Source organism: Erythrolamprus reginae, chromosome Z (genome assembly GCF_031021105.1).
Source record: "Erythrolamprus reginae isolate rEryReg1 chromosome Z, rEryReg1.hap1, whole genome shotgun sequence".
In the NCBI taxonomy this organism is placed as follows: Eukaryota; Metazoa; Chordata; class Lepidosauria; order Squamata; family Dipsadidae; genus Erythrolamprus; species Erythrolamprus reginae.
The window spans coordinates 34185475-34257563 of record NC_091963.1 but is presented as its reverse complement, the minus strand read 5'-3'; positions in this window follow the sequence as shown (position 1 = coordinate 34257563).

The following is a 72089-nucleotide window of genomic DNA, read 5'->3' as shown; positions in this document are numbered from 1 at the left end:
GTAATATTATTCTTTGGAAACTGACCGTAGCTCTCAAGGATAGTTAGCAATATGGCCCTTATAAATTTTATTTCTGAGTCATCTCTTTTTCATTCTTGATAGCTTCCTCTAAAAATTTATATTTTTACTCTCTTTATACAGTATGTCGAAGACTGTGTTGTCTCTTCCAGACCAAAATGATGAAGAAATGTAAATGAATCTTTATGCTGCAACAATCCAGCATGTCATCCTGCATTCTTTCAAAATCTCCACATTGCAAAGATTCCAAGTTTTGCTGATGTGGCATTTGGAATTCAGAAGTCCTGGCTTCTTTTTCAGAGGCTTACTGAGCAGAAGGTACTCCTACCACCTCCGCCTTTCCTTTTTCTGAACTAATTCTCTACAGACGTGGCAACAGACTGGAGTGGCAGTATAAAGCATGACAGCTCAATATTTTCTTTGGTTTAGCGTTGCCTTATTTACAGAGTTAACAGAATTGCATGTTGTAGGATTGGAAACAAAGCACAATGCAAGGAGCCCCTGTTCACTGCATCAATTGGTCAACCATGCAACACTCCATTAATTGCCAACTATCTAGCTTTGGGTCTCCCTAGCAATAGACAAGCAGCTTTCTGTAGACAAGTAGCTTTCTGTAACTAATAAGATTGCTCAGGGTAGACTGGCTGAAGATGGAAATTTTCCCCTTTAACGTTTTCTGTAAAAATGTTTTTATGCTGTAAAAAAGTTAGTGTCTTTCTATACCTGTAGCTATTTTATTCCTATACAGTGATACCTTGTCTTACAAACTTAATTGGTTCCGGGACGAGGTTCTTAAGGTGAAAAGTTTGTAAGACGAAACAATGTTTCCCATAGGAATCAATGGAAAAGCGATTAATGCGTGTGAGCCCAAAATTCACCCCTTTTGCCAGCCAAAGCACCCGTTTTTGCGCTGCTGGGATTCCCCAGAAGGGAAATCCCAGCATCGCAAAAACAAGTGCTTCGCTGGCAATGGAAGTTCGGAGGTGGGGTTTCCCATGGAGAGGAGCCTCAGGGAATCCCAGCAGCGCAAAAACGGGTGCTTCGGTGGCAACAGAAGTCCAGTGGCAGCGGTGGGTTTGTAAGGTGAAAATAGTTTGTAAGAAGAGGCAAAAAAATCTTAAACCCCGGGTTTGTATCTCGAAAAGTTTGTATGACGAGGCGTTTGTAAGATGAGGTATCACTGTATTAGGATAGATCAAGGATCATCCTAACCTCTGAATTTTTAAAATACACTTTGATCTAATAGACATGAATGCATAATTTCGGATTCCCTAACAACAGAGAAGAACAACCTTCTTTTCCTTCTTCTCCTCCTCTTCCTCCTTCACCTCCTCCTCCCAGGCTATACCCCATGGCTTTAATTGTACCCCAAATCTGCTTTACCCCACCCCAAATAATTTTTATGTTTCCTTTTTGATGCAACTCACAGAAACTATAATCTTAGGAAGTTTTTAGTTAAAAAAAACCAACAGGATTTTTGTTTAGCGGGTTTTATCCTATCAAATTAGTCTATGCTCCAAAAGTTATTTTACACATAGGCAGAGGTTTTGCCAAGATTTCCCCCCAATTTCTTATAATTATAGAACCAGCCTCCTTGAGAAAAGGCTGGTCCTATAACTATTTTCTCCTCCTACTTCTGAATTTGACAGGAAGCTTGAGATTTTGCTTTGCAAATGCAACATGGAATCTGAGGGATCAAATGTTAGAGAAACAGGCTAAGTCTTATTTCTGGAGCTGAATTGTTATTTATCCTTTTATGGTTAATTCAATTCACACCCGAATGAATTAATATTAGAATTCTATAGTAAAGGAAATTAATGCAAGTGTCATTTAACACATGCAGAATTTTCACGTCTAAGGAGACCAATATTTGGAAGTAAGATTTGATGGCTGTCATTTTCCCATAAAGGCGTTTTAGGACAGGATCTAACTGCTTACTAACTAAACAAGTCTACCCAGTCATTCTCAAATAAGTATGAAAAAAAGATAGAAAATAGAAGTAGGAAAGGTCTTAGCTTTTTCTTTACTATAAGTGAAACACAGCATACACTGTAGCATTTAAAAGTTAAGCTGCTTCTCATTGCTCTGTTTCATCTGGAAAACATATGTAGCTCGAGATGGATGGGGGAGTCAAAAACTTGGAGGCGTTGCTCACGCTAACATAAAAGGAATCTCATGTTCACAGTTGCCAGATTTGACTGACTGCTTTTGCTTTGTGACGTGTCAGAGCAATGGAAATAAGGCTGTATATTAGGAACTTTAAGGCAAGAACCAATCTTTCGTGGAAGCCAGAAGCAATCTTTCCTAAAGTTTTTAACAATCTTATTTTAGAAAGAGAGAGAAAAGAAAGATACATTTTTATCATTCAGACTGAAAAAAAAGGATGAAACTTAAATGAAGGTTAAAGAAAGGAAATAGAAGGAAGCTGAATATAATAAACTTTAAACTATTTTTATTTTATTTTTATTTATTTTATTTTTATTTTATTATTTAGATTTGTATGACGCCCCTCTCCGCAGACTCGGGGCGGCTCACAGCAAGATACAACAATTCATGACAAATCTAAATATAATTTAAAATATTTTTAAAAAACCATTAACTAAACAAACATACAGACAAACATACCATGCATAAATTGTACATGCCCGGGGGAGGTGATTCAGTTCCCCCATGCCTGACGACAAAGGTGGGTTTTAAGGAGTTTACGAAAGGCAGGGAGAGTAGGGGCAGTTCTAATCTCTGGGGGGAGTTGGTTCCAGAGAGTTGGGGCCGCCACAGAGAAGGCTCTTCCCCTGGGGCCCGCCAACCGACATTGTTTAGTTCAGAGGTCCCCAACCACCGGCCCGCGGACCAGTACCGGGCCGCGGGGCATGTTGCACCGGTCCGTGGAGTCAGCAGCTGCCGGCCCTCATGCCGCCACCCCCTCCCTCCAGCGCTTCGCCTCCCGCCGGGCAAGAGGCTTCGGGAGGCAGGTTCTGCCGGCCACAGGACGATGGACAGAGGGGCAGGAAGGACCAAGAGACTCAAGCCTCTTTTGGCTTCTGCCGTGGGGCGCTTTTGCGTTTTTGGCTGGGGGGAGGCAGGAGGGCCAGCCTCACCCCCTGTCTCCAGCGCTTAGCCCCCGCTGGCCAAGAGGGCTTGGGAGGCAGGTACTGCCGGCCACAGGGCGATGGCGGGAAAGAGGGGCGGGGAGGACCAGCACCCCCATGCTTAATTCCGCCCCGAACCACACCCCTTTCCGCCCCCACCGGGCCATAGAAAAATTGTCTTGCTGAAACTGGTCCCTGGTGGAAAAAACGTTGGGGACCACTGGTTTAGTTGATGGGACCCGGAGAAGGCCCACTCTGTGGGACCTAACTGGTCGCTGGGATTCGTGCAGCAGAAGGCGGTCTCGGAGATATTCTGGTCCAGTGCCATGAAGGGCTTTAAAGGTGATAACCAACACTTTGAATTGTGACCGGAAATTGATTATTACCTAATAGATAGACAATTAAATATATATATAGGAATATGAATATAGGAATTTGCTATTAAGGAATTAGAATAAATATAATGTATAACTGTGAGGAGAAACTATGGAATCAGGATTAGGAATAGTATTTTGCAAAATATTTGTTGTTCAAAACTTTTATTGTCGATACTTATTCATTGTCAATATTTAGCACCGCAAGATTAACATAGAAATTAATGGAAAGAACGGATTACATTTTAGCTGTCACTACAGAAAGAATTTGTGGGTTTGGGGGCTTTTTTGTTTCTTTTTCTCTTGGTGTAGGTGTGATGTCAGTTGTATTATTTGTAAAGTTGGCGTTACACTTTCTTGTTCAATGTTGTTTTTAAATGCAAATAAATCTAATAAAATTTATTTTTTTTTTAAAAAAAAGAAACTTAAAACAAAGGTTTTATGATGCCATTTCAAAATAGAATAGGGGAAACTGTTAAAATAATAAAAGTTGGAAGCACAGAATGCTTTTTATCAAAGGATACAAACTTAATGAAGATTGGACTTAATTCCTGGATAGTTCAGTGGATTTGCAGCTGGCTGAAGCGTAGACATCAGAGAGTTATTGTTAATGGAGAGTATTCTGAGCAGAGACAGGTTACGAGCGGTGTGCCACAAGGGTCTGTTCTGGGTCCTATTCTTTTTAATATGTTTGTGAATGACATAGGGGAAGGTTTGGTAGGGAAGGTTTGCCTATTTGCTGATGACTCTAAAGTGTGCAATAGGATTCATATTCCTGGAGTCATCTGTAAAATGGTAAATGATTTAGCTTTATTAGATAAATGGTCAAAGCAATGGAAACTGCAGTTTAATGTTTCCAAATGTAAAATAATGCACTTGGGAAAAGGAATCCTCAATCTGAGTATTGTATTGGCAGTTCTGTGTTAGCAAAACCTTCAGAAGAGAAGGATTTAGGGGTAGTGATTTCTGACAGTCTGAAAATAGGTGAGCAGTGTGGTCGGGCAGTAGGAAAAGCAAGTTGGATGCTTGGATGCATAACTAGAGGTATAACAAGCAGGAAGAGGGAGATTGTGATCCCGCTATATAGAGCACTGATGAGACCACATTTGGAATACTGTGTTCAGTTCTGGAGACCTCACCTACAAAAAGATATTGACAAAATTGAACGGGTCCAAAGATGGGCTACAAGAATGGTGGAAGGTTTTAAGCATAAAAGCTAAGGAAAGACTTAATGAACTCAATCTGTATAGTCTGGAGGACAGAAGGAAAAGGGGGGACATGATTAAAACATTTAAATATGTCAAAGGGTTAAATAAGGTTCAGGAGGGAAGTGTTTTTAATAGGAAAGTGAACACAAGAACAAGGGGACACGTTAGTTGGGGGAAAGATCAAAATCAACATGAGAAAATATTATTTTACTGAAAGAGTAGTAGATCCTTGAAACAAACTTCCGGCAGACGTGGTTTGTAACTCCACAATAACTGAATTTAAACATGCCTGGGATAAACGTATATCCATCCTAAGATAAAATACAAAAAGTAGTATAAGGGCAGACTAGATGGACCATGAGGTCTTTTTCTGCCATCAGTCTTCTATGTTTCTATGTAACTTGGCCCCATTCATCTGGGGATTGGCTCCAATGAAGTTACACTCCTTGCACTGCTTTGATTTTAATTAGGGGTGAAAAACTTTATATATTTCTCAGAGTCCCACAAAAACAATTCTCAGCTGAAAGTAATCGATTTTTCTAAAAGGGATTTTATAATCATGTTCTCCTTTTTTCTTCTTAAAGTGACTTTTAATTAAATTATTATTATTTATTTGTAGTCCTAAACATTTCTTTTCTTAATGTGTGTTGGAGTGAGTGATCAGAAAACTGCAGTATTTGAAGAGTGTAGGAGTAACATTCCTATTTTATATTGTTACACATGGTGGAGTTTTTCCTAAATGGGATATATCAGATAGACAGACATATAAAGACTAGATTGCCGATGTTCTACCTGAATAAATTGCTTTGTGTTACAGAGATACTTCCTGTTGTCTTGAAGAATTGAAGCTTGACTAGTCTGCCTCAATCAGTCAATTTATCTTGCAAACAACAGAAGCCATGAGTGCCTGGGAAAAATGAACCTTTAGGGCAGAAAGGAAGTGGAGCATCATTTTTCTTAAAAGCTTCAAAGAGGTGCTTTGATTCAACTTCTATCAAACCCACATATATAAAATAGGGCTGCAGAAAACATATGAGATGGCTTTTTCTCAAAACCTGTTAGTGTCTTTTGAACTCTTGATGTGTTAAAACTTGGCATGGTTGCTTTAAAGAAACACATGAGATCTTGGAAGGTAAATTTTGTTATTTTATTACATTTTCTTCCTGAAAATCAAGGCAACATACCTAGTTTTTCTTCACATAACCTGTGAAGAAAGTTGGGCTGAGAAACAGCATCTGGCCAAAGCCATTCAACCATCTGCTCTGGCTGAGGATCAGTGAAGGGCTATCAAAATTTTTACTACCACACTGTGGGCATGGCTTATGCATTTTCTTTCAACATCTTTCAGTGCAAATTGGGTGCTCTGGGTTGGAGCTCCATTTTTGTTGCCCCCCCATCCGGGCTGTAGCCCACCCATGTTGAGATGGACTTGAGCCTGAATATCCTCAGTTCTGGTTTTCATCCAATACCTTAACCAGTATATCACACATCTCTAATCTTTACTTGTAATTTATGTGCATGTACATTTTATTAGCATATCCAGGAGAAACATACTTTGTACATATTCATGTGCATGGATTTAATTAGGAAAAGCTTTCAGCTAACATTTTTTTTAAAAAAATTACTTGGACATTAACACAATAGTGTAACAGTTTTGAATTCATTGCACAGCAATCATATACTACCTTCTGATATTAATACTCAGCAATATTTGAGGGTACATATGAAAGGCATCCTTAGCATTCCTTGTATACATTCTGTTGTGGTTAGCTCTGGCCCAACTCCTGCCGCAAGGACTGTGGATGTGGGGGAGACATCCACATGCTGCAGGCCTGTTTTGCCCCCGGTGGAATCTGCTGATGAAGGCTCCTCTGACCAAGAAGACATGAGTGACAGGGAGGAGGAGAGTGTGGCAGACAGATCAGAAGGAGATCAATTATCTACCTCCTCCTTGGATTCAGAACAAGAGTTAATGATACAGCCACGCATGCGGAGAGCGATGCATAGGCAACAACAACTGAGAGATTATTATCAAAGAAAATGAGGCCACCTGTGGTTGGGTGGGGCTGTGGTAATTAGTGAGGCTGCTATAAATAGCAGCCTGTGAGTTTGGCCATTGTGGAGGATTATCTGATCGTTGTGTTTCGTGCCTACTTTGCTGATTTGGACCTTTTGTGTGCTGATTTTTCCCCGCTTTGAAACTAAACCAGAGCAAAGTGTGTTTCACTTTGTGAAAGAAGAAGGACTGTGAATTGCCTCACAGCTGCAAGCTAAGTATCACAGAACTGATAAGGGACTTGTACAAATTACCAGTTTAATTGGAGACAAGTGCTCTTTGCTATACCAAAAGAGGGCTTAGTTTAAGTGAATTTTCATTATAAAGAACTTTATTTTGAATTTTAAAACATGTGTGTTTGAAATTTGTACCTGTGAATTTTTGGGAGGAGTCTACCAGAGAGACCAACAGAACACATTCTGAAACAAGAAACCATTTTTTTCCCCTCATAAAGCCGACAGAAAAATCCCCATCATGGAAGAGGTGGAGTCGATGGAATAAGAATCTGTTTCCTAGGCTACCACAAGGAAATGGAAGAATTGATTACATTAAATTAAAGCGGCAATTCTTGCATGAGTCTGTATCGAGAAAATATAGGTTCAAAGAACAGAAGGTGAATAATTTGCATTTAATAAAAAGGTTCTTAGCAATTTACATGAAGAGCTATAGGCTTATAGACTTTAGTAAGGCTTTTGACTTTAACAATATTGGGTGGACTTGATTCATTCTCCCTGTCAGGCCAAAGCCATTTTACTTGGGGTTTTTGGCCTGCCACACTTTGTGCTAGTTGGAAATGTATTCTTTGCTGTGGGAATTTTGGAAGGGGTAATTGCATTAAGGGATGTCTGCATGTGACCATAACAAATTCCTTCTCGGTTGCCAAGATTTTTGCAGTCCTGCACCTGCATGGAAGGAGATGAGAGTTTCTGTCAAGTTTTCAGATGAAGATTGGTCTACATCAGTGATGGCGAACCTGTGGCATGGGTGCTACACGGGGCATGCAGAGCCATATCTTCTGGCTCGCAAACCATTGCCCTAGCTCAGATCCAATGTGCATGTATGTGCCAGCCAGCTAATTTTTGGCTCGCACAGAAGCTCTGGCTTCCAGAGAGCCTCCAGGAGGATGGGAAGGCCTTTTTACCCTTCCCTGGCTCCAGGGAAGCCCTTAGAGCCTCGGGAGGGCAAAACACGACCCTACTGGGCCAACCAGAAATTGGGAAACAGGCCATTTCCGGCTTCCAGAGGGCCTCCAGGAGCATTTTTGGCTTCCAGAGAACCTCCAGGAGGATGGGGAAGCCTTTTTACTCTTCCCCAGTTCCAGGGAAGCCATTTGAGCCTCGGGAGGGCTAAACACGACCCTACTGGGACCACCAGAAGTTGGGAAACAGGCCATTTCTGGCCTCCAGAGGGCCTCCAGGAGCAGGGGGATCTGTTTTCTCCCTCCCCAAGCATTGAATTATGGGTGTGGGCACTCACGCACACTCTTTCGACACCAGAAGAAAAAAAGGTTCGCCATCGCTGGTCTACCTGATGGGGGTGTGGGGACAAGAGCTTGAACTTTCAACTGGATGGAGAAACCCCTAAGAATTCAGATTCAGGTTTAATTAATAAATTAAATTTACATGCCATCCAACTCTCAAAGGACTTGGGGTGGCTTAATAGCAGAATAAAATATTAAAAACAGCCAAAACATTAAAACAATTAAAAACCCATACATATTGTTCCATGGCCAGATCTCATCAATTACAGCAGGAGATCAATGGCCCCAGGCCTGTGAGAAAAGTCAGGTCAATGGAAGGCCAATAGGTTGGGGGCAGTTCTGACTTCTGGAGGTAACTGGTTCCAGAGATTCGGGGCAGCCACAGAGAAGGCCCTTCCCTCTGGGCCCGCCAGATGACACTTTAGGTGGATCTTACCGGTTGCTGGGAGTTGTGTGGCAGAAGGCAGTCTCCAAGATAACCTAGACCAATAGAGAGCCAATGCACAAAGAATTGATGTAATGTGGGTGTACCTAGGTGTACCCACAACAGCTCACACAACTGCATTCTGAACCAGTTGAGGTCTCTGAGCACTCTTCTAGGGTAGCCCCATGTAGAGCGTATTGCAATAATCTAATCGTGAGATGACAAGGGCATGATTGACTGTGAGGAGTACCTTTTGATCCAAGTAGGGTCATAGTTGATGCACAAGACGCACTTGTGCAAAGGTCCCTCTAGCTATAGCTGTCAAATGTTGGGTCTAGTTTTAGCTGTGAGTCTAGGAGGACACCCAAATTCTGAACCCATTCTGAAGGGGACAACTTCTTCCCTCCCAAGAGTCAAGGACAGACAGTTGACATAGTCTTTAGGGGGCAATATCCACTGGAACTTGGTCTTGTATGGGTTGGGTCTGAGCCTATTAAGTCCCATCCAGACCCTCACAGCCTCAAGGAACCAGCACATCACATCCATTGCTTCACTGAATTGATACAGAGTGGAGATATATAACTGGGTATCATCCTCATATTGCTGATACCTCATCCTGAATTGTCAGATGACATCATCCAGTGGTTTCATGTAGATATTAAATAGGAGGGGAGAGAGAACCAAGTCCCAAGGCATCCCACAGATGAGGGGTCTAAGGGTCAATCTTTGTCCTCCTACTAACACTGACTGAGATTGACCAGAGAGATAGGAGGAGAACCATTGTAACATGGTGCCTCCTAACCCCAACTCTCTTGGTCATCCTAGAAGGATACCATAGTCAATGGTATTGAAAGCAGCTTAGAGGTCAAATAGCACCAAGATTGAGGAATGACTCCACCTTGGGCTCACCAAAGATTATCCATCAGCACAACCAAAGCAGTTTTCATACTGTAGCCAGATTGAAAGGGGTCCAGAAAATCTGTTTTCAACAACCTTCCCTACAAAGGGTAGGTTGGAGACTGGACAAAAGTTCTTTAATTCAGCTGGGTCCATGGAAGGTTTCTTGAGAAGGGGTCACACAACTGCTTCCTTTAACAGCTGGGGAAAGGAACCCTCACTCAAGGACATGTTAACTAAAGCCTGGAGCCAGCCTCATGTCACCCACTGGTGGCCGAAACCAGCCAGAAGAGACATGGGTTCAACAGACAAGTGGAGCAACTCATCACTCCTATTGCCTTGTCCACTTCCTCGAAAGCCTTATCCCACACAACGGGACTAAAACCTACCCCTGTCATCTCAGTCAAAATTGCCAAACAGAGCAACAGGTTCATCCGAATCTGAGTGACTTTATCTGACAGAAACTGCACAAATTCCTCAGCTCTACCCTGCAGGGGCTCCTCTGTTCCCTCTACATTGAGCAGGGAATGAGTCACCCTAAAAAGGGTGGCTGGGTGCGAATCAGTGAATGCAATAAGTGCAGAAAAATGGGAACATTTTGCTGCCTGTATCACCATTAAATAAGTCCCAATAAAGGCTCTCAGATGTGTATGGTCAGATTTGGAGTTACTGTTTCTCCAACGTTCCTCTAGATATATCTTCTGGTGCTTCATCTCCCAGAGCTCCTTGGTAAACCAGAGAATTCTTCTGGATCCTCCACATGGAGGGGTCATAAAGGCACAATCCGGTCCAGTGCCCCTATTCCAGGCAGCCATTAGGGACTCAGCCACAATAATGTTGGTCCTGCAATTCTCTGCAATGTAGTAACAGACCTCAGGGGTGTTGGTAGTTTAGAAGACGATGGCAACCCCCCCCCCCCATGTGGTTGCCGGCCCTCAGGCAATGCTTTGCAGCTACTGGAGCCCTGCGTGGACCTCTTTGTGCTGGGCTGGTGAGCAGCACCGGGACATGTGGGGAGGTTGGGGGAGTGAGGAAACTCACCTGTTGATGCTCTCTACTCCCTGAGGCCAACATGTCTTCTCCCTGGACCTGATCCGCTCCGGCATCACTTCCTGGCTCTGGCCTTGCAGGCCGAGTGCAGCTTCTCAGAGCAGCACACACACACTGATCAATTGGACTTATGGAACAGACTTTGCCACAGTCTCTACCTTTTGAGGTGGTGGTACGGGGTGGCGAGGACAGAGATTGCCACCCTAAATCGTTCCCTCTGTTCTCTCCCAGCTGGAGCTGTGTGGAGTTGAATTGGTGGTGGGAAGCGATGTGGAGGCCAGGCCTGGCTTCCATGCTAAAGTCTTGGAGCTGAACGAGCAGGTGTCAACCACAGATCTGGAAGTGAGCCTGTCTGGGCTGCCGAACCTTCTGGCAGGTCATTTGGAGCCCCTGAGGCTGATACATAGGAACATAGAAGACTGACGGCAGAAAAAGACCTCATGATCCATCTAGTCTGCCCTGATGGCAGGGAGGCTCCTCTGAACTTTCCAGTGAGGGGGACAAAGACAGTGCTTATTAATTCCAGTCAAATAGTCTTCACAACCTATTTAGCAAATCTGTCTTGAGCAAACCCTATTCTGCCTTGCTTTTCTGGAAGACCCCTAAGCATGTACAAAATGCCTCCTTCTTCTTACTGAAGTTCCCCAACTTTAATTTCCAATAGCCAAGTGATTAATAGGTGACATGCCGAAGCTAAAAGTAGCCTTTCAAATCAAGGCTTCTCCTGAAAGAAAAAGCCATGACTGGCACAAGACCACTTGCCAGAGGCCGAGAAAATGGATACTAGGTTTTCCCACCCAAATGTCATTGCTCCACCTTCTTCTTTTCCTCCTTCTGTGCAAAGCGAAGTTTGTGAGGTTAGCAAAGTTTCTCCCAGATGTGTCAACATGGCTCTGTCAATAAATTGGAGCTTTGAGAACTCTGATTTAGTTTTCGATGCCGTTTGGAACCCTGACACTAGTCCGAATCTCTATTAAAATTCACTCAACTACCCTGAATCCTTGGGACACTGTTTGGGGTCCTGAGCCCCAGTGTTGACCCAAAAAGAGGTGATGTAAAAACTCAGGGAAGATTGAGAAAAGAACAAAAAACAACCCCCCCTAAAGCCACTGGAGTGGAAATGCCTGGCCCAACCAGCATAAGATGAGGCCAACGGGTCATATGGAGAGGAAACATCTCCACATTGGGAGGAGGAGGGCAGTGGCAAAGACAACCCAATGGTGAGTGAAAGAGTCTCCCCTTTTCTCCTTAAGGTGAAAATCACTGTGCCAGAGACAGGGGATGTATGAGAGGTGGAGGTAATGGTAGACACAAGCTGCTCATGATGATAAGCAAATCAGTGGTAGAGAAGTTAGGGATCTACACGTCCCTTGGCCAGCCCATCCACTTCCAATAAATGGACGGATAGCCCCCACTAACTCTTCACTGAATTGGTAGACTTGCAAGTCGGATGCCACCATGAGCATATCCGGTTCATAGTTCTCCCCATAGTTGTCAGAGATAAACATTTTGGAGCTTGCATGGCTTGACAAATAGACCCCCATCATCAAATGGGCATATGGCTACTGAAAGCTAACCATGTGCCTTTATTAAACAGAAGCAGAACAGCCTGAAGAAGCCAAATCTCCTAGGGCCAGACCATTTCCAGCCGACAACCCCAGCGCTCGAAGCCAAACCCGCAGGCTCCCAGCAGGTGATAGTAGAATACTGAGACCTGGAAGGGGTGTTTAGCGATGAAGACTGCAACTATCTCCCCCCCTCACCAGCCGATGGATTGCACGATAGAGTTCAAGCTGAGGGCTATTTTCCCAAAGTCAAAGAGGTACTCAATGACCCCAAAATAATTTAAAATAAGAAAAAAAGAATTGGAGGAACGAAGAAGATACATCGATGCTAATTTAGAAGGAGGGTTCATCCAGTTTGTAAAATTGATGGTTGAAGCCACTGCCACTGACTGAGTGGCTTTTCAAAGAGAAGAAGGATGGGTGTGTGTGTCAGACTGTGCATTGACTTCCATAGGATCAAACATGCAAAATACCCTCCTTCTAATGAAAGACTTGCTGAACCACTTATCCAAAGGCAAGATATTCACCAAGCTGGTTTTGAGGGAAGAATACTATGGCATACGCAACCAGAGGGAGATGAATGGAAGACCGCATTTAGCTGCCAATTGAGCCGGGGGTGGCGCTGCAGGTTAGGTTAGGTTTAGGTTTAGGTTTAGGTTTATTGGATTTATATGCCGCCCCTCTCCGCAAACTCGGGGCGGCTCACAACAATAATAAAAAACAGTACAGTACATAATACCAAATCCAATGCCCACCCATCTAGTTACAATTTAAAATTAATAATCTCATAAAAACAGTATATATAAAAAACAGGCACACAGTCAATCAATCAACAAAACAACATGGGCAAGGGGGAGGTGTTTTAGTTCCCCCATGCCTGACGGCAAAGGTGGGTCTTAAGGAGTTTACGAAAGGCAGGGAGGGTGGGGGCAATCCTAATCTCAGGGGGGAGCTGGTTCCAGAGGGTCGGGGCCCCCACAGAGAAGGCTCTTCCCCTGGGTCCCGCCAGACGACATTGTTTAGTCGACGGGACCTGGAGAAGGCCAACTCTGTGGGACCTAACCGGTCGCTGGGATTCGTGCGGCAGGAGGCGGTCCCGAAGATAGAGGTAGAGTGCAGTACTGCAGGCCACTAAAGCTGACTGTAGATCTGCAGGTCAGCGGTTTAAATCTCGTCACCGGCTCAAGGTTGACTCAGCCTTCCATCCTTCCGAGGTAGGTAAAATGAGGACATGGATTGTGGGGGCAATATGCTGGCTCTGTTAAAAAGTGCTATTGCTAAAATATTGTAACCCACCCTGAGTCTAAGGAGAAGGGCGGCATAAAAATCAAATAAATAAACAAACAAACAAATTGGGAATCTTCCAATTCAGAGTGATGCCCTTTGGACTGCAAGGGGCCCTCGCAATCTTTCATCAATGAGGTGCTCCACCCTCACCTGTACAAATTGATGCTCATTTAGTTGGATGACATTCTCATCTTTAGCAAGACACTAGAGGAGCACATGAGACCAGTGTGACAAGTCTTAGGAAAACGTCTGGCTGCCAAGCTGTACACAAAAGTTTCTAAATGTGAATTTCACAAAACCTTCCTAGACTACCTGGAATATCACCTACCTCCAGTGAGGAGATAGAGATGGATCCAGGAAAAGAGAAAGTGGTGCTGGACTGGCAGCCCCCACGCACTCACAGGCAACTTCAAAGCTTCTTGGGCTTTGTGAACTTCTATCCCCGCATTTGGTGAGGTGGCGCTGCCACTGATCAAGTTGCTACAGACAGACCCATCACCCACCAAGCCAAAGCCTAACCAGATGATTGGTTGGACAGTGGAATGCCAAAAAGTGTTCAAAAGGCTGAAGTGACTCTTTGTCCAAGAACCAATCCTGCAACACCCTGATCCAGATTGGCAGTTCATAATTCAGTCAGATGCCAGCAATGTCATGGTCTCTCTCTCGGCCTTTCCCTCTCTTTGTCTCTCTGTTTCTCTTTCCGTCTTTCTCTCTCTTTCTCTCTCTCTCTGTATGCATGTGTGCGTGTGCCTCTCTCTCTCTGCGTCTCTCTTTGAGCTGACTATGGAATCTTCCAGTTTGCCCTGCTGGAATGCCTTGTCGTCATATGTCCTTTCATCTGGATTTGATCAGCTTCTTTATACTGGGCTTAACTGCCCCAATTTGTTTAAAAATGGAAGGAGAGAGCCCTCTATAGAGTAAAGAAAATAATATATTAGTTTATTCTAACAAACTTTTGCTTTAAAGCCTTGAACCTAGGAATGCACACCAACTTTCCTTTAGTAGTGGTCTACTTAAGTAGCTTAAACAAAAATCTATTCCTGTTCCTGTGCGTGGGGTCATATACTCCCTTTTTCTGGTCTCATATGAGATGGTGATGTGTCTGCATACAGATAGGATGTTGAACAACAGGCCCTGTGGTGCAGCTGGGTAAATCTAGAGCTGAACACACTTAAATTATGACTGTATGACTGTAACTAGTTGCTTGTATCCTTACAATTTATACTAATATTGATTGTTTCCTAATTAATTATTTGAAGTCTATGACAATCATGTGTTGCACCTTATGATTCTTGAAAAATGTATATTTCTTTTATGTACACTGAGATCATATGCAAAGACAAACTCCTTGTGTGTCCAATCACACTTGACCAGTAAAAAAATCTATTCTATTCTATTCTAACACTGTGGAGATGTAAATTTAATTTTTTATAACGAGCCCTTCTATTCTACCATCTCTTTCAATATTAAATAACAGAGTATCAACAGTACAGATCTTCAAGTTTTCAGATTTCCCACGATTTGAAATGGACACCCATCATTAGAACCATCATTAAAAAGGCACACAAAAGTATGTTTTTCCTGCGTCAACTCAAAAAGTTCAGACTGCTCCAGGTGTTGTTGATACAGTTCTACAGAAGAATGATTGAATCTGTAAATTGTACTTTAACAACACCCAAGTATCTTGGGACATTTTCCCCTCTCTAATTAATTGTAACACAACATGTCCCAATAATTATTTATTATGCCCTGTCGTCTTGAATTGATGATGTCTTTATCTTATCTCTGTAATGCTTCCCCCTTTCAGAATTCTACAAACCATTTTAGTATGCATGATGGAATCCAATACACGTTACCAACATTTTGCAAGGCATTGCAGTTATCTTAGGGAGTAGGGTAAGCTTACATCCATAAATTACTCTGCACTTTAACTTTTGCATTGTCTTCCAGAGTCATTCTACTTCAGTGCAGAATATTGTGTTCCTCTGAAAGGAACCATATAAAATGTTTGTGCAAAAACATGGTACTATTTTTTCTTGATGGCTCAATCTAGCAGCCTAGTCATCTGTCAAAATGTACTTCCCTCCCAACCATTTTGTCCATATAAAGAAGAACATTTGACCCATATTTTCTCCCTGATTGGTCATATTATTGTATGGTATTGATACTGTGGCAGAATGGAGACTGGCAGTGATACAGCTAAGTATATTCGGATATATTTGTTTGTATATTGGTCTTTACCAAAAGAACAGGTTCAGCTGCAGTTCAGCTGTGAGGAAGAGGCTTTATCAGAGAAAATCTTTACACAATTAGTAACAAATAACATATATTTTCTATGTACTAACTAATTGTATGTTACATATCTGGGATATTTTTAAGTATTCTGTATAAGCAATATTCTATTATTATTATGGTCTGAGAATAAATAATAACATATTAATTTGATTTTGAAATACATTTTAATATTTTTGGATGCAACAATCTGCTTAGAAATTGACATTTGGAAAATGAAAATTTACGCTTTAGTTTATTTATTTATCAAATTTACAGATTTTCGTTTTACTTACAGAGTGACACTGGATGCTGTCTGTTTAAAATTCTAGAAACATAAAAAACATATTATATATTTTAGATTGGCCATAGTGTATCCCAATTGTTCAGCACAATGTTGGAGATATGGGTGTAAGTAAAACACCTATTATCATATGTGGTGGACCTATCCAAAATCAAAGAAGTATTGGTGCAAAATAAGGAGCTGAATTATTCCTTCTTGGTATCCTAGAGACAAAATGGATAAAGAAATTCAATATATAATACTGCACATACTGACAGCCATTAGAATTATCTTGGCACAACACTGGAAACAGGCTGACTACCCATCAGATATAAAGATTATTAGTAAAATACTGGAATGTCCCGAAATGGACAAATTGACAATGGAGTTAAATGAAAGAGATGAATCAGAATACTACAAAGTTTTGAGTAGATGGCTATATCTGGTTAGAAATTAGAAATAAAAATTAGATATTAACACCTGAGTGTCTACACATATGTATGTAAGAAAACGCAAAAAAAAAAAAAAAGGAGGAATATGTGTGTAAATAGTAACAATTTAAATAATAACATAATAAAAGGGTAAAATAGATTAAAAATGAGAACTTAGATAAATAACTGTTTTCAGTGATGCCGGTACTAACTTGCTGTAATGAGAAAAACTGTGTGTTTATGTTTTTTCCTTGTGTGTGCTTTGTACTGTTTTTAATTTTAAAAATGTTGAATAAAAATTTCTAAAAAAAAGAGAAAAAAATATCTCATAAGGATAGAATAATTAAACACTGGTGACATAGTGGTTGGAAATGCAATACTACAGGTTAACTCACCCTTCACTCCAGGAGTTTGATTCTGAGCAGGTTGACTCTTCCATCCTTCTGAGGTTGGTAAAATGAGGACCCAGATTGTTGGGAGCAATATGCTGACTCTGTAACTCACTTAGAGAGGGCTGTGAAGCATTCTCTGAGTGAATATATGGAATGTATGCCGAAGTGCTAAGTGCTATAGAATAATTAAAATTGAAAAAGCAGGGGAGGGTGAGTTTTGAAGGTTTTAATCAACTATAAGATCAACATGATCTAAGTATTGCCCACAAAGTCATATGCTGCAACGTCCTGCCTGTCAATGACTACTTCAGTTTCAACCGCAACAACACAAGAGCATGCAACAAATTCAAACTTAATATTAATCGCCCCAAGTTTGACTGTAAAAAATATGACTTTAGCAATCGAATTGTCAAAGCGTGGAACTCATTACCGAACTCAGTAGTGTCAACCCCTAACCCCCAACATTTCTCCCTTAGACTATCCACGATTGACCTTTCCAGGTTCCTAAGAGGTCAGTCAGGTGCGTACATAAGTGCACTAGTGTGCCTTTCGTCCCCTGTCCAATTGTCTCTCCTTTTCTCATATATCATATATCTGTTCTTCCTTCATATATCTTCTCCTCTATTTTTATATCTTCTCTTTATATATCATACTTCATGTCTATTCTCTTCAATATGTATTGTGTATTGGACCAAATAAATAAATAAAAATAAATAAATAAAATAAGATTATGTACTATTTTGCAAGCTGAGGCAAATTAGCACAAACAATTTTAATCATTGAGGTCTTCCAGGCCAGGAGAGTGGGAGTACAACTCACCTCTGATAGAAGAACAGTGATGGGTTCCACTTACCTTCCCTACTGGTTTGTATTGCATCAGAAGTGCGTGAAGTGCTATGTCATGTTGGGGAAATGGCCCTCTGCTCATGTGCAGGAGCCTTTGCATATGCACAGAGGGTTCTTTGCCAGCCATTTTCAAGGAGCAGTGACAGAATAACCAGTTCGGGGGCATTACCAGCTAGCCATCGCTGCCGATTCGGTGAATAGGGGCAAGTTACCACCACCACTTCGGGTGAACCAATCCAAACCCACAGCAATGGACCACTGCAGACGAATATTCCAAAGGTGGAGATGACAACAAAGAAGGATTTCTTCTTGTAACCTGCCAGCTGAAATTCTTAAATGGGGTCCTTACCAGAGATAGGTTTCAACAGGTTCTGACCAGTTCTGGAGAACTGGTAGCAGAAAGTTTGAGTAGTCCTGGGCCTAGAAAGCCTAGAACTACGGCGCCTAAAACACGATTTGAGTATTGCCCACAACATCATATGCTGCAACGTCCTACCTGTCAATGACTACTTCAGCTTCAACTGCAATAAAACAAGAGCACGCAACAGATTCAAACTTAATACGAACCACTCCAAACTTGACTGTAAAAAATATGATTTCAACAATCGAGTTATCGAAGCGTGGAACTCATTACCGGACTCAATTGTGTCAACCCCTAACCCCCAACACTTCTCCATTAGACTGTCCACGATTGACCTCTCCAGGTTCCTAAGAGGCCAGTAAGGGGGGTACATAAGTGCACTGGTGTGCCTTTCGTCCCCTGTCCAATTGTCTTTCCTTTCTTTCACCTATCATATATATTCTCTTCCTTTCATATATCCTCTCCTCTAAGTTCACTTTTACCCTTATATGTATTACCACATGTCTATTTTTCTTCCTATGTATTTGTGTATTGGACAAATGAATAAATAAAATAAATAAATAAAATAGTTTGGAGAACCGGTAAGTACCACCTCTGACAGGCCCCACCTCCATCTATTCTCTGCCTCCTGAGTCCCAGCTGATTGGGAGGAAATGGGAATTTTGTAGTAATGTTCCCCTGGAGTGGGGAGGGAATGAAGATTTTACAGTATCCTTTCCCTGCCACATGCACCAAGCCATGCCCAAAGAACAGGAAGTAAAAAACATTGAAACCTACCACTGGTCCTTATCATTCCTTCTCTGTCTAACTAGGTGGAACAGTCCTATGTAATAGATAGAGGACAGTTCTGCAGATAATCTGAGCTCATGCTTTAAATATCATAGCCAATATCTTGAATTGGATCAAGAAACAAACTGGCACCCAATACATCAGAAGTATTACATATACCATTTTTGGGGTCCCCAGAATTGCTCATCAAATTCTGTACAGTCCTGGATAATATTCTAGAAACATAGAAACATAGAAGACTGATGGCAGAAAAAGACCTCATGGTCCATCTAGTCTGCCCTTATACTATTTCCTGTATTTTATCTTAGGATGGATATATGTTTATCCCAGGCATGTTTAAATTCAGTTGCTGTGGATTTACCAACCACGTCTGCTGGAAGTTTGTTCCAACGATCTACCACTCTTTCAGTAAAATAATATTTTCTAATGTTGCTTTTGATCTTTTCCCCAACTAACCTCAGATTGTGTCCCCTTGTTCTTGTGTTCACTTTCCTATTAAAAACACTTCCCTCCTGAACCTTATTTAACTCTTTGACATATTTAAATGTTTCGATCATGTCCCTCCTTTTCCTTCTGTCCTCCAGACTATACAGATTGAGTTCATTAAGTCTTTCCTGATACGTTTTATGCTTAAGACCTTCCACCATTCTTGTAGCCCGTTTTGGACCCATTCAATTTTGTCAATATCTTTTTATAGGTGAGGTCTCCAGAACTGAATACAGTATTCCAAATGTGGTCTCACCAGCGCTCTATATAGCTGGATCACAATCTCCCTCTTCCTGCTTGTTATACCTACTTGCTTTTCCTACCGCCCGACCACACTGCTCACCCATTTTGAGACTGTCAGAAATCACTACCCCTAAATCCTTCTCTTCTGAGGTTTTGCTAACACAGAACTGCCAATACAATACTCAGATTGAGGATTCCTTTTCCCCAAGTGCATTCTAGCATAATCTCATGCAAATCACCTTGCAATAATCAAAGTGGGAGATGACCAGACCAAGAGAAGGATCTCCCTATCCAGGAAGGGGCATAACTAGCATAGCATAGCACAAAGTTGAGCAAAAGCCCTCATTAACCATGATTGCCACCTGTCAAATCCTTCCAAGCCACACTTGTCATCTGATTATCACCAGAAAATTGGTTCTGCAATAGTTGAAAGATAAAGGTATGGATGCAATTACCTAGTGAATGGAGACCTATAATTTACTTGCAACTTAAAATAGGTTGCTTATAGATATACATTTTTTATTGATACTGATATATATATTGATTATATGAAATTTCTTACATATGCACCTGTCTTTGAATATACATTTCATGTTTCTGTTATTGTACTCTTTTTCTCTTTTCTTCTTTTTGTTATTTTTTAATATATTTTTTCTCTGTTCTTTTTCATTAAATAAATACAATAAAGCAAAAATATAAACGCAAAGGGCAGCCATTATATTTCTCCAGCTCATCACATATTTATATAACTAAAGCTATGCCTGTTTTTTGTTAGGGGAAAGAAAGAAGAAGGCATAAAGTACCACTTTTTTTTTTAGAATTTTCAGTTCCAAAATTTGCCTACAACCCAAGCCAAAACAACATTTTAAAAGGAATGCAATTGGCAATCAGCAAGGAAAACTAGCTATGGACAATGATTAAAACAAGATGGAATTTCTCCTTCTAAAAAAGAAATGTATCAGCCAATCAAATGTTGCTAAAAAGAGAGAGAGCAAAGGAGTATATGCCTCAAGAATATGCAAATAAGAAAATAATTGTTTAATTTATAGTTGCTTTTTCCATCTTGCTGTTTTTCCTGAGGGATGGCAGTCTAGGCATTATGGGAATTGTAGTCTAACACATTATGAAAGATTCTAGTTTAAATTCTATTAAAACAATTTAATAAAAATTACTTTAAAAAAGAAAGAAAGATTCTAGGTTGTTAAATGTACATTTGTAGTTGTAGCTTTTTGATGCAGTTCTAATTACCTGCTTTTCTCTTTTGCTTCCCTATATCAAAACAAAATCTTACATGTATTTATGCCATACAATTATTTTTCGATAAATTTATCTTAGAAAAGTGCATCTTATAACATATTCCCAAACAACTCTTTAACTTAACTAATATTAATGTCTCAAAATATCTGACGTCTACTAAGACATCATTTTACTCTCATCCTGGCCAATACTGAATTATATAGACTTTTACATTCTTCTTGGTAGATTAGGTTTATGTATTAACAATACATTTAAAAGAGAGAGAAAGACAAAAGAGAGAAATAAGACAAGTTAAAATACAAGGAAACCAATGTTAGATAGCTAGGGCAAATCCTATTGCAGGCATTACAAAGCTTGTATGTGACGCTCAGCATGCTTATCTAAAATATAATGAACAGTTCTGAAAAATAATGTATAGATTATTTAGATGACAGCCAAACTATTTTGCCCATTGCTAAAGAAAAATAGCAGTGTTTCAGTTGAACATACTATTTACTGTATACAGTGATCCCTCGAGTATCGCGAGGGTTACGTCCTCGCGATACTCGATTTTTCGCAATATAGTGGTGCGGAAGTAAAAACACCATCTGCGCATGCGCGCCCTTTTTTCCATGGCCGCGCATGCGCGGATGGTGTTTTTACTTCCGCACCTGGGAAGACCCAGGGAAGGTTCCTTCCGCCGCCCAGCAGCTGATCTGCTCGGCAGCGCCGCAGCAGCGAGGAGCCGAAGATCGGGGTTTCCCCGCCGCCCACGCAAAGGGGAAACCCCGATCTTCGGCTCCTCGCTGCTGCCACGCCCGCCGCTTGTCCGCCCGCCGCTTGTCTGCCGCCTGCCTGCCCGCCTGCCCGCCGCTTGCCCGCCGCTTGCCTGCCCGCCGCTTGTCCGCCCGCCGCTTGTCCGCCGCTTGTCCGCCCGCCGCTTGTCCGCCGCCTCGCTTGTCCGCCCGCCGCTTGTCCGCCGCCTGCCTGCCTGCAGCAGCAGCGAGCAGACGAAGATCGGGGTTTCCCCGCTGCCCATGCAAAGGGGAAAGCCCGATTCGGCTCCTCGCTGCTGCCGCCGAGCAGATCAGCTGCTGGGCGGCCGCAGCAGCAGCGAGCAGATGAAGATCCGGGTTTCCCCACCGCCCACGCAAAGGGGAAACCCTGGCTCCTCGCTGATGCACCCGCCCGCCCGCCCGCCAGCAAGAGGGGGAGAGATAGAGAAAGAGAGAGAAGGAAAGAAAGAGATGAGAGAGGGAGGAAGAGAGTGTGAGAGAGGAAGAAGCAAGATAGAGAAAGAGAGAGAGAAAGAAAGATGAGAAAGGAAGGAAGAGAGTGACGTCATCGGGTGGAAAAATTGCGATATAGCGTTTCACGAAGAACGAGATCGTGAAAATCGAGGGATCACTGTAATATCCTTAAACTCCTTAAAACCCACCTCTGTCATCAGGCATGGGGAAATTGATTCCCCTGGACCATTTTCTGTTTTATGTATGGTTTATATGAGATGTATGATTGCTTTTTATATTAAGGGTTTTAAATTGTTTTAATCATTGGATTTGTACTGTTTTGTGTTGTGAGCCACTCCGAGTCTCCGGAGAGGGGTGGCATACAAATCGAATCGAATCGAATCGAATCGAATCGAATCGAATCGAATGAACGAACGAACAAACAAACAAACAAACAAACAAACAAACAAACAAACAAACAAATATAATATAATATAATATAATATGATAGCATGTAACATTAATTAAATAATCTAAAAGCTGTGAATATTCTTCTTTTCTTTTTCCAAAAAAATATTTTAAAATAAAGAAATAAGGTAAAAACCCATATGGGGACTTTGTTATAAACTGCTAACTGCAATCCCAGCTAACTTTGTTTAATCTCATTAATCTCAAATCCAATCTAGCCCAGCTATCAAAGCACATATGCAAAACATATATGCAAAAACAAAACAAAACCATGGGCTCTCCTGTTCACATTTCCTTACAATTGATTTAGAGAAATATAATACATTTTATTTATATAATATCTTTAGAATCATCATGATTCACTGAATATCTATCCAATCATGCCTTATCCCTGTTTAAAAATACCCAACATATGTAGTCTCTGTTTAGCAACTGTAACTGGGCGTGTCATCTCAGTCATTAAATGGAGTGGTTGCTAAGTAAAAAAAATCACATTTATTTCAGTTTTTGTTTACTTTACAGAATCAAAAGTACACAACCCTAAACAGCTGGATGATCCCAAACAGTGGGAAAATTTCTCTTCCTTTCATATATCCTCTCCTCTAAGTTCACTTTTACTCTTATATATATTACCACATGTCTATTTTCTTCCTATATATTTGTGTATTGGACAAATGAATAAAATAAATAAATAAAAATTAAAGACAAATTCCTTGTGTGTCCAATCACACTTGGCCAATAAAGAATTCTATTCTACTCTATTCTATTCCATTCCATTCTATTCCAATGTTTCTCTTTTACTAGTATCATGTATATAAATATGATTATATCTTTGTATACCCCCAATATGTACTTGACAAAACAAACAAACAAACAAACAAACAAACAAATGGGTCAGTCCTAGAGGAGACCAACTCTGACTGCTCTCTAGAAGGCCAGATCCTGAAGATGAAACTCAAATACTTTGGCCACCTAATGAAAAGGAAGGACTCACTGGAGAAGAGCCTGATGCTGGGAACAATTGAGGAAAAAGAAGAATGGGATGAGAGAAAATGAGGTGGCTGAAAGGAGTCACTGAATTAGTTGGTGTGAGCTTAAATGGATTCTGGGAGATGAGAGAGGACAGGAAGGTTTTGAAGAATGTGATCCGTGAAGTCACAATCGGTCGGACATCATTTTGCAACTAACAACAACTTCTTTCATAGATCTATGCATTTTAGACCTAAGGAATGTTCATTCATAGGTTACAACACAAAGGTATAGTCTTTAGAATACAATCTGCCAGTTTTGTTTCTTTAACTTCCTCTTCCAATTTCCACCCTACCATTTGTAACCAAGATTCCATTTCCAAGTTCATACAATTCCTTTAATTATGGTTTGAAGAAAAAGCATACTTTCTGCAAAACCAGCCATTATTCTGAAACATGTTATTACGCAGTGCAATACATAGCCCTGTTTCATTTGTCCAGAACCACAAAAAGTAAGTTTACAAAGTAGTGATGCTCAATATAGTTCCATGAAAGTCAAACTCTCTCTTTTTCCTTTTTCACTTCTTTCTTTCTTTCTTTCTTTCTTTCTTTCTTTCTTTCTTTCTATTCCTTCCTTCCTTTCCCTCCTCCCTCCCCCTCCCTCTTTCTTTCTTTCTCTTCCTTCCTTTCCCTCCTCCCTCCTTACTTCTTTCTTTCTTTCCCTTCCTTCCTTCCTTTCCCTCCTCCCTCCCTCTTTCTTTCTTTCTCTTCCTTCCTTCCTTTCCCTTCTCCCTCTCTACTTCTTTCTTTCTTTCTTTCTTTCTTTCTTTGTGTTCCTTCCATCCTTTCTCTTACAATGCTATCACTCTCTGGCACCCATTCTATCTACTCTACATAACTTTTAAAGAACAACAAAACCTGGACACAAAAACCCTTTTGAGGTTATGTAGAATAAATGAAATATTTATTTATGTGATTTAGAAACTGTTAATTTAATTTTAAATTGCATTTACTTTTGGGATACTGCCCTGCAGTAGGCATAAATATTGCATTGTATAGAAATGGACCTGGGATTCACGATAAATAAACTGCTGATTTTTTTCATTTTGTGCACTCAAAGAGAATTACTTATTTGCCATTTCATATTCTGTATTTCCACAGGAAAGGGAATAAACAAGAGTGCTTAACCTTCCATTTGTTTCCATTATTATTTTTGTTAATTATAATGCAAGAACCTTTTATTATGCCTCCACCTTCTTACTGTAAACTAAACCTCCTTATGTTTAGTCTTCAAGACAAATTATATGCAAATCTACAGAATATTTAAGGCAAATTTATGAGCAGTTACTCAAATAGACCAGCAAGCCCATTGGGCATGCATCTATTTAGTTCTTGAGCTGGGTATTAATGAGTATTTAATTATTGTATTAATGTGCATTTAATGATACATAAAAATTTGATATATGATAATTTAATATGCAAAAGAAGGCACAATAATTGAACATTACCTTGATATACCAAAATCTTGTGTATGAGGAGGTATTGGGTTGCCAGAGGCCTTGTCATAAAACCTATATGTACTATAGCTCTCAACCCAGTGGTTGCTTGGAAGAATGTTGAAGTTCTAAAGAAAAGATGAGAAAAATAAGCTATGCTGGTAAGAATGTAATAGAAAAAGATAGAAGCAGCTGTTGGAAGTAATTCACCTGGTTTTTATGAAAATATTTGTGACATGCTTTATGCCTTCTATTTCAAAAAGTTTACCACCGCTGTAAATATAGCTACTGTACATTTCTGAATTATCTTCTAAAATGTTTTCACCCACTTATCCATTGACTGCAATATACTGCACAGAGTTTTACTATGAGGATAACTGGAAAAATAAAAGAAAGCAAAAATGGGACAAAATTAAAATAATAATGATAACAACAACAACAACAACTTATTATATTTGTATGCCACCCCTCTCCGAAGACTTGGGGAGGCTCACAACACAATACACAATGTTCAAATCCAATATTAAAAATCAGATTAAAACTCTTATCATTAAAATTAATCACACAACCCAAGCAAACCATACATAAATTATAGTAGCTAAGGAGAATATCAACTCCCCCAAGCCTGGCAACATAGGTGGATTTTTAGGAGTTTGCGAAAGGCAAGGAGGGTGGAGGCAGTTCTAATCTCCGGGGGGAGTTGATTCCAGAGGGCCGGGACCGCCACAGAGAAGGCTCTTCCCCTTGGTCCCACCAGACGGCATTGCTTTGTCAATTAACTTAGTCGATTAACTTTGCTTAACTTAAAATTTTAACTATTTCTTTTCAGGGTATTTCATTTTCTTCTGCATTGCTACACGTGTAAGTTTAAATTCAAGTATTTTAATGCATGCCTATATTTTAGTTTATTCACATATAGTGCATGTTTATTAATACACTGTCTAACCTGAATAATCAACGGATATGTATAAAGCTAAGTAAAATTTGAAAATGGCTTCACATTTGGTGGAGGAAGTGATGTGGCTAACTGAAATGTGGACATTTATAATGAACAACTATCTTGCAAATTCTGAATTCTAAATAAAGCTCTTCAAAATGATATAGTTAGAGTTACAGGCCACTGTTACTAGGTCTACAATGCTATGAATAGTAATTATCACAACCATAAAGTTACTGTATGTTTAAATTGCAGTCTTTTCTAAGCCATATGCCGAGTGTGTGTTTGGATTACCAGCCTATCATTTCTCTTCTTCTTTATATCATTTGGGTGGGAGAGGGAGTCACATATGTTTTCACATTTAGACTTCATATTTCCCCCCAGCTTGTCTAGAAATCCTTGCAGCCCAGAATATATCCTTAACGAAACCAAGTATATTAAAAATGGGATGGCTTCTTCCTTTTATGCAGTCTTTCCGTGATGAATCCAGAAGACCTAATGCATAGGAAGACTAAATGACAAGATAGCAGTTCAATAGATGGAGCAAATTCTTTCTAGTCAAAGATCCAAATTCAATTAATGGTGTCTCCAGCTAAAACAGCGAATTAGAAAGGGACAGACCCTTCTTACTCTAAAACTTTGAGGTACGGCTGTTGATTGCAGAGAGCCGGGCCACACCAAAGAAACCATTCCACTCAGGCTGGTGGGGCTGTGGGGGAGGGCCTTCCCTGTGGTGGCCCCGGCTCTCTTAATTAAGGCTGGCTAAACTTTTTTGGGCATTATAATGCACCAGAACAGAGGAAATTGAATATTCCAATCCATGTTTAGCTTTTGGGGCAGGAGGGAGGAGTTAAGCAGCAAAATGTGCCAAGCTTTCCATTTTAAGTTTGGATAATTTTGGAAGGGGCTGGATTTTTGAAAAGAGGTGATAGGTGCTTTAAATCCCTGCAAGTTTTAGGGCTAAAGATAAATGTGTATATTGACCTATAAAGCCCTACATGGAATTGTTGTGGTTCCGTCTGAGGCCCCTCCGGGAACGGCTGACCTTCTGTCGGTTTCCAGCTCAGAGGGAGAGGCTGAGGAACAGGAGGTGCAGACAGACAAGGAGGAGGAATCCCAGGCTGAAGAAGAGGGAGGACAGCCAGAGTCCCACCAGGGGGAGCTCTCCCCAGCAAGCAGCCTGGATTCCTTAGAGGAAAGTGCACAAGCCATAATTGATCTGCGACAACGAAGAGCTACTCAGAGACGGAATCAATTGGCTAAATACTTTCAGCATTAAAGTGGCAACAGCTGGGTTTGGGTGTGGTGCTCTTGGGAAAGGCTAAAAGGCAGACCCACCCTTCCTGGCTTGTGGAGTTTTATCTTTGAGAGTCGTGGGACCTGACTGTGAACTTTGGCGTCTTGGAATCCTGGTTTGTGCCTTTGACTATTGAAACCTTGGGGGGGGGGGGGGTGCCAGCAAGAAGCTTGCTGTATTGTCTGGACATCAGGACCCTGCTGTACCGTATTATATCCTGTCTGTTGGGAAGAACAGGTTTTCCTCTGTGCTTATTTTTTCCAGTTATAAAATACTTTTGGCTTTTACCAGAGTGTCTGGCTGTTTTTTCCAGTTGGTGTTGAGGTCTGGGGGAACCCAGACAGAACAGGAATGGGACTAGATTACTTAGGGGACTGCCTCTTGCTGCATGCATCCCAGCGACCAGTTAAGTCCCATAGAGTCGGCCTTCTACAGGTCCGGTCAACTAGGCAATGTCACTTGGCGGGACCTAGGGGAAGAGCCTTCTCTGTGGGGGCTCTGGCTCTTTAGAATCAGCTCCCCCAGAGATTCATACTGCCCCCGCCCTCCTCGCCTTCTGAAAGAATCTAAAGACTCATCTATGCCACCAAGCCTGAGGTCATTAGATTCTACCCCCTGGCCAGTGAATGTATAGTGGATTAATTTGAATGGGTACGTGCAGTAATGGGCAGCCCAAATTTTTACTGCCACACTGGGTGTGGCTTATTTTGTGGGTGTGCCTTGATGGTCTTCGGAGAGGGGCGGCATACACATTTAATAAATAAATAAAATAAATAAATAAATATCTACAGATTTCTTGTGAGCCACAGATTGTCAGAGTCTGCAGTGGGCTGAGATGAATTAGGCAGCATGAAAGCCCCCCCCCTCCCCGGTCATTATGGCCTTCATTCCAAGCATAGAGCTTTCCTTATATATGAGGTCCTGTTAAAAGATAGGGCTCTCCATTTACATAACCAGAGCCCAAGAGCACCCATTATTCTATGCATGAGGATTTTATCCATCTCTGGCAAATGGAACTGGAGACAATTGGGATAGAAACATAGAAACATAGAAACACAGAAGACTGACGGCAGAAAAAGACCTCATGGTCCATCTAGTCTGCCCTTATACTATTTTCTGTATTTTATCTTAGGATGGATCTATGTTTATCCCAGGCATGTTTAAATTCAGTTACTGTGGATTTACCAACCACGTCTGCTGGAAGTTTGTTCCAAGGATCTACTACTCTTTCAGTAAAATAATATTTTCTCATGTTGCCTTTGATCTTTCCCCCAACTAACTTCAGATTGTGTCCCCTTGTTCTTGTGTTTCACTTCCCTCCTGAACCCTATTTAACCCTTTAACATATTTAAATGTTTTGATCATGTCCCCCCTTTTCCTTCTGTCTATACAGATTGAGTTCATTATGTCTTTCCTGATATGTTTTATACTTAAGACCTTCCACCATTCTTGTAGCCCGTCTTTGGACCCGTTCAATTTTGTCAATATCTTTTTGTAGGTGAGGTCTCCAGAACTGAACACAGTACTCCAAATGTGGTCTCACCAGCGCTCTATATAAGGGGATCACAATCTCCCTCTTCCTGCTTGTTATACCTCTAGCTATGCAGCCAAGCATCCTACTTGCTTTTCCTACCACCCGACCACACTGCTCACCCATTTTGAGACTGTCAGAAATTGCTACCCCTATATCCTTCTCTTCTGAAGTTTTTGCTAACACAGAACTGCCAATGCAATACTCAGATTGAGGATTCCTTTTCCCCAAGTGCATTATTTTACATTTGGAAACATTAAAATGCAGTTTCCATTGCTTTGACCATTTATCTAGTAAAGCTAAATCATTTACCATATTACAGACCCCTCCAGGAATATCAACCCTATTGCACACTTTAGAGTCATCGGCAAATAGGCAAACCTTCCCTACCAGACCTTCCCCTATGTCACTCACAAACATATTAAAAAGAATAGGACACAGAACAGACCCTTGTGGCACACTGCTTGTAACCTGTCTCTGCTCAGAATACTCGCCATTAACAATAACTCTCTGATGTCTATGCTTCAGCCAGCTTGAAATCCACTGAACTATCCAGGGATTTGTTATAAAACATACGATTTGCAGATCTGTGGTTTCCAATACCTCCTTAGGATATTGGTGCAGAAGAAAAACCCTTCTAGGTCATATCAAACCTTTATCTAGTAATTCTGTAGGAATTATAGTTATTTTTCTACTACAAGCCACCTTTTATTAGCTGCTAAAACAAAAATGTAATAGTTTCGCTCCTGCTGCTTATATTAAAATGTTTCTGTGTTTCATTTACAATTTCTTAACCACAAGGGGGAGGGGGAAGAAATGTAGAAAGAGACTAGAAAAGGATTTCTCTGGCAAATTTAAGTAGATGTGAAGGGGGAGGGAGGAAGAGAAATATGTGCCACATAGACTCCCTCTGAGTCATAGGAGAAACTTGCTTACAAAAATTAAAAAGTACTGTATGTTTCATCTCTAGGTAGAGCAACGTTCAGGAAATGTGGCTGCATAGCAATTCCTGTAAAATGCATTATAGCCTCTTTTGCTTTTGGTGTGGAAAGATGGGTTTTCAAAGGAGACAGCAATTAGAACATGGAATATCAGAGATGGAGAGGACCTTGGAGGTCTTCTTCTTGAAGCCCCTGCTTAAGCAGGAGACTCTATACCAGTGATGCTTGGGTAGCAAAAGGCCGCGCCTGTGCACGACAGCAAGAATGCAATTTATTTTTATTTATTTATTTGTTTGTTTGTTTGTTTGTTTGTTTGTTTGTTTGTTTGTTTATTTATTTATTTATTTATTTATTTATTTATTTATTTATTAGATTTGTATGCCGTCCTCTCTGAAGACTTGGGGGGGTTCACAACAATAATAAAAACAATATTATAGTAGAACAAATCTAATATTAAAAAACATATAAAACCCTATCATTATTTAAAAAGCAAACAACACATTCATACCAAACATAAAACGAAATATAAAAGAGCCTGGGGGAAAGGTGTCTTAACTCCCCCATGCCTGGTGGTATAAGTGAGTCTTGGGTAGTTTACGAAAGTCAGGGAGGGTGGGGGCAGTTCTAATCTCCAGGGGGAGTTGATTCTAGAGGGCCGGGGCTGCCACAGAGAAGGCTCGTCCCCGCCAAACGATATTGTTTAGTCGACGGGACCCGGAGAAGGCCAGTTCTGTGGGACCTTATCGGTCGTTGGGATTTGTGCGGTAGCAGGCAGTTCCGGAGGTACTCCGGTCCAATGCCATGTAGGGCTTTAAAAGTCATAACCAACACTTTGAATTGTGACCGGAAATTGACCGGCAGCCAATGCAAGCCAAGGAGTGTTGTAGAAATGTGGGCGAATCTTGGAAGCCCCACAATGGCTCTCACGGCTACGTTCTGCATGATCTGAAGTTTCCGAACATTTTTCAAGGTAGTCCCATGTAGAGAGCGTTGCAGTAATACCTTCCCCCTTGCATGTGGGCACAGCCCTCCCTGTGTTGCCCCCTCCCCAACGCATATGCACAGGCCTCACTGAAGCGTCTGGACTTCCAGTAGGCCCGTTGGGCCATTTTTCACCTTCTCCAAACTACAGGAGGCTTTCCTGAAGCCTAGGGAGGGCAAAAAACAACCTCCCCTGCTCTCCAAATGGCCAAAACTCAGCTGGCCAGTGTGCACATGTGTGCTGGAGCTGACATAGGGCAATTCCTCACATGCCCTCAGATATGGCTCCTCTTGTGGCATGCATGTCATAGGTTCACCATCATGGATCTATACCTGGGATGGTGAACCTTTTTTCCCCCAGGTGCCGAAAGAGTGTGCATGCATGCTATCACATATGTGTGAGTGCCCACACCCATAATTCAATGCCTGGGGAGGGCGAAAATAGCTTCCCTCAACCCCCAGAGGCCCTCTGGAGACCGGAAATGTCCTGTTTCCCAACTTCTGATGGGTCCAGTAGGTTCGTGTTTCACCCTTTCCAGTCTCCAAAGGCTTCCCTGGAGTCAGGGAAGGGTAAAAACACCCCCCATCCCCACGGAGGTTCTCTGGAAGCCAAAATTGCCCTTTCCCAGTCTCTGTGTGAGCCAAAAGTCAGCTGACTGGCACACATATGAACATTGGAGCTGAGCTAGGGCAACAGCTCATGTGCCAGCAGATATGGCTCCACATGCCACCTGTGGCACCCGTGCCATAGGTTCGCCATCACTGCTCTATACCATTCTAGCCAATAGCTCTTTAATCTTTTCTTGAAAATCCCCAGTAATGGAGCACTGTACCTTTTGCAGTCAAGATATTTCATTGATTAAATTTTTTCATTGTCACTCCTTAATTCTAGGCTGGAACCTAGATAATTTTCTACCTTTTACTACTTGCCCTGCCCTCAGAGGCTTTGAAATATAGGCCTTTTCCCTCTTTTATGTAACAGCCCTTCAAATATTGGGAAAATTGGTATCAATCATGACTGGTATTTTAGCAGCTAGTTTTAAATCTCAAATAGGAAGATGTATCCCAAATGTTTACTAAGCTGGTCTCACAAATCAGAATTCAGATATGCTCTAGACACTTGTGATCATCTGCAAGCAAGGATAAGGGTAAAATGAGATTAACCATATCAGTTCCTTTATTCCTGAAGTCATGAAAAGACCTCATTTATGTATAGAATCAATTTTAGTAGCAACTGATTCTTAGTGGAACAATGCTTCTACTCCTAAGAACAGCAGCCAAAAAAGCCAATACAATCCTAAACTGCATCAACAGGGGAATACACTCCAAGACCAGGGAAGTCTTAATACCACTCTACTACGCCCTGGTCAGACCACACCTGGAGTACTGTGTTCAGTTCTGGTCACCACACTTCAAAAAAGACATTGAAACTCTGGAGAAGGTGCAGAAAAGAGCAACCAAAATGATCAGGGGTCTAGAAACCAAGACTTACGAAGAGAGACTGTGGGAACTGGGCATGGATAGCCTAGAGAAAAGGAGGGCCAGAGCGGACATGATAGCAGTCTACAGGTATACGAGGGGTTGCTACAGAGAGGAGGGGATCACTTTATTCTCTAGGGCACCGGAGTGCCGGACGAGGAACAACGGCTGGAAGCTGACCAAGGAGAGATTCAACCTGGAAATAAGGAAGAACTTCCTGACGGTCAGAACGATCAACCAGTGGAACAACCTACCAGGGGCATTGTGAACTCCAATACTCTGGACATTTTAAAGAGGAAATTGGACTGCCATTTGGCTAGGATGCTATAGGGTTCCTGCTTGGGCAGGGTGTTGGACTTGATGACCCGCATGGTCCCTTCCAACTCTAACAATAAATAAATAAACAAACAAACTATGGAGGCAAGATTTACAAAGGCCAGATATTTTGATAGTAAAATTATCAGGTGAAGCAAAGGCATCTTGAATTTTAACTTCAGAAAAATCCTCCAGTAAAAAATCCTCCTATCAAAATAAGAGAAATAGTATGGCTGAAAGTGCTGGGGCATTTTTGACAGCTAATAGTAATTCAGTTCAGTTTAATTCTCAGCTTTCCCACCACCATCAACAAATTGCAATGAGGCTTCCCCACTATGCAGCTTAAAGGCTGTGCGTTGGATTATACTTAAAACAAATGTCCAGTTTAGGATTCTATCAGGCTCTATTTAATGAAACTTGATGCTCTAGTAGACAGATTTCATAAACCAATTATTATTCTCTATATGTGTGTCTGCACTGGTGCATAGCTATAACTATACTTCAGCGGTAAAATTGCCTTTCCTACTGATTCGGAAGCACACGTGCCACTTTCATGTAAACTTTTCTACCCTGCATGCACAAAGGGTTAAAACCAAGAAAATGTCCAGGTGGGTGGGCGGAGCTTCATGCTGCCACCGCTACTGTCGCTGTCCAAACCACCAGCGGATGCCCTGATCTGGGCATCATCCAATGAAGGGCTACCGAAATTTTTACTACCGTACTTTGGATGTGGCGTATACAGGATGCCCTGCATTTTCTTTCAACATCTTTCAGTGCAAATTGGGTGCTCTGGGGTGGAGCTCCATTTCCACTCCCCCACTGTGTTTCCCCCCATCCAGGCAGCAGCCCCCCCCCCTGATTTCATCCTTGCTATACTTCTGATTTCTGAAGAATCCATGGCAAAGTCTTTTACAGAAGCAACGAAAGAGAGAAAGTGCGTCTATGTATGTCCTAAAAGAAAAATGCCATCTGTTAAATAAATTAGGGCAAAAAAAGCAAGAGACTGGGAAAGAGAGAAAGATCAAGAACAAATAGACAAAGAATCTGGGAGGGCAAGAAGAGACGGAAGAAAGTTAAGAGGCCAATGTCAGGGGGAAGTTAGTTGCATGACATACTTTAGCTGATGAAGTCATCTAAAGCCTATCAACTATTGTGTAGAAAAATCTGCAGCCCCTCGAGCTTCGGTGCTGTCTGCCCTGACTGGTAGAGACTCTCCAAAGCTCCAAGCTACATCACCAGCTCGTAAGAAGGCTCTTAAGAATACATTCAAGTAAAATAAAGGACGAAGCAAATATTACAATGGTATGAGCTGAACATTTGTGCAGTGCATTTTGTTTTACAGAGCTAGCAACCTTTTGTGAATATTTCTTCTGGGCTAAAGGGATTTTTGGTATGCTTGTGTTTCTAAAGCACAGCCACGTAGACTGGATTGAAAGGGGAGGGGGAACAGACATCCTCGCTGGAGTGCAGCTCATATCCCTTTTAAGGAAAGGAAATGCTGGCAAGATGTTGAAGAGCTATCCCTACCGAAAGAAAAATCCTCCTGACACCACACTAGACGTTCACACTTTGAATAAAATTTGCATTTCTGCAAAGCGCTCAGACTCTCCTTTTCCTTGTACACTGCTTTCCCACATCAGGAGGCTTTCATCACTAGATGAAACATCCAAAAAACATCTTCCTCTAATTCCTAATCTTATTTTCCATTTGCCTCCCTTAGCCTATTTACTCCTCCCATTCCTCCTTCCCTCCCCTTTTTCCTTCTTCTCCCCTTCTCTTTCTCTCCCCCATTTTAGGATTTAACAGGCCATAATCTGGTTTTTTTTTAAAGATAAACCAGATGTTTTTAATTAAAACACTGTCTTTTGCCTTAATGCAGCGAGGGAGGTTTAAAGTAACAATGTCAAGCATACTAACTGCACTGATCCTTTCACAAGAATAAATAATATGTTCATAGAAAAAGTAAACATATATATTATGACGAAGATACCTGCTACTTGGGTTTATAATAACCTATAGGACCTAAATAACATTTTCGAAAGGGATGTTTATCTTTGGGAAGCATCTTAGGTTAACACTTGCAGCTCACATGATAATAGCGGGCAGGGATAAGTAACAATTGTAGGTGTAGCTAGAATCACAAGTGGGTAGAACCAAAGCAAATGTGGATAATATTTAGCATGGTGCAGCTTTCTGTGGCTTCTCCTTTTCTGTGGCTTTCGTAATAAAATTCGGTTCAGGGCTGCATTAAAACTGCATTTTAAGCAACAGGTTCCCAATCCTGGTTGATGGGAGCAGATACCTATGTGATCATTTGGATTTCTCACCCAAAACTTTTTCTCCATCCAAAAGTTTCATCTTGAACCATGCAGAATGTGCTGGGGGAAGGCAAAAACACCTCCGCTTTTGCAAAAAATTGTCCTTTTCTGCCCATTGTCTAATTAAAATGGAGGTGTTTTTGCCTTCCCCCAGCCCCCAGAAGCATGCTACAGGCCTCCAAAACCACCTGAGCACTCCATTTTTTGCAAAAAAAAAAAAAACCCAAGCCCATTATTCACAAAAATGGAACCTGGGGGTAGGTTTTCAGGAGGCCAAAAATGGCTGTATTAGGTAAATAAGATGCACCAATATTTCCACCTTCTTTTAGGGGTGTGTGTGTATGCATCTTATACTCTGAAAAATACAGAATATAGCTACATAGCTAGATAGCTATTTATTTTCTATGCTGTTCATATCCTCTACAGCAGTGTTTTTCAACATGGTCAGGTGTGTGGCGAAGAAGGAAGCTCAGGTTCTGGTCTCGCAACCTTTTGCTGAGAGAGAGAGTGAGAGAGAGAGTGATAGAAAGGAAGAGAGAGAAAGAAAGCAAGAGAGTGAGAGAGATAGAAAGCAAGAGAGAGAAAGAAAAGAGAAAGAGAGAGAAAGCAAGAGTGAGAGAGAAAGAAAGCAAGAGAGAGAGAGAGAGAGAAAAAAAAGGAGAGGAAGGGAGAGAGAGAGAGAGAGAGAGAAATGAACAAAAAGGGGAGGAAAAAAGAGAAATGAGAAAATGATTGAGACAGAGAATGAGAAGAAAGAGAGAGAAACAAAAGAAAGAGAGAAGTGACTCTTGAGTTAAAGCATATGATAAAAAGCACCCAAAGAATAAGAGAGAGAGAAAACCTAGCCCTCACCTGTTTTTGGAAATGGTTCAAGTGTGTGTATATATCTTTTAACTATTTTTCAGTTGTTTTATAATTTGTAAGTCATCAGAATCATCCTGTAGAGCAGTGATTTTCAACCTTTTTTGAACCGCGGCATTTTTTTACATTTACAAAATCCTGGGGCACACCACCAAGCAAAATGACACAAAATGACACCCCAAGACATTCTCCTCTCTTTTTCCATCCCTGTCTCCTCCCCACCCTTGTGTGTGTAAATCTTATTGCTTGAGCCTTCAATAGCAAATGGCAGAAATTGAATAAAGATATTTTGGGAACCAGCAAAATACCTACAATTTCTAACTTCCCCCACACTGAGGATAACATTTTTCCAAGCCAGGCAGAACATCTTACTCTCTTTACTGCTATTAAGTAGTTACTCCAAAAATCCCATTAATTAACCAAGCGTATCTACTTATATGGTGACAATGAGAATGAAATGATTTTGTATGTATTAGTACACTGTAAATTTTATGGGAATATCTGGTCTGTCTCTCATATGTACATTTCAATGAAGGACAGACAATTTCAATGTGAACAATTTCTTATAAGATTCTAATCCCCTTAAACCACTTTTGTATTGGTCAAATTATGGCTTGCTTTGATACAAATATGGCATAACTGGTTATAGTTAATACTGTAACTATTTCTAGTTTACTCATCACTTTAGGTTTAATACATGCTATTTTGTATCTACCTCTCTCTTTTGTAATGCTGTAGATCTACACTTTCACATATGGATGGTATCGCTCACTCTTTCATGTTAAAAAACCAGCACTTCTATTTGCAAAGTGGGGACATGCAGAAACAACACATACTGTATATATACCTGCCTTTTATGTTCTGGTCAGTGTATACTTTTGGACCTTATAGCAGTGAGATAGAATGCAATTAATGTTGCTAGTTTCTGGACAAGATCTGTTTAATTTGTACATATTTTAATCTTGTATTTTATATTTTAAATTTTATGTCATGTAGTATGCCTTATTTTAATTCTGATGCCTCTGAATGATCAATAAACAAAAACACTGGAGTGAGATTTATTGGAAGTCAAAGAATGCTGTGTTGAAAATCATGAATACTTCCAGATAAGGGACTCACTGAATTTGTTTGACTCTTTGCACCAGCTGTTCTTAGTTTGGCACTGTTTAGATGCCCTGGATGCTCTGCATTGGACCTATTCAATCTGATTACTGTTGATCATGCTGAGACTGATGGGCTTTATAGTCCAACTAATGTGAAAATCACCAGTGACAAAAGTAAGTATGTGCTTCTACTTGAAGTCACTCTTCCTAATGTATATTGTCAGGAAATTTCATCTTTCTTTACTCTCATTCATGGATGTATTTGTTTCATCTTATTTATTTAATTTGCAGCCTCTTTTCTTTAAGGTAGCACAATATTTCTCCCAGCCATTTTTATCCCCACAACAACCCTATTGGAGGGTAGATTTTTAAAAAAGGATTAGACCAATCTCTTAGTGTTGTTTTATAGTTGGGTTGAACCTAAAATTTCTGAATCCTGGTCCTCTGAGGTCTTCAGCAACTGGACCACACTGGCTATCTCTTAAGGCTCTTTGTTATATTTTTAACTCTCTCTCTTTTTCATCATATAACCTCATTTTGGTAAATAAAACCACTCAGTATTATAGGGTGTATCCAACTTCAGTGGTAGCCCTAAGCCAGTTGTTTCAAAAACAATTTTGTCAGAGAAGGCAGCACTGGTTCACTTTTAGAGACTAACAATGCCACGTCAGTTTCTGGTCTGAAAATGCCAAGAACAGCCCTTCTCATAGCTTCTGCTGCTCTTAATGTGGTTCTGGGTGGCCACTTTCCACTGCAAGAGGTTTTTTCTCCCTCTCTCCCCCTCTTTCTTGTGTCTTCAGAAATTCTCTAATTGCATGTTCAGTGTCATCCAGAAGAAAATGCTTCTGAAAAGCAAAAACTTATTCAAAGGAACCCCCTAGTGATCTCCATGCTGTACTTTCAATAAAAAGATACATGGTATTTGGAATATGATGCTCTTTCTATTTATTCAAAAGGAATCTCAAGGGAGGAAACAGGAGCTGTAATTTGAGGAGCTGTTTTTCCTGCCCCATTAATCGCAGTTGACCTCCTTACTATTGATCTATGATTCTGCCAAAGAGTTTAGAACTATAGAAACCTGATATTCGGTTTTTGAAGCTGTCAGAAAAAGCACTCAAAAATCTATACTGATTGGAATAATTTTGCTAAATTACATAGAATTTAGGCTACTCTACAATGATGATTGCAAAACCTCTCTGGCCTGGAATCACTTATTTATTCATCAACAAGTGCAAGAAAACAGGATACATGAAAAGAAATGGCACAAAAAATGGATATAAAGAAGCAAAACATAGCCATAAATACATAAAACGAGTGCATACAAATGGGTACAATAGGACAGGGATGGTAGGCATCCTGGTGCGCTTCTTCACAGCCCCTTAGGGACCTCTTAAGAAACATGCAAGGTTCACAGTATTTATTTATTTTTATTTATTTATTTTGTCCAATACACAATGAGGGTTTTAGTGGGTATATATCTATATACACATAATAAAATACATGATGAAGGTTATAGAGGAGATACTCATAGTAAAATATATCTAAGAAATAATAGAAAATAAGATAAAGTAATAGAACATATCAATGAAAGAATAGAAGAAGAGATATAGGAATAGAAGACAGGTATAGGAGATATAGGAGAGCAATAGGACAGGGGACGGAAGGCACTCTAGTGCACTTGTACTCGCCCCTTATTGACCTCTTAGGAATCTGGATAGGTCAACCGTAGATAATCTAAGGGTAAAGGGTTTGGGGATGACACTATGGAGTCCGGTAATGAGTTCCACGCTTCGACAACTCAGTTACTGAAGTCATATTTTTTACAGTAGATAGTTTAAAATAAAAGATATGGGTGGGGGTTAGAGAAACTAACAACAGGATCAGGTAAAGTTTTCCAGATATTTACTATTCTATTGCATAAATTGTATTTTCTGCAATCGAGATTAGAGTGGATTACATTTAGTTTGTATCTATTATTAGCTTTAGTGTTATTGCGGTTGAAATTAAAGTAGTTAGCAGAATGTGTGAAAAAAACTACTAGAATCAGGTAATAAGTGATTGCTTTATTTGAAAACAAAACAGGCTCCATAGCTTCAGTCTGGAAAATTAAGTAATCTAATTCAGCCAGCAGCTGAGGAATTCTGGAGTTGAGAGCCTTAGTCTAGCAAAACAGAGCAGAACCATTTTGAGAACAATAGGTAATACATACAGATACTGTATATTCTCAGCACCCTGTAAAGAGCAGAAGAATCTGGGAAAGTGAAGGATTTTTGGTTTGCCTTATCTGCTTGCTAGGCAATAGGCATACGAAGCACCCAATTAGGCTTGAAAACAGATGATTCATGGTAATGTTAAGGTCAAATTGACCTATAGTATGTTCTTTTGCTATCATTAGGACACCTTGTAATAAAATCTGCAAACAGACCATTGAACTGAACCCCCCTCTCCGAATGATAGAGTTGGAAGGGACCTTGGTGGTCTTCTAGTCCAATCCCTATATCAGTGATGGTGAGTCTTTTTTGGTTTGTGTGTGTGTGTGTGTGTGTGTGTGTGTGCGCCCACACCCATTCTCTCTCCCCCATACATGTGCAACCCCTGCACTGCCTCTGCACATGTGCACAATCCCCCCTGTCTCCATGGATGCGCACAGGCCTTATTGAAGTGACGGTAAAAAAATGGGCAAATGGGCAAACCGGAAGTTCGAAAAAACGGACTTCCGGTTTTTCTGTTGGGCAATTTTTTTGCACCCCGGGGCTTCAAGGAAGCTTCCCTGAAGCCTCCAGAGGGCGAAACGACCTTTCCCAAGGCCAAAAATCAGTTGGCCAGCGCACATACACATGCTGGAGCTGACATAGGGCAACGTCTTGTGTACCCCCGGACATGGCTCTACGTGCCACCTGTGGCATACATGCCATAGGTTTGCCATCACATCCCTACACCATTTCAGACAAATGGTTGTTCAACCTCTTCTTAAAAACCTCCAGCGTTGGAGCAAGTGACATTCATTAAATGATAGTGAATAGGTCACTGTTCACTGCTATAAGACAAGCTTTTTTGGAGAAGGATATATGATTTTTTTTTTAAAAAAATACACAAATAATTGGGATAAGATAAAAAACAACAGGGTTCTACAGGCAGGACTAAATAGGAAATGTGTAGCCTATCAAGATATTGATTAATCCCATTGGCCTGTCCATGATGAAATATTCTGGGAATTATAATCCAATTTGTGTTGTAGAACTGTAGGTTTATCCATCTGTTTCCTAAATAGTTCGATTCCTTTGTTCATGTTTAAGATGAGAATCCTACAAACTGAGAAATTCAAAGGCTCTCAAGAAGGAATATAACAAAGAAACTGACCTTTGTGATGATGGTTGCTAAACATGCTTACATCCTGCTTTTCTTCAATGTGTTCTTATGGTGTATACAGTGGGATGCAGTGATTTAAATGTTAGGTTAGAACTATTTTAGTCATATTGTGCCCCTGGAGCAATTCCAGTTCCAATTCCATACGGGGATGCTTTTGCGCATGTCACACACACAACCCCGCACCTAACAGGTAGTAAAGGGTTTTAGAATCCACTACTAAGGTCTAGTATTAGGTTCAAAACATTTACAAGTATTGTTGTGGTTAGCTCTGGCCCAGCTCCTGCCCCAAGGACTGTGGATGTGGGGGAGACATCCATATGCTGCAGGCCTGTTTTGCCCCCGGTGGAATCTGATGATGAAGGCTCCTCTGACCAAGAAGACATGAGTGACAGGGAGGAGGAGAGTGTGGCAGAGAGCTCAAAAGGAGATCAATTATCTAGCTCCTCCTTGGATTCAGAACAAGAGTTAATGATACAGCCACGCATGCGGAGAGCGATGCATAGGCAACAACAACTGAGAGATTATTATCAAAGAAAATGAGGCCACCTGTGGTTGGGTGGGGCTGTGGTAATTAGCAGCCTGTGGGTTTGGCCATTGTGGAGGATTATCTGATCGTTGTGTTTCATGACTGCTTTACTGATTTGGCTTTTTGTGTGCTGATTTTTCCCTGCTTTGAAACTAAACCAGAGCAAAGTGTGTTTCACTTTGTGAAAGAAGGACTGTGAATTGTCTCACGACTGCAAGCTAAGTATCACAGAATTGATAAGGGACTTGTACAAATTACCAGTTTGTTTGGAGACGAGTGCTCTTTGCTATACCAAAAGAGGGCTTGGTTTAAGTGAATTTTCATTATAAAGAACATTGTTTTGAATTTTCAAACGTGTGTGTGTCTGAAATTTGTACCTGTGAATTTTTGGGAGGATTCTACCAGAGAGCCCGACAGAACAAGTATAGTCCAGGAACACATTGTAATCTGTTGTGTTCTTCCTTCCTCCGCATCAGACTATTAAGATAAATGTGGTTGAAGAGTCTGTTCTTTTTTGCCATATATTTAAGAGAGAAAAAATTTATAGTACAGTGGTACCTCTACTTAAGAACTTAATTCGTTCTGTGACCAGATTCTTAAGCAGAAACGTTTTTAAGTAGAAGCAATTTTTCCCACAGGGATCAATGTAAAAGCAAATAATGCATGCAAAACCATTAGGAAAGAAATAAAAGCTCAGAATTTGGGTGGAAGGAGGAGGAAGAAGATGAGGAGGACAATCGCTGCCGAAGGAAGAAGGTGAGGTGAGGGGAATGAAAACAATCCAAAACTTTAAGGTTTAAAAAAAAAGAGGGACTCTGAGGCAGCAAGAAGGAACACGTGCCTCTCATACACACTGGGCCAGAGAGAGAAACCCAGGCTGGTGAGAGGGAGGAACCTACCTCTCCTTTCACTAAAGACGGCTGCTGCTGCTGCTGCTACCTGCTTCCTCTTCCTTCCCATGCTGAAGGGCTCCCTCTCCTCTCGCTTGCTTTGTAGCCAATTTTATTTATTTATTTATTTATTTGTTTGTTTATTTATTTATTATTTGGATTTGTATGCCGCCCCTCTCCGAAGACTCGGGGCGGCTCACAACAAGTGCAACAAATCATAAATAATCCAATTAATTAAAATATTTAAAGATTTAGAAAACCCCATATACTAACAGACACACACACAAGCATACCATGTATAAATTAAACATGCCCAGGGGGAGATGTTTCAATTCCCCCATGCCTGACGGCAAAGGTGGGTTTTAAGGAGTTTACGGAAGGCAGGAAGAGTAGGGGCAGTTCTAATCTCCGGGGGGAGTTGGTTCCAGAGAGCCGGTGCCACCACAGAGAAGGCTCTTCCCCTGGGGCCCGTCAACCGACATTGTTTAGTTGACGGGACCCGGAGAAGGCCCACTCTGTGGGACCTAATCGGTCGCTGGGATTCGTGCGGCAGGAGGCGGTCTCGGAGATATTCTGGTCCAATGCCATGAAGGGCTTTAAAGGTCATAACCAACACTTTGAATTGTGACCGGAAATTGATCGGCAGCCAATGCAGACTGCGGAGTGATGGTGAAACATGGGCATACCTAGGTAAGCCCATGACTGCTCTCGCAGCTGCATTTTGCACGATCTGAAGTTTCCGAACACTTTTCAAAGGTAGCCCCATGTAGAGAGCATTACAGTAGTCGAACCTCGAGGTGATGAGGGCATGAGTGACTGTGAGCAATGAGTCCCGGTCCAGATAGGGCCGCAACTGGTGCACCAGGCGAACCTGGGCAAACGCCCCCCTCGCCACAGCTGAGAGATGGTTTTCTAATGTGAGCTGTGGATCGAGGAGGACGCCCAAGTTGCGACCCTCTCTGAGGGGGTCAATAATTCCCCCCCCCAGGGTAATGGACGGACAGGTGGGATTGTCCTTGGGAGGCAAAACCCACAGCCACTCCGTCTTATCCGGGTTGAGTTTGAGTCTGTTGCCTTTCCTTCACTGTGGTGACTCCTCAGTTTGGCTGAAGCCAGGGTGAAGCACCTCTTTTGCCTTTCCATGCCCAGATGCTCTGGGAGGCAACCTTGCGTCAGTGTATGGGAGGCAGAGTGAGGGAGTCACCACCGTGAAGTGGTTTATTCCCTCTCCAAGCGCCCAGAGAAAGGAAAATGCTCTGTTTGTTCTGGGCTGTCCAGAGCAAAGGAAGTGTTTCTTTTCTCTGGGCGCTGGCAGAGGTTTATTCCCTCCAATCGCTGAGAAAAAGGAAAATGCTTCATTTGCTTTGGACTGCCAAAGCCTCCTTAAGCAGCACTGAAAGGCTCCTCTGGCAGCTCAGAAAAGCCCGAGATGGCCAGGATTAAAGGGGGAATGGCAGGAAACTGGCTGAGCTTTCATGTCACTCTCAAATTTCCTGGGAAATTTTTACGGGGTTGGGTTCTTAAGTAAAAAATGGTTCTTGAGAAGAGGCAACATTTTTTTGAACACCCGGTTCTTATCTAGTAAAGTTCTTAAGTAGAGGCATCGTTAGGTAGAGGTACCACTGCTTCTGGAAATAGGAATTGTATTTTTTTTTTTTAAGAGAAAGACAGCCCAGTAAAGAATGCAGATACTCAGAAGTCATAAAATGCTTGTTTTTTTTAAAAAAAAAATGGGGGCAAACCATATTTCAGGCAGAAAGAATAGTGGAATAAGAGTGGGGATTACCAAGGTATACCACCATAATGGCTAGAAAGTCTCCAGAACGTTTCCTAATTACCATTTTTCTACATTGTTACATTAATTACAGTGAATAATACATTCAGAGGTTGACATGAAAAGAAATAGCAGTGCAATGAAAATAGGGAAGGAGCCTAGTTTTACTATTTTTAAAAAGCTTTTACATTTTTCATATCACTGAATATTTAAAAAACTCTTCCACCCCACACAATTCCTTTCCTAAGTGGAAAAAAAAATGAAAAGCTTGCAGCAAACATGAATTATTTGTGAATTATCTTCTACACCACTGCACAAACACAGTTGACAGTAGATTAGTTTATGTGCAGCAGAATGCAATATTCCATAAGATTTCTTTTTGACTTTCCACATCTTCATTTTAATTCCACTTTAAAATTTCATTTAATTTCATTTTTATCACGCTAATTGATGCTTGTATCAGTGCAACTGATACAATTAATGGGCCATTTAATGGTACACAATCTAAAACTAGATACTGTGAAAGACAAAAAAAATGAGGCAGTTGCTAAACAAGTAGTACACTTGTAATTATTTGAAAAGGCTATATACAACACAGACACGTGCCTATGCATTCAAACTCAAATTTTAGGAGTAATTGCATTAATACTTGAAAATGATTTTTGGGGGAACATCAAAGCACATTTCCCATTATTAGTGCTTTATTATTTTTACATTTTCTTCAGTCACACTACTAGATTCCATATTCAAGAGAACATAATTTATTCTTTCTAATAAAGATGCTGTTTCTTTTGTGGTTTGGATGCCTGCATGATTTGTAGCTAATTTAGTGTTTCAATCACCTATTAGGTTGGAGTCCTCATATCATTGATGACAGGGAGAGCCCTTTCTCTCCTCCTTCAACTTTTCATGTTATAATATATTTCACTTTGGATCTAGTGTTCATTCGTTCAGTGAAATTAGCAAGAACACCTCCCTGATGAGGATTTTTTTTGTCTTTCATCAATATAGATTAGATTAGATTTATTGGATTTATATGCCGCCCCTCTCCGCAGACTCGGGGCGGCTCACAACAATGGTGAAGAACAATACATAGTAACAAATCTAATATTTAAAAATCTAGGTTACAGTTTTAGATTAAAAGTCCAAAAAAAGAAACCCCAATATACAAAAAACAACACACAATTGAATCATACACAAAAACTACATGGGCAAGGGGGAGATGTTTCAATTCCCCTATGCCTGATGGCAGAGGTGGGTTTTAAGAAGTTTACGAAAGGCAAGGAGGGTGGGGGCAATCCTGATCTCTGGGGGAAGCTGGTTCCAGAGGGTCGGAGCCACCACAGAGAAGGCTCTTCCCCTGGGTCCCGCCAGACGACATTGTAGTATAGTATACAGTAGTTTTACATTGTGTATCTCTAGGGGTTTTTTGGGGGGGATGGGGAGGCTTTTTAAAAATTATCACCATAATTATTCTTTGGGAAAAGATAATTGGACAATGGTTTCTATTCCATGGAATTAAGATGCTAAGCAATAGGCCTACCTATAGATCAGGGGGCTAAATCTGGGCTAATTGCCTCTTGTTGACTGAAAATCTCCGTAGAATCAGACAGAAAAGGTAAAGAAAATGAAGAAATTATGATAAAAATCAAAGAAGATGGTTAGCTAACTTTCTTATTTGATGTATTAATAATAGAGAGTTGCAGATAAAGGCCAGAGTTATGAAAGTTGATTGAAATGTCCCTAAATATTAGTCTTATGTTATACAAGTGGAAGATTAGCTCACTCTAGTGGTGGAAAATATTTCACAATTGAACATCATTGTTTTTATTGCTTCATCATTTTATATTTTAATAATGACTGTTTTATGTTTTAATAACGCCATTATATACTGTATATATGGACAACAATTATATGTGTGTGTGTGTGTGTGTGTCCCATTTTTGCTGAATTTTTAAAATTATGGTAGACTAGGGTATATGTATGTATGTATGTATCACATGTTTTTTGCTGAATTTTTAAAATTAAGGAGACTAGGCTAGCACTATTTCAGCCTTATTTTGGCCTCATTGGCTAGCCATACTCTTACTGGGATTTGATCCTGCAGCTTATGCCTTGTAAGGCAGAGAATTAACCTCTAGGCTACAGGATTTGATCCCTTGATCTTTGTACCAGGGAGGGGCTATATTTTTCCCTGGTACAAAGCTGAAGGGATCAGATCCTGTGGCCTAGAGTTTAATTCTCTGCCTTACAAGACAAAAACTGCAGGACCAAATCCCAGCAAGAGTATGGCTAGCTGATGAGGCCAGAACAAGGCCGAAATAATGCTATCTTAGTCTCCCTTAATTTTAAAAATTGAGCAAAAAACATGTGATACATACAGAATATAGTTTGTCGGCTATGAACAAATTAACTGCCTTGGAAATGGCCCTGGGTTGGGCCAAGAGGCAAAAAAGAAGCTGTGACGCTCCTTCAATATACCAGGGTGATCTGACAGAATATATGTGTGTGTGTGTTCGTGTGAGTTCGCCCTAGTACAAGGACAAAAGCACCAGCCTGAAGATGATGAGTTGGACCTCGTTGAAACATTGCCAGAAATCTCTGAAACTTACACAGGAAGAAACCCGAAGAAGTTTCTTCCTGTGGAGGATTTGTATGATTTGTAAATCCTACACAGAAAGAACCTCGAATATACCAAGACCGTCATACCTGTACCTGTGAAAATCTACAAAAACAAACAAACAAATACACACACACACACAAATGTTGTCCATATATATAGTATATAATGGCATTATTAAAACAGTCATTATTAAAACAGTCATTATTAAAATAAAGATCTATTAAAATAAAAAGATCTATTTTGGCCTTATTTGCCTTCAACAGATAGCCACACCCTTACTGGGATTTGAACAACACATATACATATTTGTTGTTCATTACCCAGGAAAACTTTTTGCAAGGTGTGTGTAATAAAGTTTTACATATGTTTTGTACTTTAAACATTTTTGCTTAGATTTAATTTTATTATTTATTATTTTATCTTTTATCTATTATTTAGAGTCTATTCTCTAATATCTCTAATATTAGATTATACTTTTAACTATTATACGTCTTGTTTTTTGTACTGTATTTTGTGAGCGGCCCCAGGTCTTCGGAGAGGGGCAGCATACAAGTCTATAATAATAATAATAATAATAATCAGCATGTAAAATATTTTATATTCTAGTAATTAGCAATTCACTCAATTTTGTGTCAATTAGTACCCCCTCCACTTTCTCCTTTCAGTCTTTTAAAAAAAAAATAAGGAGTATGAGGTTTCCTTTGGGACCATATACTTTATTCAATATTTTATTCTAATTTAATGAGGAGCAGTTGATGAGCACTTGCTAAGTATGATTTCTGGGCAAATATGTAACAATTCCACTCTCCTGCCATCTAATCCACCCACTGGTCTGTTATTCAGAAGGCCGTCAGAATTAATTGAAATCAAGATACATTGATGATTATTTGGTAATCTACTGTCAGATCACAAAATTGTTGCTAATAATTTCTGCAATTGTTTCCAATGTGCTTTCAGCTTGATTTCTTATGTATTATTGTCAAACTATAAATGTATTTATTTATTTATTAGATTTGTATGCCTCCCATTTATCCTTTTCTGGTTGTTTGTACTCTTCCAGTATTGTAACACTTTAAACATTGTTTCTCAGGCTTTCTCAATAGATTATAAAGATCAGCAAGTTATTTCAAGATTCTTGATTCAGTTCATCTAATCAAGGAGATACAAACTTAAAGTAACTAGATATTCCTTAGTAATTTTTCCAAGAAGCTACAATTTGAATGCAGGGTCTTCATCTTCTTTTTCTTATTGTAGGATTGAACACCTACATTCTTGGATAAATCTATTTAAATAAGCTGTGGATATCATTCAGAATTAACAAACATTAATAATTTAGTTCATACAGAAATTTGACTTTATCATATCAATTAAGATTGGGTTATTTTTCATCTTTTTTCTCCCCCCCACCCCCAGAGCAGTACAAAAATATTGTTTTAATATGCACCAAGACAAATTCCTTGCGTGTCCAATCACACTTGGCCAATAAAAATTCTATTCTATTCTATTCTAAAAATTCACTTCCATTTTTAACAGATTTATTTTCTTTTCTGAACTGAGACCAAGCATTCATGTTTAGTATGATCCCTGGAAATAAAACACAATCAGAAGCTATGGTTTGAAACTGATTTGTTTCTTACAAGCCATTGCACTCTACCCAGGATATATGTACAGTATGTCTTGATATAATTCTCACATGTTATTTTATTTATACATGGCAACAAACTGAGATGTGATTGACTGTGAATTCCATGCGTAAATGTGTGTGCATATGTAAGAGGATCACTAGATGGCAGCAATATGTTAGAATTATCTTTATCTTTTTGCCCTTACCTCAGCTATCCAAAATTTTGCAGCCCAGATATTTAAAACATAATAGTTAAAACATTACAGGTGTTTTATGGATGAATTAAATCTATAATTAATATTTAGCATTAAATTTGCCCTTGTCTTCTATAAATGTTTTGATTTAGTTTTGCTCCTCTTAGAAATGCAGCCCCAAATAAGTTATAGAAGAGGCGAAGATGTCACCCCAACCAAACTGTTGTGGTTTTGCTGAATCTTTAAAGATTAAATCTCACCTCAGTTGTTCCAGGGTTGTCCATGATAACAAATCTTATCAAAACAGAAGCAAAAGTAAAGACTTAATGAACTCAATCTGTATAGTCTGGAGGACAGAAGGAAAAGGGGGGACATGATTGAAACATTTAAATATGTTAAAGGGTTAAATAAGGTCCAGGAGGGAAGTGTTTTTAATAGGAAAGTGAACACAAGAACAAGGGGACACAATCTGAAGTTAGTTGGTGGAATGATCAAAAGCAACATGAGAAAATACTATTTTACTGAAAGAGTAGTAGATCCTTGGAACAAACTTCCAGCAGACGTGGTAGATAAATCCACAGTAACTGAATTTAAACATGCCTGGGATAAACATATATCCATCCTAAGATAAAATACAGAAAATAGTATAAGGGCAGACTAGATGGACCATGAGGTCTTTTTCTGGCGTCAGACTTCTATGTTTCTATGTTTCCTGTCAAAAGCTTTTTGCCAGAGAACTGTAATAGAAGGCTGAACTCATCAAGGGAGACTGAAGCTTAAAATATGTTTTTCTTTTTTCTATCTATCTTTGAATTCAGCCAATATCTGAAAACAAAATAACCTACATCAGTGTTGGCAAACCTTTTCAGCACTTAGTGTTGAAACGGGAGCGCGCTTGCAGGTGCCTGGGGAAGCACCAAAAATCAGAACAGCAGCTCCCTGGTGCGCATAAATGTGACTGCCAGAAACGGGAAGAGCATGCATGTGCACTCCGGGAAGCTAATTTCTGGTTTCCGGCATGTGCATGTGCACCAGTCAGTTGGTCTTCTGGTTTCTGGTATGCATGTGCACATGGAGAGCAGCTAACTGGTGCACATGTGCATGCCAGAAACCTGAAGCTGCTCGTCTGGTGTTCCCCCATGCATGAATATCAGCTGGCCAGTGCACATGTGTGTGCCAGAACCTGTAAGATCAACTGGGGATGGCTGGTATGCCCTGGGAGATGTTTCAGTGTGCCACTTCTTCGGAGAGGAGCGGCATACAAATCTAATAAATTGAATTGAATTGAATGCATGCCATAGGTTCTCCATCAAAGGCCTAAATATTTAATATAGCCTATATACTAGCTTGTGTGTTCACATTTGAGTCAGCATTGACTCCTGCAACTACTTGGATAGATTCCTCCAGGTTTCTTGGCAAGTTGTGTTTGTTTGTTTGTTAGAGTGGGGGGATATGATTTGCCATAGCTTTCTTCCTAGATTCTGAGAAAGAATGACTGGCCAAAGGTCACCAAACTGGCTTTGTACCTAAGGCAAGATTAGAACTCCTGGTCTACTGGTTTCTAGCTTGGTGCCTCAAACTACGAGAGTAAACTGGCTATATATAATAGACTATGAGAATAACTTCAGGAGACAGGAGGAAGAGCTGCAGCCTGAACAACAGTCTGATAAACAAAATCATAGTCCAAGGGAGGGATGGGGTGAACTAGACATCTTAATTCTTTAGTTCTTTGGACCATAAAAGCATGGGTTGGGGGAAGGACCTTTCAGAACTGCAAGATTCTATTACTATAATAACCTTACAATAATGGTAGCATTAATATTCATGGTTTTGGTTTCCTGTCTTGACTACCTCAAGTCCTGACATCACATACTATGACCTTAAAAAAAACCTGTATATGAAGTTATATTAGTTATCAGTCACAGGCACTAGGATGGCACAAAGATTTCATCACGTGCACAGTCTCTAGATTGATATAGGATTTAAATTGGAGGACAGGGGAGGGAGAGGAGAAGGGGGAGATGTCTTTACCTGAAAATGCTTTTTGAAGACATCTGATTATTCCGTTTCCATTTTCCTCTTCCTGCTGCTGATATCAGGATCTGATGAGATAAGCTACATCTAGCAAAAGCTGTCTTTGAATAAAATGTGTTAGTTATAAAAATGCTATCAGAGTACCCCCACTCTCCCACTCCATGTCTTACCCATAGAAAATATTTTCTAGCCAGGATGTATGCCGCCCCTACGGATAGGGGTGGCATACAAATCCAATAAATAAAAATAAATAAATAAATAAATAATTGACAGTACAACTGCCCCAAAAATTATTTTGATCTTTCTGGAAAGGAAGGAAGGCGGGAGAGAGGGAGGGAGGGAGGAGAGAAGGGGAAGAAAGGAAGGAAGGAAGGAAGGAAGGAAGGAAGGAAGGAAGGAAGGAAGGAAGGAGCTATCTTTATATAGTTGAACACTAATTGGGGGAAAACATTAGTTGTTTCTTAATTTTTGTCAGCATAATTAGCTTTAATCAGCATAATATTCTCATGTCAATATTTTCTGTCCTCAAATTCATGATGCCTTGTCAGTGGGTTCAGCTATCTGCAAAATTTCTTTCTTTTTTATATTTAAGAGTTTAAGAAATTTCTCTGTGCTCAAGTGAATATTAAATAAAACATTTGATTGAGACTAAATTATTAAATGCTAGCACAATGTAAAGAAAAGGCTCCTCAGATAACCGATTATCCATCCACAACTTCAATCCTGAGGGAGGAGAGAAATCTGTTTATTGTCTGGGGCAACCGGAGATGCGAGTTGTTACTTAAAATTCACAATATGTATGCCTTTAGGATTTTTTTAAATAATTCATGTCTCAGAAATCCAGACAAGTTAATTGTATATGCTGTGCTGTAACAATATTCAAAGTCCTAATTAAACACCTTCTTTTTTAGAGATTATGTTCCAAAGGGAACTGCAATAGGTTGGTTTCAGGTGATTTCAAGTTTTTAATTTAGAAAAGATTTGGAGTTCTTCCTATTCTCAGCAACAAATCACATTCTCTTGCTTCACAGGCCTCCAAAGTGACCATAGAACTTGTATTATTATTCAATCATGCATATTTAACATATTTATCAGGATCCTTTAAATTATTTATTCTGGAAATATCCTTTGAGCTAGAGATAAACCTTATGGGAAATGGAGGATTGACACCAATGCTGCGTTTTTGTTTTGATACTAAGGGCTTTAGATGTACTTGTTCTCTTTTCTCTCATTCAGATGCTGTGACAATTTTCATTTTGTTCTGCAAAAATTGGAATTAAGCTCAAAGCCCAAGGGACTATTAATGGCAAGTAGCAAACACCAGTGTTTCTCAATGGAATTCTGAGACTTGAAATGCAATGAGTTTACGCTTCCCGCAGAAGTAACAGAAATAACATTATAGAAATATAAGCAGCATTTTGCTTCATGAACTTACACACTGCCATTGCTTTGATTCTCCTATCATTTTTTAATGACTCCCAAATCCAGTGGTTCGCACCCTTTCTAATGCTGCAACCCCTTAATACAGTTCCTCATGTTGTGGTTGTTAAATCAGAGGCTGGAGGCCGATGAAGAGGATAACAGCTCTTTATTTAATAAGCAGGAACATCTAAAGTGACCAGCTCGCAGGCAGGTAATGACTTAAGAAACAAGCGGCCAAAACCGCACCTTATATACATTGTTACTAGCGCAGGGATTGGTGACAATGTTTCAAGACTTCACGCTGGAGCTTCCTATTGGTTGAGCCCAGAGGCTCCTTATTGGTCGCGCCCAGGCTTCCCATTGGTTGCGCTAGCAGGCTTCTTATTGGTCGCCCTGCTCCAATCAGCTATCACCTTTATTCTAGCAACTTGCAAACATAACAGTGGTGACCCCCACCCATAAGTCTAGCTAACTCCAATTCTCCCAACAGAACTTTAAGCTGATTGGCAGGAAGGTCAGAGGGATACCCCCACTGTAAATGTTTGATTGGTCAAATTGTAAAATATGTTCCAAGGCGCCAGAATAGAAGCTTTAGTTCCTGATACCAGGGGAAATTTGTCTTTTCCCCTGGTCTTAGGCGACCCCTGTGAAACGGCCATTTGACCCCCAAAGGGGTCCTGACTCCCAGGTTGAGAACTACTGCCCTAATCCCTTTTATTGGGTGGAGTTGGGGTGACTGAATAGAGCTGAACATTTCCTGGCCAGTTGCCTTTCCAGATGCCTACGTGGAGTTTGCAACATATATTTTTTTCTTTTCACCCTAATAGAAGAACATCTATTGCTGCCTAGGATTGAACTTTCAACCTCATGAGTGTGGGGTGAGTGTCTTCATCTGTAGGCCACTGCGCCATTCAATTTCCCATCCTACATAAAAAGTTGGAAAACTAACTATGATATTTAAAAGGAAAATTTATAACTTCCCTCTTATGCCTTACTTGTCCTACCATGTCCTTATTTCACTTTTGATGTGATTTAAAAAAATCACAATATTTTCTATGATGCAGTAGCTACACAACTTTCAAGCTATTTTTACCAGCTAGCGTTGTTGTAGCCTGGGAACTAGGAAGCAAGAGAAAGGCAACCCCCCCCTCCCCACACACACACACATACACTTGCAAATAGAGAAACAATCAATCTTATCTTAACTGAACTGTAGAATCTCAACTTTGCAACTTTTGATTTTCAAAATCACTAGAACTGAGCCAAAAGCCAATCGTTAAATCAGAGGTCCTCAAACTTGGTCACTTTAAAATTTGTGGACTTCAACTCCCAGAATTCTCCAGCCAGCATAGCTTGTTCTCTTTTCTCTCATTCAGATGTGTGTGAGTGTGTACGCATAGGCATCCTTCAGTCTCGAAAGCCCACGGTATATTTATATAACATAGCTAGATAGCTAGATAGCTAGATAGCTAGATAGCTAGATAGCTAGATAGCTAGAAAGATAGATAGATAGATAGATAGATAGACAGACAGACAGACAGACAGACAGACAGACAGACAGACAGACAGACAGACAGACAGACAGACAGACAGACAGACAGAAAGAAAGAAAGAAAGAAAGAAAGAAACGTAGAAACGTAGAAACGTAGAAACGTAGAAACATAGAAGTCTGACGGCAGAAAAAGACCTCATGGTCCATCTAGTCTGCCCTTATACTATTTTCTGTATTTTATCTTAGGATGGATATATGTTTATCCCAGGCATGTTTAAATTCAGTTACTGTGGATTTATCTACCACGTCTGCTGGAAGTTTGTTCCAAGGATCTACTACTCTTTCAGTAAAATAATATTTTCTCATGTTGCTTTTGATCTTTCCCCCAACTAACTTCAGATTGTGTCCCCTTGTTCTTGTGTTCACTTTCCTATTAAAAATACTTCCCTCCTGGACCTTATTTAACCCTTTAACATATTTAAATGTTTCAATCATGTCGCCCTTTTTCCTTTTGTCCTCCAGACTATACAGATTGAGTTCATTAAGTCTTTCCTGATACGTTTTATGCTTAAGACCTTCCACCATTCTTGTAGATAGATAGATAGATAGCTAGATAGATAGATAGCTAGCTAGCTAGCTAGATAGATAGATAGATAGATAGATAGATAGATAGATAGATAGATAGATAGATAGAGATACAGATATAAATAACATTATATTATATTATCTGGCCTCATCAGCTAGCCATACCTTACCAGAACAAGACCGAAATAGTGCTATCCTAGTCTCCCTTAATTTTAAAAATTCAGCAAAAACATGTGATACATACAGAATATAGTTTGTTGGCTATGAATAAATTAACTGACTTGAAATGGCCCTGGGTTGGGCCTAGAGAGGCAAAAAGGAACTGTGACGTTCCTTCAATATACCAGGGTGATCCGACAAAAAACAACAACAACATATAGACCCTCCCTGGTACAAAGCTGAAGTGATCAGATTCTTTGGCCTTGAGGTTAATTCTCTGCCTTATTAGGCAGAAGCTACAGGATAAAATCCCAGTAAGAGTATGGTTAGCTGATGAGGCCAGAACAAGGCCGAAATAGTGCTATCCTAGTCTCCCTTAATTTTAAAAATTCAGCAAAAACATGTGAGATATGCATACATAGAGCATATATGTGAAAAAGTGAAAAATGTCTAATGAGAGGAAGTTTTAATTTGCCATTTTCGCACCCGCGGTGTGTGTGTGTGTGTGTGTAGGAATGGTCCAATGCTGAAATAGTTTTGCAAATAGAAGATTAAAAAAGCCCAAATTGTTACTTGATTTATTACTTAGTAGGCAGAAGCCACAAAAAGTGAAAATAATATATTTTTCAAAGGTTTATATACATTTAGTTCTCAACTTATAACCACAACTTGGGATCAGAATCTCTTTAGCTAAGCAAAGTGGTTTTTAAGTGATTAGGCCTGATTTTATAACCATTTATTTTGTCATGATTGTCAAGTTGATCATTCCAGTTAACTAAATAACATAGTTGCTAGGTGAATGCGGCTTCCTTTATTGACTTCGCGTGTCAGAAACTGACTGTGGAGATAGCAATTGGCGGCCATGAAATACCTGAATTTTGATCATATAGTCGACTGTAGGCCTGCTGTTATATGTGTAAGTATAAGGACTATTTTTAAGTCATTTATTTCAGTGCCATTGTAATTTTAAACCCACGGGTTCAGTAAAAGAAACTGCAATGTTAAACATTAACAACCAATACAAGTATAATCTGAGAAAATTGAATTTCTGTTTTAAAATTCAACAGCTGTTTGAGATCATCATTTTGGACTACTATTGAGAAAAAGCTGTTGATGTTCTAGAGTTTTCACTGCCACTGATTAGTCTAAACATGATTTAAATTGCATTTATTCCTAATGTTTTTACATTTTTCCCTAGTTGAAAAAGATACAGGACTAATTTCCTGAGATTAAAATGCACTAGTAGATGGCATCAATGAACTTAGTTGTAGCTATTTGCCTTCCAATGGTGAAAGCCCCCCACCCCCAGTAAAATAAAATGTTTTTATATTTGAGAAATGTGTCTTTGTTTACTAAGCTAATATTTTTCATATTGTCATACTCTACTGCCAAGGCTATGTGGCAATTCTTTATCTAAATGAATATGTTTGTACTATACAAGGATGAATAACTTGTTTCTTGATCTGGCCTTTTGGTCAACAAATAAGTATAGTTGAAAAATCAGAAAGGCCTGTCATGTGCAGAGAAAAGGAATGGGAGACCCTTCTGGTCATCCTGGGTGGATGAAGTTCTGTCTGTCTGTCTGTCTGTCTGTCTGTCTGTCTGTCTGTCTGTCTGTCTGTCTGTCTGTCTGTCTGTCTACACAACTTGATCAGGGCAAAGCAACACACTCAATTTACACAGATATATGCAAAGCTTTTGATTCAGTGGTACATGATAAACTACTTCTAAAACTAAAATATTATGAAATTTCTGGACCTTGCACAAATGGATAACTATGTTCCTGTCAAACACGCAACAAGTGGTCAAAATATGGAGCACTCTATGAAATCCTGTACCTGTTAACAGCGGTGTCCCGCAAGGCAATGTTTTACGGCCAAGACTTTATAGATTACATAAATAATCTTTGTGATCATATTAAAAGCAACTGCATTGTCTTCTCTGATAATGTAAAACTATTCAACACCATCAACAATACTGCTATTATTCAAAGATACCTTGACTACATGTTAGAATGGTTAAACAAGTGAAAATTTCAAATCTCAATCAACAAATGTTTGGCAAAAATAATCAGAACATAAAATACAAGCTAGAGGGTCACAACTTCCTTGACAATCCTCACTCAGTACTCATCTCTAATGATCCATGTGCCATAGCCCACTGCAACATCATTGCCAAAAAGGCTTTAAGAGTGTTTAACCTACTGTATTTTTGGAGTATAAGACACACCTTTTTCTTCCCAAAAAGAGGCTGAAAATTTGGATGTGTCATACTTTGAATGCAGCATTTCCCCCCCAGTCCTAATAGGTGCTAACCATCTTCCCAGCTCTTACCTTGCAGGCTTTTTCATTGTTACTCTCTCTGTAAAATGTTTTTCCAGCTCTAAGTCATTGCAGGCTTTCTTTCATTGCTTTACTTGTTCCAAATAAGTTTCTTTCCAGCCCTAATGAGATGCTAATGATGTTCTCAGCTCTTACTGGCTTGCAAGCTCTTTCATTGTTCCGAATAAGGTTTTTTCTAAAGCCCTAACTAGGGGATAAAATAATGTGCTGAAGCTGACCAGACAAAGGATGCTAACCAGATGAATACCTGGTAGGCAAATATTTTTCTCCTGTTTTCCTCTCCCAAAACTAAGGTGCATCTTATACTCTGGGGCATCTTATATTTTGAAAAATAAGGTAATCTGGTAACATTGTAACTAGAGCATACAAAACATTTGCTAGACCTGTCTGGAACCTGCACTGCAACATTAATTGGACATTAATACTATTGAAAATGTCCAGAGATATAATTCATGAGAAGGGTCTTCCACTTCTCTGTTTGCAATAGAATAGAAACATAGAAACATTGAAGACTGACAGCACAAAAAGACCTCATGATCCACCTAATCTGCCCTTATACTATTTTTTGTATTTTATCTTAGGATGGATATATGTTTATCCCAGGCATGTTTAAATTCAGTTACTGTGGATTTACCAACTATGTCTGCTGGAAGTTTGTTCCAAGGATCTACTACTCTTTCAGTAAAATAATATTTTCTCATGTTGATTTTGATCTTTCCCCCAACTAACTTCAGACTGTGTCCCCTTGTTCTTGTGTTCACTTTCCTATTAAAAACACTTCCCTCCTGAACCTTATTTAACCCTTTGACATATTTAAATGTTTTGATCATGTCCCCCCTTTTCCTTCTGTCCTCCAGACTATACAGATTGAGTTCATTAAGTCTTTCCTGATACGTTTTATGCTTAAGACCTTCCACCATTCTTGTAGCCAATCTTTGGACCCGTTCAATTTTGTCAATATCTTTTTGTAGGTGAGGTCTCTATATAGCGGGATCACAATCTCTCTCTTCCTGCTTGTTATACCTCTAACTATGCAGCCAAGCATCCTACTTGCTTTTCCTACCGCCCGACCACACTGCTCACCCATTTTGAAACTGTCAGAAATCACTACCCCTAATACCTTTTTACATGCCAATAATACCCCTAATACCTTTTACATGTCAATAACTACTTCAGCTTCAACTGCTACAATACATGAGCACACAATAGATAGAAACGTAACATAAATCTCTCCAAACTTGATTGCATAAAATAGGAATTCAGAAACAGAATGGCCAATGCCTGGAATGCACTAGGTGACTCTGTGATTTCTTCTCCAAACCCCCAAAACTTTAACCTTAGACTATCTGCCATTGACCTCATCTATTTCTAAAAGGTCTGTAAGAGGTGTGCATAAGTGCAGCAATGTGCCCACCATCCCCATATATTCATGATGTCCAAATGTCCCCATATATTCATGATCATCTCAAGTATTCATAAGCATGCATATACAGTACATGTATTCACAATCATGTTTATACTTTTTCTGTAATCATATACAGGCTTGACTAAACTAACAAACAAACAAGCAAACAAACTACCTTGAACCCAGAGATGAGGGTCAAGGGAGAAGCTAGATTTGGCAACCAGCTACGTTAAATTTCTTGCCAACCCACAAAACCCAATGATCAGAGGTAGCTAGGTAGACCCTTCCACTTGAACTGGTCCAGAGGAATTTTTTGGAGTCACAATGTAGAAGAGCAGATGGCTTAGAAAAATAGAAGACAACTGTGCTCTCGTCTTCCCCTTCAATATGGACTTTTTCTCCAGCATCATCACAGAAGATGATGTGATTAGGAAAAACGACGTCCACTTTACTTTTTAAAAAGCACCTTTGGGTCAATCCTGACCTGGATGACTGATAATTTCCATAGACCTCACAGGAGATTTGCCAATAAAGCAGAAACCTTAAATTCAGTGTGAGAACAGATAGGAGAGGAGTGGAGGAAAGGCACATTTTGGAAGCTCTGTAGTCACCATCAAATGTAGAAAAGCAGCCAAATAAAATAAGGTGTTTTTCTTCAAAGGGAATGCAAGGGAAACAAAATAACAGAGGCACAGCAAATCAAAGTACAAATGCAGAAAGATGCAAATTATTTACATGCTTGCCATTAACAGAGAAGGAGAAAAAAAAAACAAAGGGGGCACCACAGGATCTGTAAAAAGAAAGCACAGCTAGTAACACTATATAGTATAATAGCTGAATAGTAATATAGTAGAGTTTAGTAATTGTTACTAAATAGGGTCATACAAAACCTGGCGGTAAAACAAACTGAAAAGAAAGAGTATATTTTTAAAAAAATGTTTTTGAAAGTCTCTAATTGGCATAGAGCAATTTCTGCATTGGTTCAGCACAATTAAGTTCTATGCTTGACAGGTTGCTGGCTTTGGTTCCGATTGAATTTTGAAGTGGCTAAAATTGAATCTGTTTGTAACTTAATAGCAGATTTGAGCTGGATCATTCCCTTTTTTGAATTTCAAATCTCCAATTGGAATAAATTCAGGGTTGACTCAGACAACCCTTCTTTTGAAATTGCTGCTGGCAGGTGAATGAGATTTTCCAGGAGACTGACTATGTGACAGTCGAATGAAGGTAAAACAAGAACTTTGATGTGTTAAATAAAAATAATATGTAAAGGATAATTTCAAGAGGTAAAACTAGGGAAAAGTAGGTAACTATAGACAAAAGAAGTACACACGAGCATGGTCAAGAGATTGCTCATGTGTTATTGCACTTTTCACAGCCAAGAATCAATACCAAAACATCTTTAAGAAAATGGAGCAACACATTGAATAGTCAAATAATGAAGCCTGTGGCACTGTATATTGAAAAGGCAGAAGGTATTAAGATTCTACAGGCAACAGGTGTCTTTTGCATGAAGATTTGATTAATTGTGGCTTGGTAAAATACCTGGGGAGAAGAAAGTAAAGAAAATTGTATATTGTGCACATTCATTTATCCCAATGGCTCATATACAGGGGTGGGCTACTGCCCGGAGATGGGGGAACACAGTGGGGTAGTGAAAATTGAGCTCCACCCCAGAGACCCAATTTGCACTGAAAGATGTTGAAAGAAAATGCAGGACGTCCTGCATCAGCCACGCCTACAGTGTGGTAGTAAAAAATTTGGTAGCTCTTCACTGCTCACATAGCATCCAAATTATTCAGATAAAGCATCTACAGAGAATTGCATGCAATATTAAATGGGACATCTAACGAATCAGAAGATTGATACAGAATAGAGAGGCCGCTCCGAGTCCTCGGAGAGGGGTGGCATACAAATCTAATAAATTATTATTATTATTATTATTATTATTATTATTATTATTATTATTATTATCTCAGTACAACACAGCCAATGAGATCACTATGCTGGATTTTGTATTTCATCACCAGTCGGGCACTTCCCAAGCACCTAGGACTGCGTGATGTAGCGGCAAATTATGTTTGCTGATCCCAGTAAAGTGGCCTTTTGCAATTGACAGATGGAGATTTTGTCAATTCCGATGGTTTTCAAATGTCCGCTGAGATCCTTTGGTACTGTGCCCAGCGTGCCAAGTACTACTGGGACCACTTTCATTGGCTTGTGCCAGAGTCGTTGCAGCTCGATTTTTAGATCTTCGTATTTCACTAATTTCTCTAGCTGCTTCTCCTCAATTCTGCTGTCTCCTGGGATTGCGATGTCGATGATCCATACTTTCTTTTTCTCCACGATCACAGTGTCTGGTGTGTTATGCTTCAGAATTCAGTCAGTCTGAAGTAGGAAGTCCCACAGTAGTTTTACTTGCTCATTTTCAACCACTTTTTCGGGCTTATGATCCCACCAGTTCTTTGCCACTGGTAAATGGTAGTTCCGGCACAAGTTCCAGTGGATCATCTGTGCCACAGCATCATGTCTATGCTTGTAGTCAGTCTGTGCGATCTTTTTGCAGCAACTGAGTATGTGATCGATTGTTTCATCTGTTTCTTTACAGAGTATGCACTTTGGATTGTCTTTTGATTTTTCCATTCTGGCTTTGACAGCATTTGTTCTAATGGCCTGTTCTTGTGCTGCCAGTATCAGTCCTTCTGTATTATTATTATTATTATTATTATTATTATTATTATTACCACTACCACTACTACTACTACTACTACTACTACTACACATGACACCAGAATTTGATGCCATTGTAAAAATATCCCAGTTGCAAAATGCCTGAATTTTCATCACTTGACTGCAGGTGTCAGACGTGCTTCCATTCAAAATCCTAGGAAAGAAAGATCCCAACTCTAGGGAAGGATACTTTTACTAGACAAGAACCAATAGCAACAAAATGAAAGCAAGATCTAAGGCAAAAGGCATGTAAATTGCATATAGAAATAATGCTAAATCCCTCCCCACATAATCCCCCTCCAGCAAATCATCCAATTCGGGCACCCAAATATGTCATGTGAGCACAGGTTTAGGTTGAGTCTCCACATCTGATGAAGCCATTGAGCTTGAGCAGGCTGTTAACATGTCCATGCAGCCTACCAGTGAGAACTTTCCTCCCTAAACTCCTAATCAGACATATTAAACAACATCTCCAGCACAGCTTTCCAAATACCTAAACGTTCCTCCTACCCACCCCCCATTTCTATGGCAGCCGAAGCAAGCAGGCACCATGGAGGTTGACAGTAGGGATGCTACAACAGTTTTAAATACAAGAACTGGCTATAAGTCAATGCCATGGTAACTTTGACAGTCATTAAACAAACAGTTGTAAATTGAGAGCTATCTGTATTGATATAATCTTCCATGTTTTTTCCTAATAGTTTATTCATTAATCATAACACCGTTGTGTCCAGACAGCAATATAAATGATAAACAATAGCCCAGTCAAGATTTGTACCATAGTGGAGAAGACAAACAATTGAAGCACTCCCATATCTTAGTGTCTTTTATTCAAAATTAAGGGGGAAAAGAAGCTCTAAGCATTAGCCACATCTGTAAAATACTGTACATTTCCACTTATTTGTTTCCTGTTTGGATCCTAACAGGGTTGACTGGAAGATGCTAGGTTGAAAAAGTATTAGTATTAAGTCTTAAATTTCATGAGGTAAAGTTTTGTGGGATTGGACTTAATTGGAGGACCTCAGAAGTCGAAGATTAATATAATAATAATAATAATAATAATAATAATAATAATAATAATAATAACAACAACAACAACAATAACAACAAAAACAACAAAACAAAACAACAAAAACAATAATAATAATAATAATAACAACAATAACAATAACAACAACAACAACAATAATAATAATAAACAAGTTGGAAGGAAACTACACCACTTCACACAAATGGTTATCCAACATTTTCATAAACTGTTCCAATGTTGGAGCATGCACAACTTCTGGAGGCAAGCTGTTCCACTAATTAATTGTTCTAACTGTCAGGAAATTTCTTCTGCTTCTCCCTTTATTTAGTTTCCACCCATTGCTTCTTGTTCTACCCTCAGGTGCAAAGAAGAGTCCCTCTTCTTTGTGGCAATAAAGAGCTGAGGTGGCGCAGCAGGTAGAGTGCAGTACTGCAGGCCACTAAAAAGCTGACTGTAGATCTGCAGGTCGGCAGTTCAAATCTCATCACCGGCTCAATATTGACTCAACCTTCCAGCCTTCCTAGGTGGATAAATTAAGGACCCGGATTGTGGGGGAAATATGCTGGCTCTGTTAAAAAGTGCTATTGCTAACATGTTTGTGTCTGTCTGCCTGCCTGCCTGCCTGCCTGCCTGCCTACTTGTTTGTTTGTTTATTTTATTTATTTTATTTATTTTATTTATTTTATTTATTTTATTTATTTTATTTATTTTATTTATTTTATTTATTTTATTTATTTTATTTATTTTATTTATTTTATTTATTTTATTTATTTTATTTATTTTATTTATTTTAATTTTATTTTTTTTATTTTTTTATTTTTTTTATTTTTTATTTATTATTTTTTTTATTTATTTTTATTTTTTTTATTTTTTTTATTTTTTTATTTATTGGATTTGTATGCTGCCTCTCTCCGAAGACATGTTGTAAGCCGCCCTGAGTCTAAAGAGAAGGGCGGCATAAAAAAATAAAATAAATAAACAAACCAATAAATAAATATATCACTGAAATATTGAAACACTGCTATCATGTCTTCCTTAGTCCTTCTTTTCATTAAACTACACATATCCAGTTCCTGCAACCAGTTCTTCATATGTTTTAGTCCCCAGTCCCCTAATCATCTTTGTTGCTCTTCTCTGCACTCTTTATAGAGACTCAACATCCTTTTTATATAATGGTGACCTAAACTGAATGTAGCATTCCAAGAATGGCCTTACCAAGGCATTACAAAGTGGTATTAACACTTCATGTGATCTTGATTCTATCTCTCTTTTAATGCAGCTTAGAACTGTGTTGGCTTTTTTGACAGCTGCTGCACACTGCTGGCTCATATTTTAATGGTTATCCAGTAGGACTCTGACTACTGTTGAGCAAGGTACCACATATACTATACCTGTGTATTTTGTTTTTCTTGCCTAAATGTAGAACCTTGCTTTTTTCACCATTGAATTTCATTTTACTAGATAGCATCCAATGTTCATGTCAAGACCCTTCTGTATTTTGAGCCTATCTTCTGCAGTGTTGGCTATTCCTGCCAGTTTGGTGTTAATCACCTGCGCTTTCCCACCTGGCTTCTCGTAAACAAAGTCAATAGAGGAAGGCAGATTTATGACTCACTTAATAACAGCAGTGATTAACTTAACAATCAAATAGCAAAAAGGTTCTAAACATGACTGTGATTCATTTAGCTGCCTTGCTTAGCAGTAGAAATTCTGGACCTAATTATGGTTGTAAGTCAAGGACTATCTGTTGTGGTTAGCTCTGACCCAGCTCCTGCCCCAAGGACTATAAAGGTGGGGGAGACATCCACATGCTGCAGGCCTGTTTTGCCACCGGTGGAATCTGATGATGAAGGCTCCTCTGACCAAGAAGACATGAGTGACAGGGAGGAGGAGAGTGTGGCAGACAGCTCAGAAGGAGATCAATTATCTAGCCCCTCCTTGGATTCAGAACAAGAGTTAATGATACAGCCACGCATGCAGAGAGCGATGCATAGGCAACAACAATTGAGAGATTATCAAAGAAAATGAGGCCACCTGTGGTTGGGTGGGGCTGTGGTCATTAGTGAGGCTGCTATAAAGAGCAACCTGTGGGTTTGGCCATTGTGGAGGATTATCTGATCGTTTGTTGTGTTTCATGACTGCTTTACTGACTTTGACTTTTTGTGTGCTGATTTTTCCCTGCTTTGAAACTAAACCAGAGCAAAGTGTGTTTCACTTTGTGAAAGAAGGACTTTGAATTGCCTCACAGCTGCAAGCTAAGTATCACAGGACTGATAAGGGACTTGTATAAATTACCAGTTTGTTTGAAGATGAGTGCTCTTTGCTAGACCAAAAGAGGGCTTAGTTTAAGTGAATTTTCATTATAAAGAACATTGTTTTGAATTTTCAAACGTGTGTGTGTCTGAAATTTGTACCTGTGAATTTTTGGGAGGATTCTATCAGAGAGCCTGACAGAACACTATCTATATATGACCATAGATGAGATTACTGGATGTACAGAAATGGAAAGATTCAACACTACCCACTATGGAAGAATGGTTGGTGAAATTCAGGGGTGGGTTTCTCTTACTTTCCCTACTGGAATCATGTGCATTACATCGGGGTACCGACCCTCTGCATATGAAAATAATCCTTTGTGCCTGTGCAGAGGGTTCATTGCCAGAGACTTTCAAGCAACGTCGGCTGCGGAACTGGTTTGGAGGCATGGCAAGCCAGCCTTACTACCAGCTCAGCAAATGGGGCCAAATTTATATCACTGGCTCATGCAAAATGGTTTGAACCAATAGCAACCCCCCACTGGGTGAAGTTGATCAATTTTTTCTGAAATAGATAGATTAACCTCTTTGATCATCTATGTTTATTGATGACTGCAAGTGTCCTGTGGACATTTTGCATAAATTAATTAAAAATGGGTTAATCATTTATCTTTTTGATGAGTGGACAGGGTAGATTATTGAAAGAGAATATGATGTCAAATTAAAAAAATATGTCAAAATATACCATATTTGAATTTATAAGTACCTCAGAAACACTTTATATTTTCCCCCCTTCTTTTTTATTGTTTGGAACTTTTTTTCTTTTCCTTCACTTTTTTGCTTTTTTTCTGTTTCTTTTTAGTTTTTCTTTTTTTACTTTGTTAATTTCTGTTAACATCTACTTTCTTTCTTGAAGGTTTCAGTAAAAATTATATTACACTTTGGGTTGTACTGCAGGCCACTGAAGCTGACTGTAGATCTGTAGGTGAGCAGTTCAAATCTGATCACCAGCTCAAGGTTGACTCAGCCTTCCATCCTTCCGAGGTGGGTAAAATAGGGACCTGGCTCTGTTAAAAAGTGCTATTGTTAACAGGTTGTAAGCCACCCTGAGTCTAAGGAGAAGGGCGGCATAATTTTTTTTGAATAAATAAATAGATAGATAGATAGATAGATAGATAGATAGATAGATAGATAGATAGATAAATAGTATCCATATTAATGTTTCTTATAGCTTAAATTTCTAGAACCCGATACTTGGAATGGTGATAATGCTTTATAGGTGGCTAATTGAAATACAGAGAGACAAGAGGAATAGATGGAACAAATATTCTACTGAGAGAGCAATATCAGAGGGAAAAAAGGGGGGGTGTATATGAAAGCATTTAGTGTGTGCTAGGTTTCTACTGATATAGAATGAAAAGAAATATTTTGACATTCTATTACATCATTATGAACCACATGGTTTTTTCCCCCCAAGCCAATAACTCTTTATATCCTCAGAGGTAGAGAATTTAAAAGGGGAAGGGTCTTTCTCATTTGGTGTCCTATCATATCATGCGTAAAACTAGTTAGGTATTCAGGTGTGAGACTTGGAAATATTTTCCTATCCTTTCCTTTCAGACTTTTCTTTTTTGTACACTAATGGTTTTAAACCATAAGGGACCTATACAGTGTAATACATGCTTCAGATATTCAGATATTCTTTCTTATAGTGCATATGAAACTTAATATTTAAATAATGTGGCAGAGTTTTTTTAATGGCAGGTGAGATGTACTGGGCCACTGTTCCCTAGTATCTTAGCAACTGTAGGACACTAACCTACTGGGGTTGAATACAAAGAACTTTTTGTGGAGGATGGAGTTGAGTGGGATCCAGGATAACTGCTGCATGAATCCCAGCGACCAGTTAGGTCCCACAGAGTGGGTCTTCTCCGGGTCCCGTCAACTAAACAATGCTGCTTTCCGGGACCCAGGGGAAGAGCCTTCTCTGTGGCGGCCCCGGCCCTCTGGAACCAACTCCCCCCAGAGATTAGAATTGCCCCCACCCTCCTTGTCTTTTGTAAGCTACTTAAAACCCACCTCTGCTGCCAGGCATGGGGGAATTGAGATGCTCTTTACCCCTAGGCCTTTACAATTTTATGCATGGTATGTCTGTATGTATGTTTGTTTTTTTATATTAATGGGTTTTTAATCATTTTTAGTATTGGATTATTACTGTACACTGTTTTATTATTGCTGTTAGCTGCCCCGAGTCTCCGGAGAGGGGCGGCATACAAATCCAATAAAACTAAACTAAACTAAAAAACTCAGCATAAAGTATTTTGTTGCTGTTATGAGAACTAATCAATCTATTATTTCTGAACATGGGTTACCTCTCAGAAATGATGAGAAGACAGATAAAGAAATCTGGAGAAAGTATAATAGGTGAAGGAGGAGGTAAAATGAGCTTCACCCTCAATCACTGGGGCAGATGAACAACAGTGCTGATAATGCACCCTCTCCTGACTCTATGATTGGCAGGAGCCAAAAGAACATGGACAACTTACAATTCTGACTGTCCTTCATATAATAATTGTGGTACCTAGTGCCACCAAAACCAAAACAGAGTAAACAAAATGGTTCAACCTTCACTCAGCACAATAACATCAAGTGCTTTGTGGAAGAAATAAAAGGCAGGAGATAATTTATAATGTACACAAGAGTAGCAGATCTTCTAAAGCCCAGCATTCTTCTCTGGTAGATGAACCATCTGTAGATGAGAAGATCCGTGACTAGTTAGACAATAACAAGGAATAGCTCCTGACTGTATCATTGTAACATGTAACCAAAGCACATTAGATCATATGTATTGTAGGAAAATTATAGCAGAAGAATAGAGAAAATGCTAGTTTAAAATGGGAAAATGAAGAGCTAGGAATGAGCTAGGAATGAGAAGAAGGATGAGAGGAAGGATGGGAACATGGAAAGTTACCAGGACACATTTGTTCCACACGTAGGGGAAGGAAGGTCCACACTACTTTCACAGTTTTGTAAATAGTTATGTGTGTTTGTAACAGCATTTGTCAGTGACTATTTTTTCTAGCCTCGCCTTGCTTACATTTCACAGTTCTATTGAAGACAATATTCAGCACTTGGTTATTTTGGGCAACATGGCATTTACTTTTACAAAGTTATTTTAAGAAAATAAATGGAAAAATACTGTAATTTTGAAATGATTATTACTGATGACAAACCAATAATTTAAGCTCGAATAGTACAAAATTGACATCATCTAGCATTTAAACAGACATATATACATAGCCACAAGTTTACCAGAAGACATAAGATTATAACAAAGAAGAGAGAGTTTGCCATAGGCTGGCCATCAGGGGCCAAAATATCCTACACTTTCGTGTCTTTATTATGTTTCCAGCTGGGAAGCCTTACATCATTTTTTTAAAGCACAGAAATCAAGATTTGTATTTAAATATTTTTGAACTTTTATTCTAAAAGTTAAAAAAAAAATAAAGATTGCAGTGCCCACGGCTCATCACCCTCTGTTTCGGTTCGGGTTGCTACCCATATGGGCAAACTGATTTGAATTGGGAGGAACCCACCCCTGGTCAGTTCCTATAGGGGTAAATCAGGTTTTGATGCTATCATGAAGAAAATCCTGAAGGATTACTATTTCATTTTCTATTCCTTTCCAACAACCATAGTTGCATCTGATGAACTGGATTTAGAAGAATAAAATCACGTACCATAATAAATAATTTTATTTTTATTTTATTTATTTTATTTATTCATTTGTCCAATACACAAATGCATAGGAAGAAAAATAGACATATGATAATATAAAAGAGGGTGAAAGTGAACTTAGAGGAGAGGATATATGAAAGGAAGAGAATATATAAGATAGGTGAAAGAAAGGAAAGACAATTGGACAGGGGACGAAAGGCACACCAGTGCACTTATGTACGCCCCTTACTGGCCTCTCAGGAACCTGGAGAGGTCAATCGTGGAGAGTCTAAGGGAGAAATGTTGGGGGTTAGGGGTTGACACAACTGAGTCCGGTAATGAGTTCCACGCTTTGATAACTCGATTTTTGAAATCATTTTTTTTACAGTCAAGTTTGGAGCGGTTCGTATTAAGTTTGAATCTGTTGCGTGCTCTTGTGTTATTGCGGTTGAAGCTGAAGTAGTCATGAAGTAGTATTCTTGAGATACAACAATTTTTATTTGTTGCAATTGACAAGAAGCACTATTTCCCCCCTCGAACAATTGAACAAATTACCAACCCTAAAAACACAATTCGATCCATTGACAATCAAGTGCCTTTTCTGTAATATTATGATGTACTGTACTTGATTACTTGATCTTTTTCCTACATCTTTTTTTCTTGTAACATCAACATAAAAGCAAATCAGCAATAGAAAAGTTTAAGTAGCCCTTATTTATTCACAGTCAGGTTTCCATAGAGTTCATTTATGATGAAAGATCAACCTTTATATCACAGGAGAAAAAAAATCAGCTTCTGAAGAGCTTGAAGCTCTCTGTCTTTCTTTCTCTCTCTCTCTCTCTCTCTCACACACACACACACAAACACACACGTGTGTGTGTGTACAAGACCAAGTAATTAATTTGCATTTTCAGAATTTCCCCATGGAGATAACTTATTTATATTATTGTCTCCTTATTCTTTAATTACTATTTTTAAAAAAATTGAACACACAAATATATAATACTGTATATCATATATTGTAATAAATAAATTGTTGAATGGGAAAAAAATCTCTTTTCCAATTAATCTTATTAACCCCTCTTACTTACTTCAAACTTACTTCAAATTCATACTGTGCAATTATCATTATCAGCAAAAATATGTTATACTTATCGATTATAGTTGAATAATCAGGGGCCACATTCCAAGGCAGATAAGATTCTTATAGCAAACAACTATAATCGATAAGTGTAACATATTTTTGCTGATAATGAAAAGGAAGGGAGACTACTATAGATCTATTTTGGGCTTATTTGCCTTCATCAGGTAGCCATATGGCCCCTGGTGGGGCCTAGAGGCAGAAAGGAAGCTGTGATGCTCCTTCAATGTACCAGGGTCACTCGAAAAAAAAAGTCACACATAACCCTTCCCTAGTACAAGCTGATGCAGGAGATGAGCCTGTAGCCTAGAGGCTAAGGTCTCAGGTTCAAATCCCAGTAAGGGTGTGGCTACCTGATGAAGGCAAATAAGCCCAAAATAGATCTATAGTATCTCTCTTACTTTTCATTATCAGCTAAAATATGTTAAATTTATAGATTGTAGTTGTCGGATATAAAAAATGTATCTGCTTTGGAATATTATAATAATAATAATAATAATAATAATAATAATAATAATAATAATAATTTATTAGTTTTGTATGCCGCCCCTCTCCGAAGACTCAGAGTGGCTCACAACAATAATAAACAATGTAACAAATCCAATACTTAAAAGACATTTAAAAACCCATATCATTAAAATAACCATACAACTCAATCATACCATATATAAATCATATATAGTCATAAATCATATAAATCATATATAGTCCGTAGTGGGGTCAAGAGGCAAAAAGGAAGCGGTGATGCTTCTTCAATATACCAGGATGAGTCGACAAAAAAAATAATATATATGTAATTAACTGGATGCAGATTTTAAAATTATGGTCAATTGAGTCACCCTACAAAACCTGGGGGAACTTAAATAATTTGAAGAGCTAAAGAGCGACTGTCCTGATTGGTGGTTGGGTGATTTTCACTAGGAAATCCCTAGGTTACTATAGGAAACAATGACCTCAGAAAAAGCAATAGCAATTTTTGTATTGCTGTGTACAACTACAAAGAAGTCTCTATGAAATCCTTATTCTCATATTTTTGCAGTTCTCTTGCTTCTTTGCCAATAAAGAAGTCTGTACTTTAAAGTCAAACTGTGTTCATGAATTTGAATCAAATAAAATTGAGCATTGACTCTTCTCTTTAGGGATCCTATTCTGTGTATTTTTAAGCAACAATATTAACTGCAGATAAATAAGCTGTCTGCTTAACTCAAGAACTACTAAAGATTTTGAGCAATGTGTAATAACAATTGTGGGAGAAAGCTTACTTATTGCCTTACTGTTGCAGGAAATTATTGCTTTCAGAAGGAATTGGAAATGGATTTGCCTTGGTTTAAAGATTTTCTTATCTTTGGTTTCTGTAATTGGCATAAAGAAAAAGCAGCAGGTAAGGTTTAAGTAATAAAAACAAGGTGAGCCCTAGACACTTTATGTAAAGCTGAATTAGTTTCAGCCAGCTGAAGTACTGTAAAATTAGGTATCTTGGGATAATTGTATTAATATTGTTTTGGATTGTTCTATCTGTTCAGGAGGTTTTTTTAATTTATCTCAAATGTACATGCAACATTTACAGGTCAATTCCATTTGGATTGTTACAATACTTTTAGAAAAGATCTACTGAAATCAATGAATCTTAAAGTTAACCATGACTATGTGAAAATTCCATTATATTTTAGTCTATCTAGTTATCTTCTCATTTCCTTTTCTCCAAAGCAAACAGTTTCTTAAAATAATAAGAACAATTTCCTCCAACATTAAAACTAGCTGAGATTGTACAGGGTTGTTTGGGGTTTTTTTTTAACTTAAAGGGTAGCTGAAACCTTCTCAGAAAAAAGATATCATCCAAAAAAGATGTTATCCAATAAAAGCAGCACAAAATAGTCTTGTAGAAATATGTCAAGGTGTACAGTAAACTGTAAACAGTTATAATTAACTGTGAACCAAACACATATGAGTCTCCTGAATCAATCAATCTACAGGGGTGGGGCCAGTCATAATCGGACCGCCCTTTGTGATCCGAGCACTCCCCGAGGAGTTAACCCAAGCCTTATAAGAGATGTTCCCTCTGAGACTAAACATAACAGGAAAATCTATCACAGCAATCAAACGATCAATCAAACATGGCAAAATACATGCTGCACCTAGTAAGTACGGTAAATCTTATTAGAATGATCTCATGAGGAAGGATATATTTTTTCCTAATTGTGGAAATTCCTAAATTTCCCTTGAATTTCCCTTGACTCAAGACAAATAAACACATATATAGATTACCATAACAATATTCCATAAATAATAAATAATAATAAATAATAATATCTGTTTCTGGGTTTTTTAAAAAAAAATATCTCCTTTTTTAACTTATAGCTCTGACAGTCTCCCATCTAAATTCTAACCAGGTCTGAAGCCAGCTAGCAACTGAGTTATATTTGTACCTGGCAAATGGATCTCTGATTAATTCTTATCATGGGGGTGCAAGAAAATTGGTTCATATTGGTTTCCCCATCTTCCAATCTGAAGAAATTCAAAGAGAACCATTTACTGAGAACCCAGTATGCTTTTTAATAAAAGATAATCAGAAAAGGTGCTTCTAAATTCCCAATTTGTCACACTCTTCAACCACTATATTTTTCTTTTGGAGAAAATATTGTGAATACCATTCAGTTTTTTTACCTTGTCTAGTAATTTTTTTTATTTTTAAAAAAGTATGTTATACAATTCAATTGTATTTTAGGGAGGCCTTGATTATGTAATGAGTGTTTAATGGGCATTTACTGAACCCCAAATTTATTGTTTAATTCCATCCTGACTTTATTTATTAAAGTTTGCTTAGCTTTAGATTAACTTAATGCTCAAGAAATCAGTTATTCTTCTGTTAAAATGAGAATCAAAATGTGCTGTAAAAATCTGGTGGAGAAATGAAATGGAAAATTAAAGTACTACTATGTAGAGAGGGACTTTTCAGAAAACAGTTCTTGCAATGTTTAGAAGTTTTCTTCTAAACATTGCTGATGGTTTTTTTAACCATCTTCCTCATATATTTGACAATTTCTAACTTCCCTCTTCTGTACCGCAGTTAACTAAGGATAGTTCGGTTTGCTTGTTTCTGTTGCATTACTTTGGGTAATGTTTTGGTAATGAAATAACCAAAAATAACCAAGTTCACAGCCAGGACCCCTCATTTCAATCTGAGCTACAAATATTCTCCTTTATTGATAAGTCTTCTAGTTCTAAAGTATTATACATGTTTCTATCACCTTGATGTATCTTTCACTTCTCTTATTTCCCAGTATGAAAAAGTCTATAGCAAGAATATTCAAACAACACATACACACACCCTTCTTCCTTTTGAATGAAATCACAAAAATATCATACTGTATCCAGGAAACCTGTTCTTCTTTGAAAGAAATTCTAAAAGCAAAATCCTTTTCATATAATTGCATAAGAAATGGTAGGGAGGGGGGAGTAGAACTTTTCCCCATATCTGAGTAATTCAGTAATTCATTCATTGAGCACCAACCTAAGGAAGATTATGAGAAAAGAAAGGGAATTACAGCAAATTATGCTCATTCCAGTCTTAACTAATAATTTCAAAGAAATCTTCATGGCTAAATGAAGACTTGTTAGATTACTCATGCAAAGGAGAAGTGAACGGTAGAATAATTTAGCACTTTATTAATACGTCAGCTTCAGGTAACAAGAATTGGACATAAACAGCAGGGAATTTACAAAATATTTCATTTATTTCAACACTGAAAGTGTATTTTCAAAAATATTTATTCCAAAGAAAATCTTGTTATATTTGATGCAGCTTGGTTCCAGTAGTCCTCCATCTGCCTTGCTTTTGGTCTTTCCTTTCTTCTGCATCTTTCAATCATTCCGAATACAGTGATACCTCTACTTACGAACTTAATTCATTCTGTGACTAGGTTCTTAAGTAGAAAAGTTTGTAAGAAGTAATTTTTCCCATAGGAATCAATGTAAAAGCAAATAATGTGTGCGGTTGGGGAAACCACAGGGAGGGTGGAGGCTCTGTTTCCTCCCAGGAGATTCCTAGAAAGTAAAGTGACCAGATT